The sequence below is a fragment of the Eufriesea mexicana genome, unplaced genomic scaffold (assembly GCF_001483705.2).
Source record: "Eufriesea mexicana isolate 0111107269 unplaced genomic scaffold, ASM148370v2 scaffold474474840, whole genome shotgun sequence".
In the NCBI taxonomy this organism is placed as follows: Eukaryota; Metazoa; Arthropoda; class Insecta; order Hymenoptera; family Apidae; genus Eufriesea; species Eufriesea mexicana.
Genome location: NW_016907953.1, coordinates 727533 through 799621, shown reverse-complemented (window position 1 = coordinate 799621; position 72089 = coordinate 727533). Strand labels below are relative to the sequence as shown.

At 38.4% G+C, this 72089-nt stretch overlaps 5 protein-coding genes across 5 annotated transcripts; 3 read left to right on the top strand and 2 right to left on the bottom strand.

The window, feature by feature from the left end:
- The first annotated feature begins 23604 nt into the window (after positions 1 to 23604).
- On the top strand, positions 23605 to 28164 carry LOC108547075 (trypsin-4-like). The gene is made up of 5 exons (XM_017899432.1): positions 23605 to 23661; positions 24516 to 24684; positions 26126 to 26261; positions 27087 to 27194; positions 27713 to 28164. Exons 1-5 carry the CDS (start codon positions 23613 to 23615, stop codon positions 28007 to 28009), a joined length of 759 nt encoding a protein of 252 aa, XP_017754921.1. The 5' UTR covers positions 23605 to 23612; the 3' UTR covers positions 28010 to 28164.
- Positions 28165 to 30060: 1896 nt separating this feature from the next.
- Positions 30061 to 38698, top strand: LOC108547067 (trypsin-4-like). Its single transcript, XM_017899424.1, has 7 exons — positions 30061 to 30118; positions 30604 to 30656; positions 31026 to 31114; positions 31182 to 31320; positions 32673 to 32789; positions 34408 to 34554; positions 38543 to 38698. Exons 1-7 carry the CDS (start codon positions 30061 to 30063, stop codon positions 38696 to 38698), a joined length of 759 nt encoding a protein of 252 aa, XP_017754913.1.
- A 1236-nt stretch (positions 38699 to 39934) lies between these two features.
- On the bottom strand, positions 39935 to 45373 carry LOC108547094 (trypsin-7). The gene is made up of 6 exons (XM_017899456.1): positions 45307 to 45373; positions 44130 to 44188; positions 43267 to 43355; positions 42993 to 43134; positions 42091 to 42354; positions 39935 to 40081 (listed from the first exon to the last, which is right to left on the bottom strand). The coding sequence occupies exons 1-6, from the start codon at positions 45371 to 45373 to the stop codon at positions 39935 to 39937; spliced, it is 768 nt and encodes a 255-aa protein (XP_017754945.1).
- A 7372-nt stretch (positions 45374 to 52745) lies between these two features.
- On the bottom strand, positions 52746 to 58631 carry LOC108547085 (trypsin-1). Its single transcript, XM_017899444.1, has 6 exons — positions 58455 to 58631; positions 58155 to 58243; positions 57882 to 58023; positions 55499 to 55612; positions 55055 to 55207; positions 52746 to 53150 (listed from the first exon to the last, which is right to left on the bottom strand). Exons 1-6 carry the CDS (start codon positions 58557 to 58559, stop codon positions 53004 to 53006), a joined length of 750 nt encoding a protein of 249 aa, XP_017754933.1. The 5' UTR covers positions 58560 to 58631; the 3' UTR covers positions 52746 to 53003.
- A 7053-nt stretch (positions 58632 to 65684) lies between these two features.
- On the top strand, positions 65685 to 69806 carry LOC108547062 (trypsin 5G1). The gene is given in 9 exon segments (XM_017899412.1): positions 65685 to 65748; positions 67553 to 67600; positions 67603 to 67686; positions 68526 to 68632; positions 68702 to 68811; positions 68908 to 69046; positions 69152 to 69265; positions 69336 to 69516; positions 69703 to 69806. Coding segments are annotated over 9 exon segments (951 nt in total).
- The last annotated feature ends 2283 nt before the right edge of the window (positions 69807 to 72089 follow it).

Sequence of the window (72089 nt, the reverse complement as noted above, 5' to 3'; positions counted from 1 at the left end):
GAACGATTCTCTGCTTTAATGACTGGAAATTACATTTTACAAAAGTAGAAATAGTATCGATTGCTATTGCAGGATTAGCGAATAAGATCAGTTTACTCTTTAATTTAATAAATACGTATTGACATTAACTTAGGATATTACATTTTAGTGTACCCTTATAGTTCTTTACTATCAGGTAATTTTCTATACTGATATTCTTAACATTTATGTAACTTTTCCTCTGATTCCGGTCAAACTAAATCCAAACTTTTCTCTAAGGCACTAAATATTATAATAACCCTAAGCTTCATATTCTAATTGAAAGAAGAAAAATTGAACCGCCTATGTACACCAACTCATGTATATATTTTATCATTCAACCATATTTTAACATATTTCTTTTCTTCTCCCACATTTTAAGACTCTAGAAATCACTTTTAACACGGAATCTTCCGATACAGATGGCGCGCCGTAGTTAGCGTCGCTTGCAGTAGGTCCAGTAGCCTCTTCCCTTGCATAAGTTAATACCATCATTCCAACACTAATAACAATAACTAAATGTAACTTGTCATAGATTAAGTAACTTTATCTTTTCAATTACTCCCTTTCCATAAATACCCTGTCGTTTCTCAACATCAACTAAGTTTTTAAACGAACTATATGTCAGAGTTTCTAAAATTACGATCTCAGGTGTTTGAAAAGATATTAAGAGGGGAAGCAAAATCGTTACAGGCAATCGATCCGCGATATCAACTTTCAAGTCGACCATATTGTAAATCCTGACGAGTGTCATACCAAATACCGTGAATCGGCCCGGACGCCATGGGGGATCACGAGTGGAGTTGTTGTTTCCGTGGGTTGGCCGCGAGCGGAGATGACGCGGTCCGAGTGAAACCTACATCCCGGCCACATAACGAAGCCCGCAATATTTGTCCTGGCAATGAGTAATTAAAATGCAAATTACGAGGCACGGGTAAATATGTTTGCGTCAGTCGTACCAAATGCAGCCACGATCGCTAGGATTACCCTTCCAGCAGGGTAGACGGTGCCCTGATAACGTATTCGTTTTTTCACGCCGATTTTCGAACCGTCAAACGTTGTTCCGTGCTTCATGGGACAATTATAGACAAAGGATTTACTCGTATATTTTTCCGAGCGTTATTACAGCGACGAGAACGTTATTGTTTGTATATCCATCGCGTCAGGCGATTTGGCAGCGGTCGTTGGGAAACACGATGTTTAGTCGAGGATAATATTTAATATTTGCTTAGCTTTATTTTATCCGGGCATGTTATACGATCTATTGACGTTGTTGAACAGACTACAGTGATTTTCATCGAAATGCTTTGTGAGAAGTTCCAGCGGATTCTGTGTACGAATGGATTTGTTTAATTAGAGCTTGAAGCACTGTATGAGATTTTCACGTGATAGCCGATAATAAGTGTTGGCATGTGAATTTATGCAAAAATAATTTTCGGAAGCTTATCCGAAAAAATATAAAGCTTCTGGTAGCAAACAAAGCAATAATTTAACTATATGACAAGCAAACGAAGTATATGGATGTGACGCTTGTGCCAATAATGGAAATTATATTATTCTGGAATGCTGATTGTGTTAAAAAATGCTGTCTCATAATTTAATGTGTTGTGACACGTGCTCCTATGCGATTCATCTTATATATTCCATTCTATTATATATTATATGCATCAGTTACCTTACACATAATGTATAAAATGATGTAATTACATTTATATTTTATTATACACATATACACATATACATAATATGTTTCTCTCCAAACATTTTTCAAAATTTCTGATGCTTACAGAATAATACCATATATAATTATTGTATAACATATATAACATACGTATCCTTGAAAAGATTTCCCATTTCTTAAATTTCACATTCATATAATTAAACAAAAATTTTTGCAAAGCATTTCCAAATAAATACACAAAAATTCAACTATCAGAAAATTAAAAATTACGGCGGGTTATAGTTTCGTAAACAGGAAACAGCTTCGGGAATTTATGAAAACTAGGTAAATACGATACATTTCGCAAATTTTTTCTCTCCACTGTTTACATCGAACCCACCCATTCTGTTTCCGCGTGGTCGTGCCTCTTGCAGCGCTTTTCCTTCGTGTCTTCACCCTTTCACTGCCTCCTTGCTCGTCTTCGCACGAGCCAACCCATTTTACGGTCCCCGACCTCCGCGACTTGCAACTCGCGGTATTACCAGGCGTGGTAATTACCGCGGTTCTGATTACCTCGCCAGCCGAACGGAGATAATTGCATGCGATGTATTTAGAACCGCGACACCCCGAAAATACCATTACGTGTTTGCTCTTTCTTGCAGCATCGTTCCCGACATCGATCGGCTATTTTTCCATTGCCAGCAATTGGACCTCGTCCAGACGAGGGGTACCTCTTGGGTAGAAAATAAAACTATCTGGAAAGTCTCGCCTAGTTCAATAACAAAGCAATGCCCTACTGGTAACTATCCGCGTTACAGGTATCACGATCTAACTTCCAGTGGAAGAAATTAAAGTGAAGCTGCTGACACTTTCAACTTAGCCTAGAATCTATTTTGTAATAACTTTGAACTAAGGCGTACGTATCCTGCAATGCCTAGAAGAAAAACGAATAAAGAATAGATGAAAAAATAATTAGGAAATAAGTATCAAACGTAAATATGAAGAAAAGAATAAATAAAAGCTCTAATGAACAATGGAATAAAGGATAAGAACCTAACAAGTAAAAAATCAATCCAAAGAATAGAGACGAAAAAACAAATTAAAAAAAGAAAATTAAAAAAAGATGTAATAATTGCTTATAAAATTGTTATTAAATTTTGTGAGGGTCTGAGCATGGGTCGAGTGGACAATGGTCATCGTTTATTCTAAGGCTCTAGCCAATGACCACTGACCACCCTCTCCCACGATCAACCCTTCCAGGCGATTCAAATTTTGATGTGATCACTTTGAATTCAAAACGACAACTGAGCAATGGCTCGGTTCACACGGTCCTTATATACTCGACGATCGGTCGAGAACGGACGGAAAGTCACGATCGTTGTCGATTTCGTCAATAATCATTTTTCTTCTATAATAACCACGAATTTGTTCATTTTCTTCATTTTTATTATAAATTTATACTTCGAGCAATTTGTTTCATGCGTTTAACACGTCGAATTTGTTATTAATAATAAATTTGATAATTTATTCATGTTTCTCAACCTAAAACTGCATTTCACTATCATAGGATAAATTTCCATGATAAGTAAAAACGAAACTTATCATTTCCATGATAAGTATGAAATTTCTTACAATTTTGTAATTTGTATAAAAAAAGTACATAAAAACCTGAACGTGTTATACTATGGTTAATATAGTGTCACTGACTTTTTCTAATTTTTAGTGTATTAATTGTAATCGAATTTATGAACTTATATATTTTTGGTCGAACTGGTTTTTGACTATTTCATTTTTTGTCTTGTTTATTCTTCTTCCTCAACGAATTTTGAATTATTATTATAATGGAAGGGAATGGATGTTATTTAGATCTTTGTCTTCATCTATTTTTAGTTGAGAGAGTATTTAATGAGGGTATCGGTTATTTTAATAATAAAATGGTGTTTTTGTTTCTCTCTTCTTTTTTCTTTTAAATTTATTCTACTGACCTTTTGACCGAACAGCTTCTGTTGCAGTTCACGCGTTATTTTAACGTTATCCAATGACAGTATTGATGTTTTTAATAATACAGAGTTTTTTGTTTTTCATGACGTTGATCTGCCGATGTTTGTATTTCGTTTTATTGTTTAATGTCACTATATTACATTAAAACGTTCAATATCTACAAAATTAAACGAGCTCTGCCGTTAGTGACAAAATTTACTTTAAAACGAGTAATAAAAATTCTTTAAATGCAAGAGGTTAATGACACAGCACAGTATTAATTTTATTTGTATAAATATTCATTACTATAATTATATAAGAATGAAGTATCTCTTCCGGAATTTTATAAAAGATTTTTGGAATTTTTATCTTGAATCATGCACGAATGTACGATTTAATATAATAATACACCGGCAGATGTAGATACATAGTTAATACACCAACGTATAATATTGTAGTAAATAAATGAATTTCATAAATAATGTCTCGCATTTGATTGTTGTGATTGAAAATGGCGATATTTCTCTTGTCAAATTCCAACTCACTGGGAGGAATTTTCGGTCGAAAATAATGACTGGCGATCACTATTGAGCTCGTTCAAATATTCCATTTAAAGTTTCGTTTTAAACCGGCAGTTCGTTAATTATCGCACGATGCTCGTATTGCCCATTAATTTGTACGATCGTTGATCCTATCAATTTTCTTTTTCTCACTTCGCATTCGGCCGAAATTCTAATTGAACTGACTGACTTATCACGATCGAATCGATTCGTGTCCTCTTATTTTTTCCCCGTTTCCTACCTCGATGTGTTCGAAATAATGGTATAATTAGTTTCTAATTTCCGTTTCGTTCGATATAGGATCACCATAAATGAATTTATTTACAAAACATACCGTTTATTAAGAAGAAAATTATTTTGGTACTTATAAACCTATATTTTTATGTGATATCTCACAATTGGGGACAAAATTGACATGAGATGATTCTACGAGAAAAAATAAATAAAAGACGTAGAATAAAGTTTCGCCATAAAAAGCTTCGTTTTTGAGAAAATCGACTTGAAAAATTCGCGCGGTTTGTGTGCATACAAATACATCTGGATCCGACAGATGTCGCAGTAAGCTATTATTCCTACTTCTGTTTAATTTCAGAGATATTCCTATTGTAGTAAATTCCATTGCATCAGTCCCGCCATGAATGATCGGCAATGTAGCATTCAGCAACTCCGCGCCAATAAGAATTTAATCAGCATTGTCTCAAAAACCAAGCACCGTATGGAAAAATTTCATTCCACGATTTCGACTTACTTTTTCGCGTAAAATAACATCCCACACGAATGCTCACAAAACACCTCGATTTTAGAAGCAGCATTCAAATTCGCACAACCTCGTACACCAATAAACAACTCCCTCTGCTTCTCGAAACTGCGACGCACTATCACACTGCACCCCAGAAAAAATTAAAATATCAAAACCCTGGCAACGAACCTGTCCACCGCGACAGTTAATCTCAGACAAAAATAGGAAACGGTGACCGAATTTTCCAATATCAAGTCGATCAAACGGCAGGCCAAAAATTGAAAAAAGCAGCGAGAGAGGGAAAGCGAAGTGAATGGAAATGAAAAACAAACTAAAAGCATGGTGAGAGATATTTACCAGTTTATCGAAATCGAAAGAAGCAAGCGGTGCGCCGCATTTACCATTGATCCGCTGTGTTTGTGTACGTGCTGGATGGTGTAATTACAGGTGTATCCGGCTGGTCACGGCCGGTTGAAATTCATTTGGCAGCTGGTAATAGAAAAGCGGGCCGTGTAAGTTCAGAAACTCCGAACCTTATCGAGAGGTGAGCTTGGTCGACCGGATGCGGGCGCTGGCTCGCGGCTAGCCATCCGGTTCCGTGAGCTTCGGGTCAGCCTGCTGGTTACCTCCCAGAGGCCTTGTACTCGGAAATAGAGTACGGTATATACGGTGTATGCAGCAATTCCAACGGGAATTGCCCGACTACTATTGATAACACCTTGCAGCCACCTTGCATTTTAACAATAAGCTCGTCATTAGGTCTGCCCCTCTACGTAGCCTTTAATGCCCCTGCTTTCCTCCTGTTGTTATGACAGTCGTTTCGCTCGCCATTTTGCTTTGAGGAGGCTAGAGATAAGGGGTAAGGGGTACGAGATACTTGCTTTTCGACAGGTTTTCGTAATTGAGTGTTGGCTACGGTATGGCACGAACTTGTAATTGTTTTTTGGGACGAGGATATGGCTGTTTGGGGATGGAGTTCTAGTTGTTTCATCGTTTTTGCGGATCTTTCAAGTAGATTACTACTCGGTGATGAGTGATACTTTGTTGTGCGCTGGAAATGTGTATGTACTTAGTACAGAACGTTACGTGTACATTGCGACATGTGTAATAGTTTATAAGAACATTCGGTATTGCAAACACGTGCGTATCTAAATGTAATAAATCGAGTGTAAAAGTATAGGACTTTACTTGACAAATTTTTTATTATATACGTTTAAATATTATATATTCCAAATTTACTCTAAGCTACTATTTTCCAGATTTGGCGGAGATAGCAAAAGGACACTTAAGCGGGTAAAGAATTGGAGATTGTAGAGGGCGCTGCTGAGTTAGATACCGTCAGACGTTAAGGAAATGCCTGCTGTCCCTGATAGGATGTCCAGACCATGGATCATGGATGAACGCAATTTGGTTGCATTTGCTGTTTTAAAATAAAGTGGAACAAGTGGAAGAAGATTATCTTGGCAGAGCTCGACCTATGAAAACAACATTTCTAGCTTAAATTCGAATAATGCGGGAGCGATAAATTCCAACGGTACACACGGTTAGCATGCAACGTGGCAATAAATATGATATTTGCCTTCATAGGAATCAGTTTCTAAATAGCGTTTCAAGGAATACGCCAAGAAACGCTGGTTAGCTCATATACCAAAGTGGTCATAAAAGTCTAAATTCCGTAGTACGCAAAGTTTAAACGCGGAAATTATTCAGGTCTCCGAGAATATATTTGGCTAACGACCGTTCTGTTGACTACCTCAAGGCACTAACTACTTAACTTAAGACATTAACTCTTTATACGCCGCGAAGAAAATTTACTCCATACTGTCTGCGAAAAAAGAAATATGCATTTCCTGTCTCCGATAGTCCGACTTACACTTGCACAGAAGTACTACTTTGTATCATAACGTTATTAATTGCGGCCAACTTCGAGTTGTGTGTTCAACTTTTTGTTCATTTGGAATGCATCGTGCTTGCTCCGGGCTTACTCTATTTACCACCATTTCAAATAAATTGTATTCAGTAGATATTTTCTGTTCCAAAGTGACGAGGAACCAATAATAATCAGAACTTGTATAGTGGTACTGGAAATGAAGTGGAAAATATCTAAGAATAGTAGTTTCAATTTTGTTGGTATATATAACGTTACACTACTTTTTATATAAAAAGGAATTTTTGTAACAAATTTTTAAATATATAAATATATAATTGTAGATAAATAAACCTGCAAAATTTCCTAAGTTTGTAGTGACCATTAAGGTAGTCTTGGATGTGTTCCCCAGATGTGACGACTGTCCAAAGAATCTTAAAAGGCGTGGTCACCAAACTATTGGTAGTTGCACCATCAATTTCATCTCCTTCACAATTAATAGGCGGGGTTTCAATGGGGTCCGGGCAATACGGCCCATGACCTGAGAGGGCTCACCATAACTGCACAAAAAGGTCAAGCACGGTTCATAAGTTCAGAATAAAAGAATGGATTAAAAATTTAGAGATTAAATATTAATAATAAAAGATTGACATATATTAGAACAATGTTATCAATTGTGAGCTAATGATAAGAAACTATAAGAGTAAACTGGGGAATCAAAATTTCTTTCTTACTCTTATGTAATAAATATTGTATAATACAAGATATATACTAAAACATATATTTGGTCGACGTTGGTCAACATAGGTCACCTAAGAAGTGAGCTGTAACCTGTGACGCAGGTCTGTTTATGTGGTAGGTAAAGGTACTATACACATTTTGGTGACGTAGTCTCCTCGTGGTGCTATGATGAACTTTGGGGATGAACTTTGGAGAGAAACAAGATAGGGATGTTTATATACATTCTGGCCCTCGACTGATACACAAACAGAACTAACCTATGCTTCCGGAATCCAATCCTATTCTATAAGCGAACTGTTTATTAAAGATTACCAATGTTGCTTTATTTTGTACAAGCAATAGTAGTGTATTAAGAATAATACAGTTTATTTTAAGATATTAAAAATTTGTTAAAAAATTGAATATTATAACTGTTAAAACGATTACTGGGCCTTCCAAATCTCTGTTCACCTGGTGCTAAGTATGGTACTGCTCACTGCAAGCGAAATAAACACGCTATTTAGCAGTTCTATAAATAAATAGGATTCGAAGATAATGTAAGAAACGATACACAATTATTCAAGTTTCGATTATTAATCCCAATTTCCAAGATTACCACAGCAAAATATAACTTTAAATTTGAGAAGAAAAAAGGGGAAGATTAAAGACTTCTCGCACCAGTGCTTCATACGCTGTTAACCATAGACATCCATCCGCACTCATCCCCGTTTAAATTCCCCGATTCGCGCTTAAAACGCGTTCTAATCCGCCTTAAGGCGAGGCTCATCGTACGCAGCCATTTTAATTACAATGGTGGCGCGCGCGTCGCCGAGCTAAGTTAATTCCGTGTCCATTTGCGTCGAGCAAGAATTCCGCGCGTATCGACGCCAAGGCGTCGTCGTCGCGTGAGGAATTCCGTATTAAAAGTTTACCTGGTCGTTGCGACGAGACGGTCCGGTTGCGGGAAAGAGCAGAAATTCCGTTATGCGACCGAGCTGCCAGGAATTCCGCAGTTATGTGTGTCGTTCGTCCTCCCGATGTCCTCTCGTTGTCGTAGTACAAAGTGGACCGTGGGACTTTCACTGGACGACGGCTTCTTTGTCATCGTGCCACCCTGGCGTCAGCTACTCTTACTCCTCCCTGCAATTAATTTTAATAATGGCAATTAGCGGAAGCTTTAGAAATTTTCGAGAACTTTCGTGTCACTGCTCACTTTTATCCTCTTATCGTGTCGGCCGTGATTATTGGGTCTTAATCTGTTTCATTGTCCAGTGACCGACATATCGGTTCTGAAAAATGATAAAGATTCAAAATCAAAACAAATGACTCATTCTCGTTGTCACTTTCAAATGTTCTTCCGGCTGTTGCACGAATGTGTCTTCCTCGATCATGATTCATAAAATGATCAATACGACGAGTGAGGTGCAATTTATAACAAATTAGTCATCGTGTGTCTGATTTCATGAGTGCATTACTACCGGTCGTAATGCAGTAGGGACACTTTTGTATATTGTACGTGTATGATTCCTTGTGTATTATATATGTGTATTGTGTAATTGGTTATTATGCAAGATATATAGTTATGCAATATTGGATATTGGTCTGTTTAGTATAGGTCAATACAAACATATACAAGAATTTGTAAACATAAGGTTCCCATGCTGAAGGAAATTCTTTCCCTTAAAGGACAATTCATGACTTTAAAATTTATTTATTGGTTAAATCGGTATTCAACTTTATTTTCACATTTTTCACATATTAGATGTTTCTAAATACAGGGGTACCATAAATGCCGCTTTTCGGTTAAATCGTACTTTCTTTGTTAATTCCTCCATTGTTAAGCTACTATTGAAAGAACGAGGAGAATTTCTTGCAATGTTTTGTACTCGGTTGGTGACAGAGGAAAATAATTACTCCTGAGCAGATTTTTTTATGAAAAGCTCGGTTCCTCGAGAGGAGAAGGAAGGCATTAAAAGGAAATTATGTGACGAGAAAGTATTAAACTATTAACGTGCAGATAAACCGCTGTTGCCAAGGAGAGTGTTTTCGTTATTTATGCACGATTTCATCGATTTTCCTGTCTTTTTCCATCGTTTCAACGTCGCTGTCCACGAGAATCTTTACAAGACGTGAGGTGGAAAACTGCTGGGAAATGTTCGTTCCAGATAGGAAGAAGGTCCGTTGCAAGAAGCGTTAATAAAACATAGTACTGTATTTGCTGAAACTGCATTAGACATTGCTTAAGCGCGTTCTATGTAACGTATGTTACTTTAAAAAAAGCATTTAATAAAATATCACCACGTGCAAATATTTGAAATAAAATATAATAATTCCTGAATAAATATTGAAGAAAGCAGAATAAAATATAACATTTCTCACGTGTGCATATCATAGATAAAATCCAATATTTACTAAATAAATATTAAAAAACAAAATAGAATATTTGCTATGTGAAAATATTTGAAATGAAATATAGCATTTAATAAATAAATATTTAACGAATAAAATGTAATATTTGCCACGCGTAAATATCGTAGATAATATATTCACCAAATTTACCACGTGTAAATAAACAAAATATTTGATTCCTTGCATTAGAGAATCTGAATGTTATCGATAAGTCATTTCGAGTACCAAAGACAATGTAATAACCCAATTCCTAATTGGCCCAGATATACTAATCTTGCTCACGTGAAAATTCGTAAAATCATAAAGAATAATTCAACTTCAGGTGATCGTAATCCCAAGCACATTACTTACGCAGATTTTCGGTTCGTTTTGGCTTCAGTGCCGTTTCGTTTGTGACTGTCAAATTGGAAAATTCATATGGCCGGTAGTTGAGAGAAAGTTGCGTAGGTCGTGTACCGTTCGGCCGCGGAATTTCAGAAAAATTCCACAGTCTCTGTGGATTTTCGGTGTGCGCTATGTACGACAAACAATACGTGAGACAGAAATACAAAAGGTGATTGCCCGGGGGCTAGTTGTAACGAAGGGCGTTGTACTTACAATAACGTATTGTTTTAGCACACCGCGCCAGAAGCTGCATTGCATGCTACTCCCTTTAATCATCCACGGCGTAAAAAGCTAACAACCGTATTGTGACGTCACGAGGTTGACGAGGCTGCCCTCTTGCGTCGAATCGAACGTTCGAATAGCCGCGCGTTGACCACAGATCTAGCCGTTGCGTTCACGATAATTAGAAATAACTCGAGTCGTGCAATCTTCGCTGTGATCATTGATCCATTCGGTGTTATTTAAACAATTCAACATGATTTGAGTCCCGTGTCTTGTGTTAGTGATCGATTTAATTGCCGCCTATCGAATAATTCGTATCACATAACCTCAAATTGACTGTTGATCATGTCGCGTGATTTTGTAAACGAATCGAAAGCTTTTGAGGTTATGTGTCTCGTATTGATCATCAGTCCACATTGCGTTGTCTTATGAACAATTTGATATGATTTTATTAGTATTTCTTAAATAATTCTTAATAACTTATGACGTACGCGCTGTATTGACTATCGATCCAATTGTTGATCTTGATCTTAGTTAATTATCCTTTGTTACTCTTTAAATAGTTTCAAATAATTTAAATTGTGTTCAATATCGATGCAATTGTAGAGGTGGCTCAAGGTAAAACAATTTCAAATAATTCTAAACACCGTTTAAGTCTATTTCATTATTCCCTTGAATAATCCGTGTATCCATGTTTCTCTCAAAACGACGAACTCTTAGTAAAACGAACACCAAAGCGTAAAAATTTCTCTGCACGGCAGTCCGTGTATATTCGTTTTAATTTGACCGAGCAATAACGAATTCGAAGAAAATTCAAACGAACACCCCCAACAATAGAAAGCATCGAGGTATTCATCCTCTGGCGATTTGACACAAAGCGGAAACGTCGCGCGCGCTTTCCCGTCACGGGAACTGAATTCGTAAGGGCAGTTATTTTCAGTTACGAATTACCCCGAAAGTTGACTTCGGATCTTTTCAGCCATTCTGCCCTCGTGTACCGTCGCTGAATTTTACTTACAATTTCTATACCCTGCCGCCGCCACTGCTAACATTCCTGGGGTCGCGCAGTGCATAAAGGCGACTCGTTGGGAAAACGTTGGAACGTAGGACCGAGAAGGAGGGACGACCGCCTAAGGCTCACGGTGCACAGCCCGGGTACATACGTTACGCCGTTTTATTTCGTCATTGTTTTCCCGGAACTTTTCGTCCGCTTCTGCGAACACGCCGGCCGTAAACTTACTATTTCCCTTGACGCAACTCCTTTCACCTACAGGCGACACGTCTCACCCAACCTTTTTTGCACTCGCGGTTCTCCCCACCCCGCCTCTCTCGCTCTGTCATATCTACCCTCTATCTGTTTTCCTCCACGTCCGTTTCTCTTCTTTCGATTTGTAATCTCGTCGTGTATAATTTTTCTATCGTCATCTCTAACACTCAGCCTTTGTTCTTCTTTCTAACTCTAGGTAGCACTGTTTTCCTTCTTTTCTTCTTTCCCCTTTTTCCGCTTTTTGCTTTCTCTCCCTTTTTTGGCTCCGTTGCTCCCCGTTTTTTCCCATTTTGTTCTTACTCCTTCCACTCTCCCTTCTTGTTTCTTTCCGCTCTTTATAGTTTTTCTTTTCTTCTTCTATTTTGTCTTTTTTCTCTTCCTTTTTAATATTCTTTCTCTTTTCATTCTTGAGCTCTTTGCATAGAAGAGGGCAGGGTTAGGTTAGAACGAAGGATAAAGAAACGGATAAGAGTTTCGGTCCTGGGTTTGCTAAGGGAACCGCCAGTAGGGCTATCGCAGGCCTATGCTTCCGATGCGGGATATTATAAGCAGATCGGGATTTATATTTAAGACGTGGAGGGTTCACTTAACCACTCGCGAGAAAGCAGAGCTCGTCGAATCCCTCTAGCGGTGAGTGCGTGAACAATGGTCGCCACAATATTTCATCATTTTCTTCTTTCTTCTATCCCTTAGATATCCTATACATTACTCATTCTTCTTAATTCTTTTCCTTCGTTTCTTTTCTTTTGTCCTATTTCAATGTTCCTCCTTACTTCTTTTATTTTTCCACTCATTTTTCTTTCTTTTCTACTTGTTTTCCCTCAGTCCTCCTTATTCCTTCTTTTCCCTGCTTTTTTCTATTTCTTGTTCCTTCTTCCTCTTTTTCTTTCCTTCATCTACCTCTCAGGTTTATCCATCTTTCCAATCATCCTCCTTCTGCCACTACCTTCCTTCTTCCATTCTCACTCTTGTCTGTACAATTCCTTCAGCCTTCAACTACTCCTGTTTTCTCTTTTTCTTTATTCCCTCGGAAACCTCCCTTATTTTCCTTTTCTTTCGACTGCACCGAACCCCGAGGGAAAAGTTTCGTGCGAGTTTGTCGACGGCTCGTGAAAAGTCAAGAAACGATACATTCAGGGCTGTTTTATTTTCTTTCGTTTCTAATAACCAATGAGCTCCTGCTAGTATGTTTTCTCATTTTTGCAGTACCCTTGTTGCCACGGTTTTACGACGCTCGCTCGGCAACGGGCCCTGCGCGCAGCCACGTTTATGTGAAAATAGTATGCAACTCGCACGGAGACACGAGTTCGTGATGTAATAAATTGCTTCCGCCGGTGTGGAACAGATGCACCGCGGAATAAGAGTTTGAACCTTAAACTCTGTTTAAACTTTAGCAACAGGCTGCGCCGCCCGCTCGCAGCTGTACCTACGTGTTTATTTAGCCTTGAACGTATGTAGATGGTAATACGTGCCTGGGTGGAATGTAATATACAAACGAGGGTACAAATAATTTACAGCAACAAAAGTGTCTCAAGAAAGTACAATAACGTGGCTATGTTCGGATATGGACGTACAGAAACCTCATCATAAATTCCTCTTAAGTATTGAGTGCCATCTATATTAATGAGTAACACATTACGATTAATAAAATCATGAAATTAAATAACATTAGAGTGTGTACCCACAAATTTGAAAAACAGTTGAAAGGTAAAAATATCAACCTAGATTAGATGGATTAATATAAGCAATTACGTATGGAAAAATAACTTTGAGACACTCGAAGGATATTGCTGTGGGACTGAGAACATCTTGGAGTCAAGGATGCAATAGTATCACGAGTGTTCTAGGAAGTGGATCCTGAGAGATTAATGGCGTCCTAAAGTTAAAGATGCTATGAGATAGAAGATGATTTTGGACCAAGAATGGTCTGGAATCAAGATCTGGATACAGCAGTGTCCAAGAAGTAAAGATGGCCTAGGTCAAAAGACACTGTGGGATCAAGAATGTTCTCAGCCAAAGAATGTCCTAGTACTAGCTACAGTCTGGGTCTAGAAATGTCTCAGACTTAAGGATCCTCCAAGACAAAGGATGTTCTAAGATTAAAGGTGTCTCTGGGATTGACAGTGTCTTGGATCACGACTACATTAGCAGTAAGTAGACTTCGACGAGGATCTAAAAATGGGGATCAAGAATCCCCCAGTAAATAGACAGAAAAGATCCTAAAATACTGGACCTTGACATTGAAAGGAACCTTTCTTGATCCAAACCCATGGAGAATAGTCTGCATGAACACATCTACGTATTAAGCGAATCGAGGTATCGATTCGAACGTGGAACCCGGTGCATTGACTGAGCATTACACTCCGCTTACGTTTCAGTATGCAAAACTTGGCGATCAGTGTCTTCCGCGAAGCGGCATCATAATTTGCACTCGCAGAACCGTGAAATAGGAAGCATCGGTATTTTTGTGCCGAGTTCCATGGAGTCTAATAAAATTCTAACCGGTCGGATTATGAATTTATCGACGTCCCGATTTAGAATCGAATTTCTGCTATTCCGCGCTTTATCCGTCAATCCGGGAAAATTGAAATCGCGCGTCTGCTGAAATTACGGGATCCCAGGGTTTCCTGATGTTCAGGTGTGCGCCGTTTCATTACTCAATTTATTGGACAGTTTAATAAGGAAGGAAGTTCAGTCTGTACGACGCTTTGGAAGTATCGCGCAGCCACGGCTGGGGATGCACGGCTGGAGCCAGGAAGAGGAGGAGATGAGAGTGGAAAATCCAAATTGCGGCACAAAGCTCCCGCGCAATCAGGTTCACGGTAATCCTCGCGCCTTCGAAGACTTCGCTGCAATCGTGGCAGCCAATTATGTATCCGATATGTCTCGTAGGCGAGCTAACGCTGGCTTGTTACCGGTGGAGGATGTATCAAGCCAGTTTCCATCCGATACCTTCGTCGGATCACGTAATTTATGTCTGTTTTAATCCACGCCTGCTGCAACCGACGAGTCACTCTCTTTCGCGACACGCGATTTCCGCGAATTCGCGACGTAATTTGCGATGGGTTGGGTACCGAGCTGGAACGAATATCTGGATCTATTTAAACTGAGGAAGCTGGCGTTTAATCCCTCTGAGGACTAAGACTGTCGAATTAGACAAAACGACTGGTTCCAGCCGCAGTTGCTTTTGGCAAAATTAATTTCGACCCTCAATCCCTTGCATGGTAACAACGAACCCGGAACCTCGGGAATCAAACATGCTTAGCTATATTCGTTGCACAAAGAGAATGGTACTCAAGAGTAAAATTATCAAAATCAAATGTCTTCCCAATATTTTATGATTAAATTGTAGTATAGGGACTTAATAAGATACGAACCTGTGATTATGCGTGTCTATGTATCATGACACGTATCATAAGTGTAGGAATTTTCTTTTTTGGCTGGCTTCTTCAGACTGAATAACTCTACTTCTTCACACATTGACCTGACTACTACTTTGACCAACAACTTAATAACCCACTTAGCAACTGACTCTGTCCTTCAGAACAGGCCCTTTTAAAGCCCGCGTAGAGGATAAGCGCCTCCCCGAAGGAGGAGAAACTCCCTCCACGCCAAGGTTAAGAGTGGAGGAGACTCCTCCCTCCGAGTTACCTCACGTGGCCTGGCCCCGACTACTTACGGCCCATCTGGCAGCCAGATCCTAACGAGTCCTCCAGACCTGAGTTTCCGACGGGGACACTTTACTCTAACAAATGAGCACCCTTATTTACCATTCCTACATAAATGTACACTAACAATGAGAGATATACCTACATATGTACACGTATGTACATAACCAGTAATAATCATGAAAGGAAGCGCAAAAGGACCTAGAAGCCTGTATCAATCACAAACTGACCAATGTGAAAAATGTACCTGAATTTCACGCTCGTTTGCTCGATTCACCGTAATTTTGATCGCCTCGCAGACAAGACATCGATTCGGCAGACATAACCGATTTTCGATCATTTCGAAAACCACCATTTCCCAGTTCACTTGGCAAAAGAAGGTAGTACGACGTATCTCGTCGATCTTCGACATCCGTCTGACATTTCTTGCCAATAAATCACAGACAAGATGGCGCTGAAATTGCATACGACACGCTGCTCGGTGGTAATCACGATCAAACCTTGGGTCTAGTAGAAGGGATTGCTCGATGAACGAGAACGGTCAGAGGAACAGGATCAAATACGAGCTAACAGCGAGCAAGACGAGGAAAGATAAACTTCAGGCGTCAGGATGAGGATGAAATAGGAAGCATAAGACACAGAGAGCAGGGGATGAGAGAGGAGGTGGAAAGTAGAGGTGGTTGGTCGAAGAATTCTTTCAGGATGACACTCGTTAGTCCTTTCACGCCAGACTTGCGGCGATCTGCCGTCTCGGTCACACATTTTGCCTCGAAAACGAAACGAACCTCCGGCGACCAGCGCCCCCTTCCTTCCGTTCAAATTGCACTGGCAATCTCTTTGGCGACGAGATTTCGCTTCGAGCTATCGGAAAATTTTCACGACCTTGTATCAACATCGCGTTACTGACAATCTCGTTCACACTAATATCGATTACCAAAGGCTGCTTTCAGACCCAAGGCTAGCGAACCTCTAGGAAGATCTGCGTCCAGAGGTTGGATTTTAAGGTCAACCAAGCTTAAATTTATCGGGAACATGATTGGGAACATTTCAGTCCTTATCGTGTGGACGAAATTTTGAGGCAGAGAGATATGTACATATACGTACATACATATATGGCAAAAAGAAAAGTTGGATACCTCGTTGAGAAGAAATTTGGAGTTATTTAATGTTAAAATGGATCATTCAAACGTTGAAGAAATAGGTTGAAGATGCTTGAAGTTCCAGTAAATTCGTTGAGATTAGATGTGTTGGTTTTTCTAAAATTATTCAAACAATTCGTTTGCTATAGGGAATAAAAGCTTCACAAATATTTTTGGGACTTTCTAAAAATATACAGTACATCACAGACAGTTTGACTACTTTGCTGTACCTGAGATAATGCAAAGTAAACATAAACTCTATAAGCACAGGAAACTTCATCTCGAAATTTTTCATCTTCTCAAAAATCTTCGCGACTCTATCTCACTCTAAACGATTCTCGATCCTGTAACATTCTCAGTTCCCTGACCATCATCTGAAACCGACAATTTCACAAACCTACGCCCATCCGACCCAATCAGACTTCCATCCTTCCAAATTATCGGACGTTTCGAAAAATGAACTCAGCTCGACGACATGCACGAAAACTGAATCATACTTCTACGATTCCCCGACGTTCTGCCCAGCAGGCAAGTTGCACGAAGTTTCGCACGGAAGTCGCGTCGATTCCTGACAGGGCTGACTGTCCCCCCTCTGTGACATATTCAATCAGGCCATTGAGTCTCTGGTGTAGCCTGTATCGGAACAGGTTTCGGGTTCTCAACGGGAACGAAAGTTCCAGGCGATCCCAAGGATGAGCACAGGCTGCCGGGGACACGTATCTTACGCGGGATCAGCGGAATCTGGTGGAAGGATAGGCATGATGGAAAATGGGGCCTGGAGATGAGGTTAGGTTGGGTTGGCTTGGCCCGGCGGAGATTTGATTTATATGTTAATCGCCGGTGGCGGCCAATGTCGGCAAGTGCACAGCCTGTCGTGCTACTCTTTTACCCCGTCGTAACAATCCTCGAAATATGGTGTATAAGTAGACAGCGCTGCCTGCTGTCGCGCCGACCGCATATCGCCGGGTATTGCCGAGTGTTTGACCTGGTACAGTTTGTGCTAACCTCGGAGATATTGCTGTGAGACGTTGGGTACATTTTTGCTATCTCGTGGAAATACTTAGCAGGCTTTTGATACGAGTGGCCCTATTTGGGAGCTCTGCAAGTACAGTCTGGATCTCGGATCATAAGGGAAATGCTGGAATCTTCGAGTTATAAAAGTTCCTCCTACCGAGATTTTGAGTAAAAGAGGTGTAAATGTCAAAAATTTCATATAAAGTGTTCAGCAAGTTGTGTAATCCTTCAATCTCTAAGATGCAAATGGATGAAACCAAGTACCGATTGGTTTCTCAGATCTTATGACACGTAACTTATAAACGTCGAGTTGGAGAGGTATAGTTATTTTAAGTTTGAGTTGTAGTAATTGTGGGTCAAGAAAGAGCCGTTTTCGAATTATCGTATTTCGACTGTATAGTACGTGATGTGTAGGTTATGTTTTAGGTTAGGTTAGGATAGCACGATTTATATATTTGTGTAAGATACTGGGGATTACGAGGATCATCGGTGAGCTACACTGAATTTGGCATTTAGGTAATTTCGACAATTACATGAAATTATGCGTAATAATATTATCGATTAATTATCGTGAGAGTATTATAATAACATTAAACTACGGATTTGTAATATATCTACATTGTCACTATGTATAAATTATAATTATTGAATTAGTATAACGGAAATAAATCGGTTATATGACCATGTTTCAGTTGCAATAAGCGTGTAAGTTAATTTTCCCAGAAGCAGTGGCATATTTTTATTAATTGCAAAAATATGAAGTCACAGATGATTCATTTTGATTGATTCGGTTGATCCAGTGTCGAATACAATTGGAATGAATGCAATAGCGTGGTCTATTTATGATCAAGCCCTAGGATACATAGCCTAGAGTGAAAGTTCCATGTAGATGGCGCAGCGATCAACGTAAAATAGCCTGACAGTAAGACACAAGGTATGTAAACACTTTATAACACTGAATACTGATAGTCATCGATTTTTTAATTTTTACTTCTACATATATAAACTTAGTCTTTTTATTTACATTATATTTTATTACATTATATTACAGTATGATTTTCATTGCATTACAAATACTTTAATCTAACACATTTATGAGACACGTAACCAGCATCCTGATCTTGTTATCAACTGAAGACCGAAAACTGGGCGTGGCGCATACCATGTGACTAAACATACGATGCAAGATAATGCATACGATGTAGATAATAGCACAATCACAACGGCTACAGGTATAAATTTAATATCTAACAATCGCTGTAGTAAAAGAATAATTCAGTACCTAAAAATTGCATACGTGTTTGAAAAAGTGATAATAAGCAGATGTAAAACTAATGGAGTAAATTTGATGCAAAATTTCACATTTTGGAATAAGAACATAACTCCTCTCATTTTAAATCCCTGTGGTCGTTTATGTATCGTGCACTCTCTTTGCTTATTATCTTTATCTTCAGAAGTGCAGTGTAATATATTTTGGTATAATTAGAAATAACAACAACAATAACAATAATTTCTCTTTAAATATTATCATTTTCTGCTTGAGATGATTTTCAATGAAAATTCATTAGTCTACAAACCAACCGCCTATTATTAAACTATTGCAATATAAACATGAGCTTTCTCGAATGCTATGATCATGCTTTTACCTACTTCTATCATGAATCCTCCGGGTTCAAACTCGTAAAAAGGTTTCGAGATTTCGATGATCCATGACGTTGATTAACGGGGATTTAGTAATCTTATCATAACTACTTCTAATATCGAGCACACGTGTGCTATAGTAATCTTACTCTTCTTTAACACGCTTTCTAATAACCGAATATCGGACAAAATTCAAGTTACAGTATTCGTGTGTTAATTTCAAAGTTTCGAAAAACGACGTTTCATATTATGTGGCGACCTAATAGTGAAGTTTAGTGTTTTGAAAGTTTGGTTATTAGAAAGTTAACGCTAATGGATATTGCCATCTGCTGCATTGAAATTCGAGCTCCTCTAGAAATTTTTGGGTACCATTACGCAAACTCAAATCTCACGAATTCTCTGCTACCATTTTTGTGACACACTATTTTACTGTAGAAAATTACATCAATTTAAAATTTTCATTACTTATTTAGTATTTATTTGAATAGACATGTCTGTTAAAATTGTCTAATTGTACCACAAATTCTACTAATAAATTAAAATTTATTATTATTATATTATTTTACTCTTGGTAGCCTGGTATGAAAGCGAATGCACCCTATCACAGTTGACTTTGACACAATGACTCGATACTAGCGATATACATCATTGTCACTCAAGGAGTTAAATAGTTATTATCTATTTGTCACACGCCATTGTATTCTTGAACAAAAGAACTCAAATCCATTAAGAGTTTTAGACAAGTTTGTCGCATCTCCTGTTCAAAAAATAATTTAAACATCCGTATCGCGATCTTCAGAACGGACCAGGACCCTAAACTCCTCGATTGAATCTTCCTCCTCGAGCATAGTGAACAGTAAATAAGAAAGTATCAAGGTACTTGGAATGGTAGAGAGACTCCGAGCCCAGTAGTCGACGGCACAGCGACCACTAAAACGTCGTCTAAAAACAAACGTAGCAAAAGCGACTAAGAACCTTCCAACAGCTACTTCTGCTTTCAACGCAGACGTTCGAAAGTGTTTCCTTAAAGGCCGTACATCCCTCGTCTCTTCGTTCTGTTTCCATGAAACGGCCACCAGTTCCGCTCGATCGTAAGTCCGGCTTTCAACTCGTTCCATCCGTGAAATAATTGCAGCAAGAATTCCTATTAGAGAAGTTCCAGCGCGGAACAAACGGGGTCATAATCGGACAGGGAGAAGGCAAAAAAGCGGACTTCCTATTGGAAGTCGAGCCGATCGAAAACTAATTAATTAGCAATGAACCGAGAGATGTCGATGGAATCTTTGCTACTAAAACTATGAGACCCTGAACGACCCCTCTGCCTAGCCTGTCATCCCGAACCTCTTCACGGATTAAAAGTTCCCGGGACGCCTGAAACGCGAAGAATCGATCTGCCCTGCTTGAAATTCGAAAATCGTTCGGTGAAGAGCAATCTTCCTAATCGTCATTCTCTAGACACTGGTTAGGTAACGAGATAACGACAGAGCTGCTGATTGATCATTCTAATCCCCAACGCAATTAGAGAAAGAAAACAGGATGAAAAATGACATGCGTTATCTGCTCGAAACTGCCCTAAATATTGCGAAGGATTTTCCGCTTATCGACCTGATTGATTTTTAACAGATAAACTAGTCTATCGGGGACCTATACAATGTATGTAACAGAGGCAATAAATTACCTAGATAAGGCTGAGGAATTCTGATGTTGGGTAGCTATTTCGACAAATAAAGCGACATGTGTAAAAGCGCGAGAGAAATTAATAACAGATTAAACGGCAAGCAATCGATCTGAGGGATTAAGAGCGATACGATACGTTAATTGTTTCGCAGTAGCATGGCTCTGATACGTGCCACTGAACCCGTGCAGCGTGTGAACACGGGCACTTTAATCGATTAACCAAGCTTCCCGGAAAACGCGATTCTTTCTGGCAAGCTGGATAAGGATACGATGCAAGAGACGTCTGTGCCTCGTGTTTTGTTCCTGCTGCTGAATACTATTACGGTAATTAAATCTGGTGGACCGTGTTAGAAGCAGTACATCCGTGGAAACGAAGTGAACGATAATCGGGTTCGGTGTTTCTGACCGGAAGATAAGAGGAAAAGATGGTGTAAAGACGTTAGCGAGATGGAAACGTAGATACCAGGCAAATTAAACGAGGGATGGTAGAGAAGAGGGTAACAAAATTCAGACGAGACTCTGGTCCCGGTAAGAATAATTCGATAAAGAGTCAAGATGAGAAAAGAATATTGTAGGACATTTCCTTTTATTAGGAGACGTCTGCAAGAACAAACAAGAAATTTTATTTGTTACAATAAAACAATGAAAACTATTTATTCGTTATTCTTTGTCATTAATTCCTCGATTCATATTCTCAAACAAGCATACACAGTGTCCCTTTCTTGTCTCTATCCACTTCCCTATAGGGAACCTACAATCATACTTGTGAAGCAGTGAGCATCCCTATTCTATCACTCAAAGTTTCACTTCAAAGTTCGACCTCGAAGTTCATCATAGTACCTCGAAGGCCCTGTGGCAATATACGTACGTGCCACTGCTACCTACCTATCCTGTAAATAGACCTGCACTGTGAGGTGTTTTATTAAAGTGCTTATGCAGATCGTGCAATTATTTTCATGCAAGTAACTTCTTGTAGCATAGGCAGGTTAACAATGTTATTAAGATTTCATCAGCAGACTTTCATGTATCGCTTATATACTCAGTAATCTCGAGAAATAGGCGCAAACATTATTCTTATTCATCTTTTACCCCAATGGTTCGCAACTATAGTAAAGGATCAGAAAGTACGATATTAAATATTTTTGAACTGGGTGTTCAAATTGTTATAAACCAAAGTTACGACGTATACTTTCTTTCCGTGAGGTTGCAAAACTGTAAAAATTATTCTGAACTTACGAGTTATAGGTGGTTAGTGCGATGTAAATGACGCGACGTAGATGGCGCGACGCAGATGAGGCGACATAGATGGCGCAACGTAGTTGTGGACCGCTGGACTGAAATGCTCTTTATTAGCTGAATAAACTGAATTTCAATATCCCTCTGACGTTTTCAAACTTGAGTAATATGACGAGATAAACACGAACTCGGATTCCATTAATAATGATATTGGAAACAACGTTGTCGCGGTTGTTCCACTGAGATTGATACGTGAACGATTAATAAAAGGCACGACTAATTTTGATTGCATGCGATCGCGGATAGGATTTAATGACAAAGTGAACAAAGCCGCCGGGGACAGATTACACAATTGACTTTCAGAATTGCTACAAACTAATACCCGCTGGTGGTGTTTCGCTTTATTCCATTGGATCCTGGTGCACGTTAAAGCTCGATGCAGGATGTTTAATCGCGGGACAATCGCTAGCGATCCATATATTTGCTGACAAAATGTGTAAATCAACGTGTGCAATTAGCCCTCAAACTCTAACGACCGATCGCAAACGACCAATCGGTCCCTGGCCGCTAATAATATGCCAGGAAAGCAGCATTGTTGTCGATTGCAAATTTAGATAAATTGGATTACAAATCGAATAAGGTGCAAAGAATATTTGCGCCAATTACAAGAAAAAGATATATGGTATTGCTATTTACTCTACAACGTGTAATCTTTCTTACATTTTCGCGCAACAAGTACGAAAATAGAAAAGATTTAAATGACACGAAAATAACACGTGTGTGATACACGGATTCTCACAGAATACCATGAAGATTGAAAGCTGCATGCGTTAGCTGAAGACAGTTTAACACTAAATCGCACGATACGATCATCATGCATCAAATTTCGTCGTATGAACTCATTATTCATTCATTCACGACGTTATCATGCTCGCAAGAGAAAAGATGCAAAATTTGCACAAGGCAAAGTTCGATTCCCTAAAGAGATTTGATCGCGAACAGTGGTAGAAAGTTTGAGCAATCTGTTGCGAGAGATCGTCTAAAGATGTCCGCGCTATTGTGATCAGAAAACGCACTAGGTGCGCTTAACGCGTAGCGAGATCATTGAAAATTCCTTATCGAGCGAAGTGCACGCACTCATTCAAAATTCTATTGCGACCCTCGCGTACTACGACACGACTTTTATCTCGCGATATCGTTGCAATCGCGCCGGCGAAAAGACACGGGCTATTTTTTTCTTATGCGAGCCGCCATTTCCCGTACCCCTGTAACTACGATATTACGAATGCTTGCACCACATGCTACTTGAGCGAAACTCGGTGCATTGTCGTCAGATAAGGATTTTTCGCTGAATCAGTGGATTTTCCGTATAAAAGCTACTGCTCTCGCGCAGTCTTGATATTGCTCTAAGATGTTACGGAGCGTTCTTCTGCTTGGTGTTTTCATTGCTGGGTGCCTCGGTGAGTGTGACCAAAGGGGTTCAGTAAGCTGTATTGGAAATTAGAAATAGATCTTTCAGTTTTCTAGAATAAATTGTTTGCATCGAAATATTAATTAATTGTTTCTGAAGATTTATACTGAATTTTCCATGTAGACTTGGGTTAATACTTTGTCTTGTGATACCTTCACAGCTTTCTCTAACTTATTTAATTTTATATTTATTTTTATTTTTGTGTATATATCTATCTTTTATTTTTGTTTTATTCTTGTATATAGTGACACTAGAACCAACAAAGGTGTCCAAATGACGTGTTTTGGCAAAACTAATATCGATTTTTATTCGAGTGTGATCTTAATTACGTATATTCTTTTACTTTTATTATACTGTATATCATTACACATCGGCAGTTCTAGTGTTAATAAATAAATAAGTTAATAACATCGAATAATATATTCACCACTTTTTAATGAATTTTATTCAGAAATTTCCTTTTGTAAGTATATATGAAAAGTCTAAGTCCTGTTGTCTTTTCTTTGGTCCATCCTTTTACTCAAGTAGAAGATCAGACGAAATTAGTTCCATGTTTAACTCCTTGATACACAGCTATGAGATAAATGGGTAAAACAAAACTGGAAGACTTTAATTTTTTAAATGTCCATCCTTTTATTTACAATCTAGATGATACAAACTAGATTAACGAGTAAATACATATAACGACTGTCACAATAGAAACACGCGTTAGCACTAATTAAATCGTGGAAGAAGATGAGTTGTAATATTGAATTTAGAATTTTGAAATTATTTTGAAAAAAATGATTACGCGAGTATTGTTATACATTTTGTTTATTTTTTGTGTTTCATCGAATATGACAGGCTCCTTGCTGAAGGTGTTCCCACCAATGCCGGACCCCTTAATTGTTGGAGGAAGCGAGGTCGACATATCTGAACATCCGCATCAATTGAGTCTGCAAACCACCGGGCACATTTGTGGTGCCTCGATCATCAGCAGCAAATGGGCCGTCACTGCAGCTCATTGCGTGGGGTAATAACACAAATACGTAATGTTAACAGTAATGCTAAGCAAGCCTGCATGAACGTCTGCTTTGCACGCGGTGTATAGATCTTGCCGGCCGAAACGCGGTAATCCCAACTTTAATCGTGTCCAACTAACTTTAATCGAATTTGACCTTCCCGCGTTAATTTCTCGGCTTAAGCGTTAGATAGATTTTTTCGCGGAAAATTGGACGCTATGAAAATGTACAGAATCTTCGAAAAATTTTATTTAAGCAAATTTCGATAGTGCAGAAATTTATAACGGAAGACTAAATACTTTTCTGAACTTCTTGATTAAATGAAATTTTTCATTTATTAATTTTTTATTTCAACGCAGCTAGGATTTCATTTTAATTTCTGTGAGTTCAGTTTTGCGGGAGCCACTGAACAAGACAGGTGAAATATACTGTTCCAATTATGAGATAGGTACAGTTATAGCAAATACACTACAAAATTCTGATACTGTGGTTATTATTATATAGGACATGCTGTGTAGACTCTTGACTCTTAACTATATGTAATTACCACCTACGTATGCTTTTACTTTCTCTATTTTTCTACCTTTTTCACAATTTTTTTTTTATTAAATCATTGCTATAAAGAACATTCAGACACGTGCACCCAAAACTCGCTTCTCATACTTCCAATAATCATATAGTGTACCAAGTATCCTTTGTTCAAGCATTTACAATCCTAACCTAAAAACATTTCCTTGTCTTCTCGTTTAATTTCATTCTTCTCTAATTTTTTAAAATAATTCTATTGCTTATGCGATTATTTGTCAAATGATATTTCCCAAGTTTTAATTAAATAAAGATATGGTTCATTAGATTATCATTATTAACCTAACATCGTTCTTTTTTAACAATTCTCTTATGCGATTATTTTTCAAATGACCACTCCTCCGTTCCAATTAAATAAATATACAATACATTTATAATACATATTTCTACAGTACCATTACTAGTCTAACGTCGTTTTCGGGCTTTAATACTACACGAGTACAAAAGAATTACAGGGGTGAGTTAAAATCCCACGACCGTGCGCGCCGCTTCAAAATTTCATTACAATTACGCCGTGCTAAGCTTCTCCTTCGTGAGTCGATGCTATCCTTTGCTCTGACCTTTCGAATAATTGAATCCCGCCAGTACCGGGGGATAAAGTATCGTGACACGGTCATACGGATGATCCGGGTATTTTCGCGCAGCGAAATGTTCGCTGGTTCATCACGATAATAATTACTAAAGCCATTGCTATGCTAAATCGGCTTTGCGGCTCGCATTCCATACCGATTGCTGGTCATTATGCAATAACAATAAGGTCGTTACACATTGAGCGTATTTCGGAGAAACAAACAAATTCCGTCTATGCGCAACCGTGTGCAGTGAATGCCTGGAATCACTGGTATCTCGATGTTCTATCAATTACAGAGGCAGTCCCAGCCGATATTCTCTACGAGCAGGTAACAACGATAAAAATCTGGGCACACGTTACAATATAAAGAACATTATTCCACATCCTGAGTTCAATCAGAGAACCATAGACTACGACGTGGCGCTGCTGGAGGTGAGTGAAAGCAGAACGAATCGAATTGAATCGTGATACATTATTCATTTCACTCGCGTGGTAAGTTATAAATATTTGGACGAAATTTTGAAACTCTGTAGAAAATCTAGACGGTGTTTTCAATTTAATTTTATTAGCTTCATTGAGGCTATTTTTACTATTTCTATTATTACGCGGAAAGATAAGCAAACAGGAAATGAGTCTATATGTAAAAATAAGTCGAAAAGGAAGAATAACATTTTTGTATTCAAGGCTCCATTTTAGAGAAAATTTGGGTTGAATATTCGTGGGCTATGCGTGCTTTTATTTTCGTTTTCGTGCTACGAATTTCATTATAGACTGTATTCGTTCATGTTTATAAATATTTCTAGTATTTTTACAGCTATATTAAGTAGATCGAATGATAGAATAATGAAAATCCACGGAATTAAAATATCATACTATTTACGCGCACCCCACGAATTTTCGAATTCAATTTTCTCGGAAGTGGGACCTTGTACGAAAAAATTTCCTGGTCCCTTTCTACTTACTTCTACACGTGCAATCATTTTCTGCACGCTTGTACCACTATAGTTATCGGACACCCCGTATATTAGTATTAAGTAACGACATCGAATTAATTTTGTACAGCAACGATAGACATTGAGATAATGATACGAATAAAGACACATTGCATGATAATTTGTGATATTAATTCACCGCTGCATTAGGAGAAACTGGAAGAAAATTATTTCGAATCATTTTTAATATTCTCGATCATGTCATGGATCATCTACATTATGAGTAAGAACAATCAAAGTTAATACTGCGTAACCTTTGATCCAGATTGATGGTACAATCAGCTTCAATTCGAAAGTGCAACCTGTGAAATTGGCAACCCAGGAACCATCGGCTAGCACAATGTTGAACGTGACTGGTTGGGGCGCGTTGAGGGTAAATCTGATGAATCATTTTATCTTCCTACGTGCTGAAAGCAGATAATCTACCTGAGAGATCGAATGGTTATAGTGCAAGAAATATTAGTACTCTAATCGTGCTTAATCCCCTTATCTTAATTTTTTCTTACTTTGGCTGAACTTCGATACTGGATTCCACAGAAAAATCTCGACACTAGATATTACCAAGTGAATCATCGGTCACAAAGCGCAGTAAAAATATACTCTTGCCATCGATCATAATTGAACTACATAAACCGATACGTCAAAAAATATCGTCGCTCTCCAGCAATCGAATCCTCATATACAGTATTCGAACATTATATTCCAAAAGAATACTCTGACCTAAAAATTCGGATTTTAACGAAAGTTTGCGTGCACGTAAAGTATATTTCGCGAGCCACTGTATATTATTCACTATTAGAAGATGGATCAGTTGAACGTATTATTCAAGAACAGAAATGTATACAGAAATATATAAAATTCATTTTTCGAAATACATATTATCCGTTGCAGGAAGGTGGATCAGTTTCGTCACGTCTGATGAGTGTATCGATCCCTGCAGTGAGCAGACAACAATGTTCTAGCATTTACCAAAACCAGAACACCATCACCGAAAGGATGATATGCGCTGGTTACACCTCTGGTGGAAAGGATTCCTGTCAAGGTGATTCCGGTGGACCTCTGACAGCCAAAGGAACTCTCTACGGCATCGTGTCTTGGGGCTACGGATGTGCTAGACCCAAATATCCTGGCGTGTACTCCAACGTAGCTGCACTACGATCCTGGATCAGGAGTATTAGTAACGTTTAAAAAACGCGTCGCTACAAATTATAGTCGAAATTATAGTCGAAATAGCATAATTATCCATCGTTTTCGTATTGGAAACGCGAAACGTATTCTTTAATCGGTGTATATTCCCTTCTTTAAAAATTATTGTGAAATTACATAAATAAATGAGAGCATAATTGAAGTGAACGAGTTTAATATTGAAAATAAAAATTTAATCGTGGTCTTCCATTGTCCACACACAAAGGGTTGTGTTTTATTGAAATGAGTTGGTTAGATTAGGTCAGACGAGGTTAATATCACGTATTAAACTTTATCCAATTATCGATTGATATTAATCAAGTTAAAGAAGAAATTTCCTAAAATATGTGTCGAATTGCTATAAGAAGCGATGCTATAGTGTTTCGTTGAAATAAAACACTAGTGTCAAATCAGGTTAATATCTCTTATTAAATTTCGAATTTTCAAATCCGATTTTCTCGAACACTAAGGTGCAAGGAAAAATGAATTATTCTATATATTTTTCATGCCATTTTATAAGGAACTACATGGTGCTTCGTTATGCGTACCTTTCGAGGCCACCCTGTGTGTACCTTTTTCTTCGCATATCTTGTTATAATCCTAGAACAAAGAGAAAGCAATATCTCCGCAAAAGGCGAACGCGGTATTGATGTTCGATGACAGATTGACGGATGAAATAGTTTGTTTAACCGCGAAATGCTTTTTACGTCTGGCTACCTTTGATCCCGAGAGCACCGCAAACTTTCTCCGATAGTTTATTCGGTTGGACAGTTCGATCAAGATCGCCGTTACCGCCATGCTCCAGCGTTCAAATACTTTGAAATATCGTTCCGTCTTCTCTGTTACTCGACGAAGTGTATATAACCGTATACGGAGGTACTCGAACGTTTACGTGTACAGTTTTTAGAAAGCGATATGTGCGTGTTACATTGAAATATGAAATAAAATCGGAAAGAAATTTAACGGTAATCATAAATGTGTAATACCAGTAAATCATAAAACTCTTGCATAAGTAACGTGTAATATCAGTGAAAAATAGCATTAATTTAAAAGCAGGAACAGTGACAGCCTTGAGACTATTTCCCACTTAACTCACTAGCGCCACCACGGCTTGTATCTCCAATAAATGTAATACAAATATCGTGTCTATCATTGAACTACTCTCCAACTTTCTAACATAATCTTCGAATTTTCTTCTCAATGCATTCACCATATCGTCTTAAATTTTTCATTCTAACCTATATACACGTTTCACCGATTGAACGAAGCAAATGTAAGCGGCTACGTCACTACTAACCATATTGAGAAGATAAGGCACAACATTCATAGAAAAGAATGTCGTTTAACTAACTACTAATTTAACTTTAAGTCTACTTTTGCAGTGATACGGAGTCAATCTAACGTTCATCACCACTTGTGTTAGTAGTCATTTTAATGTACATATCTGCGCTATCGCTCTAAGGTCAAAACAAATCCACAGAAGATTGTCCACTTATAGTCCAATCGTTGTTGTAATTATTTCAGTATTTGCACGGTATAATCCATTGAATGCACTTTTCTTTAATATCGAATGTCTCACTTCATTCGATCGATTCGATAAGAAGGTGCGTTGAAGATCTCTATAGAACAAAGACAAATAAAATGGAACGAGCGATTAGATACTCGAAAATGCGTCAAGTACACACGCGATGCATACAAGAAATACGTTTTATCAAGTACGGTTGACCAATTAGTTGCAAATGGCTTCAAATTGGATATGTGACTAATCTTGACACGATTGTTCCATTATCTCGGTCACGATACGATATCGTTAATCGTGATCTCGCCGGTACATTCGGACGCGTCGATCCTTTTCTGCCCGAGACCCGAACCCTTTTTTCTTTGAATTTATTGAGATACGTGAATCGAGTTCCTTTGAAGTTCACCTCCGAAAAACGGATAATGATCGATAACGTCCGCTTATCGCCGAAATATTTGGTCACACGTGGCTATCGACAACTTTTCACCCGGTTCCAGCTGCATCAGTCTAACCAGTTATCCGTTGCTTCTCGTCCATGGACGTTGAGATGGTTCAGAAAATAGTCTTCCTATTCTGCGTCTTTTTCGCGAACGGTAAGTTGTTATTAACCTTGCGATATTATATCTGTGTACATATAATGCCAACAAATTTTCGGCCAAACACGATAATAGCTATCTGATCTTACTATTACTTCTTGGGTGTGAAATGTTATAACATATGTATAACATGAGGCGTCAAATTGGTTTGCTATAGAGTAAAAGAAAAAATAAATCCGAGAAAATAAGGAAAGAATTATGATTATTAAGTTTGGTCAACATTTTTCTTTATTAAGCATGGTAGAAGTGGAAGTAGAGTCTAATTGATTTAGAATTCTATAAATTTAAGAACCATTTCGATTAATTTCTATAATGAGGATAATACAGTGAATTTTTTTGGAAGTACAAGATTGTTCAATATAAATAATAATGGACCATGTTTAAAGAATAAATAGGGAATAGTATTTCAGGGTTAATAACGTTTGGAATAATCTTCAAGTTGTGTAGACAATTTCGTGTAAAAATTTTCTTGTTTCGTGCAGTTCATGGATTCGATAACGTGAAGTATGTGAACATCACGGAGTATCCTTATCACGTAAGTCAAAATATCGTTTATTGTTTGAACATTGTGATTAATCATGAAACGTGTTTGAGAAAATAGAGTTAGGACTTGTACTTGACTTAGATATTTTGATAGTGAGATGGAAAGATCATTTTTTCAGACTGCTCCAATCATTATCAAACCTAACCTCTTCAGGGATACTGGCACACGTGTGTACGTTTCTCAACAATTATTATATTCATTGCTATGAAATCATTGTAACGTTAACTCAAATTCGTCCCTGAAGAGCCTAATCTCATTCTGTATAAATTCATATTACACGGGAACATACCGTAATCCGTCGCGTGACTCAACATAACCTCAAATTGCACGCTTTGGCCCACGGTTCTTCGCCTACTGCAGGTGTCGATCGAGAAATACGGAAGTCATGTGTGCAGTGGGGCCTTGATGCACGAATCGTGGGTGATAACTGTGGCATCCTGCGTTTTTCTGTGAGTATTGGCATTCCACGGGACTTTTCACAAATTGCGACGAATAACACGACGTATTTGATTACAGCACGGACCCGTCCGTGGTAACCGTCAGAGTGCGCTCGTCGACACTTGATGCCGATGGAGATAAAGTGGAAGCTGGTAACATTTTAGTTCACGATGATTTCGACAAATACGTCCTACTAAATGATCTTGCTTTAATCAAGGTACGAGACACGTTGCAAGACGATACCATTATTCTCGATGACGAAAAAGTCAACAACGAAACTTTCGTGTTTTAAACGACGAGGTTAGGTTAAGGGGAAACCCTGGTGTAGACAGAAAAGAATCGACTGTTCTTTTTGCTTTAATCAAAAGCACAATATTCCCAGAGTATACTAAATTTTCAATTTAATCCTCAAAATATTAAGGATTCCACAATACACTTATTGCGTGCAAGTATGCGAGCACATTTTCCAAACTGGCGGGAAAAATATTTGAAAAATTAGATTTCTAATTCACTTTAAATTTAGCATACATGTACTACGACACATATACTACAAGGTGAACGTATAAAATAAAAAAAAATAATTTAAATAGTCATTTTATACATAAAGGGACGTAAAACTTTTGTGAAAAGTTCTACTTTTCCTTCAAAACTGCCACATTTCAAAAATTTTCGATTTTAAAATGTAAAGAAAAACATTCTTATGTTCCAATAGTTGCTCCATAAAACCCAATAATTTAGAAAGTGATAAAGTGAATGCTTCCTTCGAAAAAAATTCCCAAAGTACGCACATTTTCAACGTTCCACACTAGGATCCCCTTCTAAGCGAAACGTTAACCTAAAGCACAGTAAAGGTCGATTATGCGAATTTTGATTATATTATTAATCTCTCGATTAATTCGGATAATTGACGTTCCATTATGTACCTTGAACGAACGAGATAGAATACGAGTGCTTCAACTCACTCGTTGAAATATAACATTTTATTACTATATGTAAGAGTTGGAAGCATGTACACATTCTCGCGTAAAAAAAATTGGGAGAATGAAATTTAATATATTGGCGTTAATAAGCCGTCGATAAATTTTTTCGATACGATAAAAATTTGAGCATTGTCCGGTATCGTGGACCATAAACGTTTCGCATAACAGGCACATATATAGAGGGCATTTGTTCCAATCCCTTCCTCTAGCGAGAATTTTTGCCCGATGATTTCTTACCGAAATTTTGCAATATTTATCTCTCTATCGGCCATTTTGACAATTTTAAATCGAACTATCGGCGGTGCAGAAATATTAATAACTCGTTATAGAGAGGATTGCCAAACAGCAATGCACCAGTGGACGCGTGAAAAATTCGATAAATGTCTCGCAGTGATGTATCATTGGGAAGTTGGACTCGACGCGTGTCAATTGCGCGTATGATGTTAATTACTATAGAGATTACCGTCGAAACGCAGGAAATAAGTTTGCCAAAAAAGAAAAAAAGAAAAATCGTGAAATTTATGATTATACGCGAATCGTGTTAGGAAATATTTGAACGCGAGTCTCTGATTGTGTGATATTTGCATAGCTGAAGATTCCTGTTCAGTACGGAGAAAAATTGTTACCAATAGGACTTCCGCGAAAGGAGGACTACGAGCTCGATGATGGAACGACATGTTTCGTGACTGGATGGAGGCAGACTAAGGTAAGCGTCGTTTTCCACGTAATTAATAACTTAAAACTAGGGCCATTTTGGCAGAAACCTTACAAAGCGTAGACACTACTCATTAATTGTTCGGCTTTGTATTCGCGTGAAACTTGCGAGGTTATGTTCGTCTCTTCTTACGTTCGACGAACGGAACAGAACGGATAAAAATATTCGCGCCGATAACGTGGTAAAATACGGGCGAAACGCGATGTGTTTTCAGCATTGCATTGCGATGCAAAATCGTTGCGAACGGTCATTCGTTTTATGCCCGACGCTGATTATCTTTCCGTGTCATCGTGCGATCATTAAAACGCAAACTCGTTCACTAAATATTCACTCTCATCACGATATCTGATTCCATTTTAGACCTGATACGATATCAAGCGAATAGCGAAAAACAAACGTGTACACCCTTTATGCCGTGCAATTTTCAATTGCCGAATAAAGAAACATGCAACAACGTGGTTTCCAATTTCGTTAACGCCCGGACAAAACTGCGCGAACGCTGTTTCGCGATGTTTTTGAAAGGAACAAATCGAATAATATCCAACGATAGCATAAAGATATTTATTTTATGGAGGTCCTTATGTTTGAATATTAAAAAATAATAATAAATGTATATGTATATATGTGTGTGTTATACTACGATTTTTTGAATGTTTCTTTTAGATTTATAGGGATTAATAGGGAATTAATGGCTGACTGATGATTGTATGTATACGTCTAGTTCTATTTCGTTTATTCTTTAATTAAAAAACGTGAATTTCAATTTATTCATTGATATTTCAGATTTTGTTAATATAATAAAATTCCAAGCTGTGCTTTTCATAGTTAATACTACATAGCGATGCCAATATTTCAATTATTAGTACACGTAGATTTTAATTTGTTTATGGAAAACTGAAATTCACAGTCCCACAGTTATTCACCTTTAATTAATTGCTCTAGGCTCAACCCCCACTCCTTTCAGTATTCACATTAGCCATTTAAAATTCCCCGAAAATCCCCTAGGCACCGCCCGCAGGATCTCCGTTAAACTACACTTGCCTCCTATTGTAACCAATAATATCATCCATATATATACATAATATTTATTATTAGAATATAATGTTTGGTTAAACACTTACGTAATTTACAAATATTACACACGTGATAATTTATTCATTCGCCAACTGCTCATTCGTATTAAATCGTACGTTACATTATACAAATTACTAGTAACAAGTCACAAGTCACAAATTACGCGACACACGTCCCAAATTATGAATCAGAAACCACACGATACTAGTCACACGTCAGAAGTCACAAGGTTCAAATCGTATAATACTAGCCACGCGTTAGAAGTCGCAAGTCCTAACTCATATGAAACTTGTCACATGTCACAAGTCACAAGTTACCCGAGACATGACATATGACACAATTTTCACGTCATAATTTACACGAGATATGTCACACGACGTACTTCACATGCCACACATGACACGACAAGTGACATACGCGAGCGGAGACACCACATTCCCATGTCCTTCCCCACTGTGCATCACACTAAGCTAGCATCATCCTTGCCCTAAACCTGCCGACAAATCTCAACATGCCATCGATCGCCAATTTTCAGCCTGGCCCGGCAGAATCTCAGCTCACGGTGACAGCTGTGCCACTGGTAAATCGAGACACCTGCAGTTTGACGATGCCCTGCTATGAACCGATCTTACAGAGGATGCTCTGCGCCGGTAACATGACCCAGGGGGTGGAGACGTGTCAGGTAAGATGGAGACAGGAGAACGTGGTCTGAAACCAGGTTCAAGAGAGTTGAAAGCGGTGAGAAGCCAGAGAGAAGAAGAGAGAACTCGCATGCGTTCGTGAGCCGCGACAACCCTGCGACACTTGAGCATCCTGAAGCGTCTGCTAAGGAGATCCCTCGACCTCGTCGACGCGCGACGCCACTCGACGATCCGCATTCGTGTGTCTCCTGGTCGAGTCCGTGTGCACGGCTATGCACGTGTTAGTCGCGCGACTGGTGGTGTCAGGCGCAACCGTTTCCGGGAACAATACAGGACTCGAGTCCCCAAAAACGCGGCATGAAACGCGTAGGCTGTGCATGTGGCACGTAAGTGAGAAGTTCCGCGAGTTGAAGGCTGGTTTGGCAGGTCGCGGCTGTAAGGAAGACGGATGACTCTGGTCATTGTGTGCCGTGCAATTAGGGGATCGGACAGGACGGTTGACTGTTTGGCATGGATGATCGAGTAGATGTTTCAGCCGTTCACTAGCTAAAGTGATTAACTCCAATTCAGAAATTTTCCCTAATTTTTGACGTCAGTGTACCGGTTCGATGCTTAACTTTCCATTTTCTAAATCAATTTTTGCTTCTCCTTTTCTGAAGTTGGTTGAAGATATTCCTCATGAAAGAGTTGGTCATTCAGGGGTAGTTAAGCTAACTGAATTAGGATCCTTTTTATACGATTCCCGCGCAAAAGATGGCGAAGAACATACCGTTAAATTTTGTAGAGACGGGTCGAATTGCATATTCGAAGGTTTTGAAGTTCCGACAATGAGTTAAAAAGTTGGAATAGTTTCATAGTCATACGGCGCAAGAGTTTGGGTAGCCATTGAAATGCAAATTTCCCCTCGTCTGTAAACTGTATTTCTCTTTTTGACATAGTGGCAGAGAATTCACGTTGGATATTAATGATTAGGACTCGCAATTTTTTGTACCTCTGTGAAACCGTGAATCGCACTTGTTGCAAATTACGTTTCTGAGTTAAGATTTTAAGTTCGCAATATATGAAAATTAGTAAATTTTAGTGTACCTAATTTTTAATGCAAGGCGTCATCATTCTGTTATCTAATTAATTACGTCCCATGGTGGCTAACCAATATTTCCAAAACTTAAACAACCATTCATCGGGCAACAACAAAAACCGCAGCCGAAATTTTAGAAACGTGGCTCCTTGCCGAACAATGATACGCGACACAACAATACCCGTTCACCGATCCCATATTATCCTTCGAATATTCAATGGCCATTGAAATTCCTTGGATCCCATCGGCATAGTTTATCGCTTATTAACACGCCATTCGTTCGTTAGATTCGCCAGAATTTGTCTTTGTCTCTGCCCTCGAACGACGAGGTTCGAGTCGAATTACGAATTTTCAATCGTAGAAGAATAAACGGAGACCACGAAAAAATTATTGTACTCGGGTGTTTTAATTAGCATTCGCGTGCTCTTACACTTGGCAGTGTATTTAAGCAGCAATTCGACGTTTGTCGGGACGCACACGCGACTGATTTGTATATTGGCATCGACTGCGTAGAGTCGAAAAAATGCAACGCACTTAATGTTGACGAGGCGTGAGATTAATGCGCAGATAAGTTTGGCCGGTAAATCAAGAGATGGCGCTCCGATCGACTCGCACGCGAACGGAATACGAAAAGGCTGGACGAGAGCGGATAATTGAGGATGGAAATTTATACGATCGATGATTAGCAGGTGAAACGAACGGCAAATACTCGGTACGCATTCAATCAAGGAATATCAGATAACTAAATTTAAGTTAAATAATCGTTGGTTCGTTTAGGATTCATGGCTTTGAAGCGCGTGGTCTGCTGTGTGCACACTGTCGCGAATGGTGTTTCAGCATTGTTAAAGAGGAAGAAGAATGCAGAATCGCGGAATGACGTAATTGCATATACATATTTCAGAACAAATGATATGTCGAATTGGGTGGTGTGTATCGTGTATTCCAATATTATCCAGGCCGTATTGTTTCTCGTAGTCAGAATTTTTGAATTTAATTTGTCTTCTACAATTCGAGCTAACCTCAAATTTCGATATATTGAAGATGTTGAATTATATTAAAATCATTCCATAACATCGAAGATTTTTGAGATTAAAATTGAAATATTTCTAGAATAATATTAGACAAACTATTAGATTTCTTTTCCTTTACATAAATGGCCATTGGCTATAATTGTTCTATCCTAACTAAAAAAGAAGAAAATAATAAAATAATAAGAGAAACATATAATAACGGATATACAATATATATAATAACGCTAGAATAACAGAAATACAAATATATAAAAATGACTTTAAAAACACGTAGACAGACGAGTTTTCAAAATATTTGTCGTCAGAGAGAGTAAATAAGACGTGCGTACCGTAGATGGCGCAACGGTCGCCGATAATCGGACTGTTTACATCGAATCGACCGATTACTTTCGATATCATTTTTCTGGAAGCACGAAACGAAATCATCGAATATGTACCAATCGGTGCTCAACGATCCAGGAAATATCGCGATAAAAATATGGTTTTTTCGCTCGTTTTCCTCCTTTGACGAATCCACGAAAATTCGCAAGTTCTTGAACACGCCCAATTAATCATAGACGCGATCAATGGTATCATTAACGCCGATATCTGACATTGCGTCCCATTTCTGACACAATCGTCGTGCTAACGGTTCGCCGATACGAGGCACAAAAGATGCGTCGCGTTATAAGCAACGTTTGAATACGGCTGGCTGAATAGGAACTGAACATTATTCGCCGAGCATAATAGAAAATTGTCATAAAGCGCGGGGATTCCTACACGTTCCATCGTTATAATAATAACAATAAAATTCACCGGGATGATACAAAGAGAAATATCTTTCGGTCGGTTCTCTACCGCCGATGAATTTTCTTCATTTTTTCGTTTTTCTCAACTTCCTTGCCCCTTTGCTTCCATTCGTTTACTGTTTCTTCTTTGGTTTAATTTCCAATTTTTGTTTCCTTTCCTCCATTTTCGAGACTTTATAGTCTTTCATGTTCCTTCACAGCTTTATTTATTTATTCTTTCCCTTTTGGTTAATCTCCATTCCGAATACAGATAAACTCATGGTGATCTCGAAATTCGATTTTTGAATGCAGGCTGGTTTGAAAAGGGGAGAAATTTATTGGAATTTTCATTTATTAATTGGATATTGTATAACGCGAGCAGATTTTCCAAAATCGACACTAGCAGGATTCCTTATCGATTTCGAAGGTTAATTCCAACAGTTCTTCCATACTCGTTCTTCAACAATTTTTAATTCTCGATTGAGATATTCAAATTTTCAACGAGTTAGTCGAGATTCTGATCGAAATAAGCTTTTCAATTATGGGAATTCTAATGCAGAAGAACTTACTTAAAGTATCTGAATATTTTATTTCGTTTATTCACTTTCGAGTACACTTTTATTACTGCTTTATTATTATTTACAAGCATTTCTATATTCTATCGATTTTCTATACGTTTCGAGTAAATTTTATTAATACTACAGTCGCCTAATAATTTAGATCAATCAGACCAAGCACATATAATTCTCTAATTACAATGACTCAGTATTCACCTTTCTTTATATTGTTTATAAATTCTCTAAAATACCTTCCTCCAAAGATCGTTTCTTTCGCTTCAAATTGTCGCACGGAAATTCAAATGAAAAATCGAGTAATTGAAAGTAGTTCGACTCAAACGGTAAACATCCCTGCTAAATTAATAGTCTCTAGTTCTATTTCAGTTAGACAGGAAGGTGCATAGAAGTCCAATAATCAGTTTCCGTTTGCTCCACGAAACGAATTTTCAAATCAGCAGTGCGTTTACGACTGCCGGTAAATCGGATGGGCAAAACATTTAATAGACGTAGATAGATAGATGGAAAGAGAGAGAGAGAGAAAGAGAGAATAGTGCTACAAGTAATCACTGAAACTGTCAACCCTTGTCTGCTTGCAGGGTGATCCAGGTGCTCCGCTGATGGAAGGCCAGACGCTGATTGGCGTTCTATCCTATGGATTAGGGTGCAAAACTATGGTACATCCTGGCGTATACACTCGTGTCAGCAGTTACCTGGCGTGGATCTCGGTGAATTCCGGTATCCACTATACATGAGATGATATTCGCGCAACTACAATGTCAACATTGCTAACCTTTACTAGGAACACACGGTTGGCTGAAGCTTCCTCGCTTTAAAAAGGACGAGGACGAGAAAGGGGGTCATATGTTCTTGTTCGTTCGTATTTCGCCACTGTAATGTCAAAGCTATGTCACACTATAAATTTGTCGAACGTTGCGAAAGGGCTTCATGCAAATACAAGGAGCCCAGTAACTACGTTTCGTCTTTTCTTTCCTCGCCGATGATTCCTTTTCCTTTATACTGCATGGTTTCGCTTCATTGGATAGAGCACGAGTCTTTATCAACAAAAGAGAAACCCTGTGAGATTCGGAGAAATTTTGAGAAATTCCTACGCCTTCTTTATCCTCGTTTCGAGAATGTATCTATCGTACATTGTGTAGAAAACAATAATTTCATTCGAATTTCGCAGAATTAGGATAGTGTACGTCCCGCCGAAAGCGCGGTAAATTCAAACTCGCGAATCGGGGAAGCAAAGCAACGAGACTATGATCGATCGTGGACCAAAGTAATTAGCGGTTTCAGCGAACACGCGTACCTTATAACGAATGCCAAATTCGGTCGATAAAACACAGAAATGCCCCAGCTGTCGGTTGCGACCTGACCCCACCACTGCGACTCGTTCATTAGCGGTCCGATAGCATTTTTATGCCGGGAACACGCGGTTAAATACCGGATACTTTCGATGAAAAATAACCGCCACGATTACAGGGCTACTTGTCAATGCCATCGTTAGAATTTGTACACGCCTCGTTATCGATCTCCCTGTGTTTGCTGCGTTTGAATAAACACACAGCGACGTAGGGCGACAGTAGCGCCATCTAGCCGATGTTTATCTTGTGGGGAGGCGCGGCGAATGGTATTGGCCGGTTATTAACGACCGTGCGGGGAATAAAATATTCAGGAAGAGAATTCTTTGACGAGCGCGGATAATTGTCAGGTTCCATTCGTGTACGATAATTGATCCGTGGAAAGGGGGACGAGCTACGGTGGGAAATGCCATTTATTAACAGATAATTATACCCATGATGCACAATAATGCTACAGGAGAAAATCTACCATAGTTTCGATGCATCGATGCACTCCGTGCTCGTGAAACGAGCTCGATTTCATATGCAAACAAAGATGGCGGCGGCGAGGCAAGGAGAACACGAATTGTTCCATAACTGCTGCCATAACGTTTCGTTCTTGCGACTAGGATGGGCATGGGACGTTCATAGACCGGTTTTCATGGTGATCCAACTTCGAAGAACCGTGACGCGTGTGTAAACGCCTGGGTAAGATGGCCGCGCGCAGCCGAAGCCCCACGATACGATTCCGATTAGTCTGTCGTGCTGCACTAATGGACCTCCGCTGTCACCCTGCGAAAATGATAATTTTATTCTAGGTTGCTGGAGAGAATAGAACGGGTCCTTAAAGTGTATGAAATGTTTACAACGATGTGGTTCATGTAACGAAGAGGTAATTTCAAGGTCGTGAGAATAAAGTTAGGAAGTAGTTACACATTTCTTATACATATGGAGCGTGGTGGCGCTAGTGAGTTCCGTGGAAAAACGCCTTAAGTTTATCACAGTGAGAAAGATTCAATGAAAATTGCATTTCTTTCGAATATTTGTGATTCACATGCCCCAAAATTGCTTTCTGGTTTTAGTAACATAATCTTTGGACTTTTTTCTCATGTATATGGATATGTATGTATATTAGTATTGTTTCAAATATTTTAGTTTATCGTGTTTGTACTGCTGATTGAAATTGGCTCATCTTAATGTTCAAATACTTTCGTACAGTAGTGTACATATGTATAGGATTGATATTAGTGTGTGTTAAGAGAAACGAAATGTGAGGTTAAGTTTTAAATTACTGACTTCCCATTGGGATATATTAATGATCTCCTTATTCTATTATCCTCAGATTTAATCTCATAATATCACCTTCTCCTAATCTGCGCTAGTCAAGATAGAATTTTCCTAAAATGAAACTAAATTATATTCCAGCAGCTTAAATTAAACTCTAACCTCTTATAATAATTATTATCGTACACAGATTCCATTATGATATAAAAATTGGGCACGAATTAGCGCAATAAATAAACCGTTTGGCATCGATGAATTGCTATAATAACGTAGCATGATACAGTACAATAACGAAAAATGAAACGAGGGCTAGAATGCATAGATACGGTGTAAAGACGAGAAGCCAGAGGAACAGTATAGAAGAGACATACATATGTACACAAGTACATACTCTGCTAGCTTCGCCTGACTTCACCTCTGATGGTCGCAAAGACCCTGCTTTTAGGTTCTCGATCTCGACGAATCCCTCAATTCGCTCTCTTTATCGTGCAATGCTAATCCAATTTACAGATGCTTTCAAACTTCGCATGCCCCACATCCACGTTTACATCAGACAAATCAGACCTATCTCAATATAACTAGCCAGACTATTCCTCAACAATTCCTCTCTTATCCCTATACACAACCTACGTGACCATGTATGTAACTGCCCAAGTTATTCAACGCCTTAAAGCGTTGAAATTCGATCAAAAGTGACATCTCACTTGAAATACCCATCATTCTGTCGCAATGGAAAAAATTGATCAAATAGCTATTTAAATTTACCGGGCTCTGATACCCGTGGTTGTCGCTATGTGGCAACTTGCACTGGAGTTTGTGCTTTCAGATCCGAGGACCATGGATAATTGACATTTTCCACCGAAAACGTGTGTCTAAAGACAAAAATACAATCAACAGAGTTGGCTGTGACGCCCGTGGAAACAGCCAGGTGGTAGCCTACGTTGGACATAGTAACAAAGAAATGAGTGTATAGCCTTAGACTAATACCTGTGACAGGGAAGACTATTTATGGCACAGAAAGTCTAGGTATTTCCTTAAAGACTGAAAATTAGAAATAAAACGCATGCGTAGGATATATAGCATGTGAGAGAATTGTGTGGAAGGCAGTTGTCATTGAGAGAGACTTCTGAGAAGGCAGTTGTACAGTGGCAGTCTTTGAGTGAGAGTTTTAAGAGTATCGTGAAGGATAGAGTTTGAGTAAACGAGTATCATCTTTTAATAAAGTTGCTATTGTTATTGAAGAAGCATCATTACTTCTCAAAACCTCCAAACCTTTGTTCACGCGAGATTTAACCAGAATTATTAACACCCTAAACTTCTCCATTTTACATTTGTACGTAAAATAACACTGATTAATGAAAGAGCAAAGTGCAATCAACACAGTCACAAATCTCAGCAGTAAGCTAGTAAGGTTAGCCTAGCCCACGAGGCAAACGTAGCCAATCTGACCGATCTAACGACGGCATTAAAAATGTATCAGTGGCACGCGATTAGCCGTGATTAACGAAAGCCATTACCTGACACGCATCCTTGCCGCCATCGTCCACGTAACCGGCGCAAATCATTCTTCGTGTGATCGGTCTGGTCAGGTATAATCGGGAGCACTGCGAGCTAGAAACAAGTGGCACCTGGACCTTACGCAACCGCGTGCTCAATGGACCATCGCGTCTCAGCACTCCCCAACCGGTAACCATCGCCTTACTACCGGCCGCATAATGATCGGCTACCGGTGCCAGCAGGATCGGCCTCACGCGCGAGCTGTACACCAGCGGCTTTTCCAGCTGAAATTGTACAATAATTGGTTTGAACGGTGTTGCCAACCGTGGCGAGAGTCTGTGCATTGCGGAATTGATTGTGAAATGGTAATTGAATTCTTCGGCTTTATTCCACGGGGAGCCCGTTAATAAATAAACCTCGTCGATCGGAGTTCGACTAGCCCTGCACCTAACCTCACTCACCGCGTCAGATTTCAGTTACTACGCTTCGTTCTCTCCAAACGGAGCGTGAAGTGGTTTCCACGCTGTTTTTGCGCGGATTGTAAAATCAAAATTTGCTCGCAAACATTTCTCGTCGTAACGTCTCATTCTCGTGTTAATTACGAGATCCATTTCGATGGAAGCACGTGTCGTTGCTTTGCATTGCTGACAGCTCCAGAAGATTAGCTTCTTGAGGGATTAGTCGAAGGATTGTAATTGGATGTTTCGAAATGAACCCGCCTAGGTGTTTATCTTTGAGATAAATTTAATGAACGTTTAATGGATCGTTGGAATTTTGTTTGTATATTACAGGTTTATTAACAGCACGATAGAAAAATCGGAGATTTTTCGTATAACAGCATACAACATGTAAAATAACGCAACTCAACCCTGCAGCGAGTTGCATGAAAGACAGGTGAAGAATACAGGGGGAATAAACTCACCCGTATCAAAGCGATGTCGTAATCTGCAATGCTCCTGTCGTACCTTTCGTGACGGATGATTTCTGCCGCGGTGGCTACGGTGGCGTTGTCGTCGCTGAGGTCAGAAGTGCCCACCTTGATCGAGAAGAATCGAACGAACGGGCTGGAAACGAAACGAATCGGAAGTACTCTCACTAACGTTGCACGGCTGTTTATACGTAACACAAGCGCGTATCGAGTAACGAGATCGATGGCGCTTGTTAACGAAAAGGGGAGAAACAGGAAAAGTGCGTACCTCTGGACACAGTGCGCGGCCGTGACGATCCATTCCTCGCTAATGACAGCGCCACCGCATACGTGCCGATTGTTAAATCGAAGGGACACCTACAAATTTTACCCGGCGTCTATGAAACTTGTGAGCGTGGAAGTATCGTGATTTGGAGAACGATTAAACGGGAATAAATATTTTTCGGGATGCCCGTGAAATTGTTGGTCCTCAGGAACCACCACCTCCTTGGGTTACCCAGGTGATGGCTAACCTATGACACCCTAATGTACATTATGACGTCCACGTAACAACTACAATATAATTCTGCACAGCTACTCCTTATAGAGAACTCGTGTGATTTGAAGTCTGAAGAAACACGGTCATTTAGGCTAGGTTATACTATTCTTCAGAAGTTAGACCGTAATGGTGTGTTTTACCTATTTTCTGTGGGATGACAGGAGGCTCGAGAAACTTAATCGCTTACACCACGATGACTCTAATCTATTGTGACTGGTGCGTGTCACTATTATGCACTTCATTTGTGACAAAAGCTATATTCAATCATGGTGTCTCAACCATTCGTAAAATTTGAAGAAACTCTAAAATTTTGGTGTAACTTCATTCAGTAAAATTAGATTAAAGTCGCAGTATAAGGAGTTAAGGAAGGGAAGTTTAGAGAAACTTGAGAGAGTCGATAGATAGACAGGTTGTTTCCTTCGGGTGAAATAAGTAGCCTAACTGGGAACTTTCGCTGGGTGCAGCGGTACTGGGATAGGTATCGGTTTTTAAAAGCTTGTTTTGGTGTGAAACGTGAACGAAACGTTTACGCTTGACAGATTTTCGCCAATTAATCTTCGCCAATTGCGGCAACAGTCGTTTAGAATACTTACCTGGTACGGATGATCATCGATACTCGCTGGCTGGCCTCCAACAATACGGCTCTCGTCAACTGGAAGAATCAATAGTTGAATTCGCGTTTTCACCTGCATGCTCGTTGGAAAATTACTAATTAAAGCGCGACAGATTGCTCGATGGATTTCGACCGGGATTTAATGACCTCCCTTAGATCGAGAACTATCGAATAATCGTGGATGAGACGATTACACTCGGCTGAAAAAGCCCGGCTGCTTAGCAGTCTCGATTTAATAAAAATTGAGAATTGAACGAACTGTGGAGAGAATGAAAAATAACGGGTTAAATGCAAGTGGAAAATTCATTTAATAAATAAATCAAGCAAATCAACCACCAGTGGGTGGTATAAAATTTGACAGGAAATTAGGAAACCAATTGATTTTGGCGGATTATTAATGTTTGATATAAAATATCGTTTAAATTTATTTATGTGTAAAATTTAATAGCGACTGACAGATTAGTATAAGAAAGTGTTATCAAATTTCATCAATTGCGTTAGGTTAGGTTAGATTAGGTAATCGTCAATTGGGTTGCGAATTTGTTTTGTTTAAATAATTTATTTCGCGAGTAGTGAAACATTTAATCACGAGTAATTAGTACGAACAAAATTCACCAAATTTCACGAACTGGGTTACAAATTTTTTGAGTTTAGATCATTTATTTCCCGAGTACTGTAAAATTCAATCGCGAGTTTTCAATTTGTACGAATAAAACAAACGAAATTTCATCAACTGGGTTAGGAACTTTTATTATGTAAATAGAGGACAAAGTATATTTATTAATTTATTTCGCGAATAACAAAGAATTCAATGGCGAGCAATAAATTAATACAATATTCGATTGCTGGCAAATTTAATCAACAGGGTTGCGAATTTTCCTTCCGGTTAAATAATTTCTTTCGCGCGCAAGAGAAAATTCAATCGCAAGTAATTAATTAGTGCAAATAAAATTTACCACCAAGTTTCGTCAACTGGGTTACGAATTTTGTTTGCTTAAATAAAGGACAAAATATGTGTACTAACTTGTTCCGTGAATAAAAACGAGAGAAGCATAAAACACGTAAAAGGTACGAGATTTAATGATATTTTCTGTCTTAAATAATTCAAGCGTGTTTTTGTCGTATTACGACGCTGTATAGAGGCCAATCGTACGTACGATCCGTTAAATACGTCTGCGAGTACGCGAGCGAAACGAGCTGCAACAACAGCAGCGACGTATACATGGCGGGAACTTGACGAAAGAACTACCTGCCCGCCATCAGGCTCGCCCTTCTTTTATTTCGATATTCGGGTTAATTGTCGTTCGTATCAATTTACCCGAACACGAGAAAAATTTCCGATCCACGAAAGTCTCGGACTGTCGACCTAGATTCCGCGTCGATTACGTAAAAGCAGCGAGACTAAAATAAAATTTCAACGCCGTGAACGCGCGATAACATCATTCCTTTTGGTACGAACCAATTAACCCAAGTTTTTTCCTGTTTCCATCAAAACCACCGTAACGAGCAGAAGAAACGGGAGAAAAGGACGTATGTGTCATCGAGGTGAACAGCAAGAGTTTCACGGTTACCTTTAATGGGTTATTTGTTAACGCCAAAGAATGATCAATAATTTCTGTAGCGGAGTGTTGCGTGTTTGTTTCCGGTGTCACAAAACTGGCACGAACAGTGGTAGGTGCCGAAGCTTAAGAAAAAGTAATTTCACACAATATCATCATTTTTTATACAAGATGTGACTGCTGAAATTGGATATTTTTGCTTCACGAATTTGGAAAATATGAAATACCAGAATTAATTTAATGTAATATTTTAATTTAATTAAAAAATAATTGATATTATATTTTAATATAATACAGTTTTAATATAATAAATTTTAATATAACATAATATTAAACATAAATATAATATTAAAATATTAAATCTATTGATATTACATTTTATACGTTAAAATATATTAAATTAATTCTCCCATAATGGCAGTATTAAATTCACTCATTTGTAACTGGCAGCAAAGGATTTAAACTAACCTAAGAAAAAATATTGAAATAATTCACAAAATAAATACTACACTCCCCTCACTCATCGAATCCTAACCTAACCTAGTAACGAATAAACTACACTTTCCTCGAGCCGAGTCTCTGAAATCTCAAAGACGGATTTAATAATTGACGAAAAAGTTACAAATGCACGATATTACCCCAGTACCATCGTGCCACAAGAGCAAAGCGATCTATACACGTAGACAGGTGAAAGAATAATACTCGAGAGCCATCTGACTTGCGACGTGACAGGGAACAACAGCGATCCGACTCTCGTTTAAGGATCTTGCTTCTCGGCAACCGGTCCTCGAGATGAGAGGAAAAACTGGAAATACGGGGAACGTATCGAATAATCATTAGGCGAGCTGGCTGCACGCGATGCAGAAACCGTCGGATCGGCAGGCAACGACAGACTGTTGTTCGGAGGATATCGATTGCCCGTGGAGCGTAATGCCCGTTGCATTAGTATGCCGGATCTGACATGATTCTTACGAACGCGCAACCGGCCCCAGCAAACTCACCGTTGGAATTGTGGGCTCTCTGGCTCTCTTTACGAGCCGAAGACGCCGATCAACGCTGGCACGTACAATGGCGACGCTCGTTTCTGCCGCCCTTTACGAGTCAGCCACCTGTGCAAAGCTGCAAAATCGTTTGTGCAATGGCACAGCGACGGAGAGGCCCGAAGCACGTCCGAGGCGGCAGTAAAATTAATAATTCTCGATAACGAATGACCGTCTGTCGCAGATCGGAGAAGGTGAGAATGGGTAACTTCCGCTCACGATATTTGCAAAAGGGTAAGGCTTTACATTAGTAGCTTTTCAGGTGGTTCTTTAGTATAGAACAGGTAGTTCTTTCATTCCGATCTTCCGCTGGGAGCTTCGCCTCTCGCTGCGTAGATGGCGCGGCGAACGCGGCGCACTTCGCATGGAGTCGTGCGTACGCTCTTAGAAATCAGGAACCATTGTTCGTGGAAAATACTGTGGGTAACGTCTGAAGGGAAATGGATTGGAAATATTGGTGTATCGAGTGCGATGATGGTTGTGATACGATCATGCTTTTATTCCTAATTCGTTTGCGAATTATTCGAGTTTAGTTGTTTACTTGATTTCGATTTTTTTTTTTTAGGTTAGGAATGAGAAATAAGCAGTGATTTTAGTTGATGTATACAGTGTATTATGTACGTATGTACATTGTTGGAGATGGAATTATGTATGGTATGCTGAAACGTTTGCACGAAGTTAATATTATGTTAATATAATAATATTGTTAAAGATATATATGTTTTGTATAATTTATCCAGTTGTCTGATCTCAACTTTCGAAATTATTTAATGCATCGCTCGTTATGAAAGTCATGGTATATGTTTGCAACAGTGTGGATTAGCAACAATGTATCGTGAGTGAAAGTTATGCTAAAATTGGAATGTTCAACGTGAATTCAAGAATAAAATAGTAAAACTTGGACGTACAATATATATATCGAAACTTTGAACGCTTCAAACATTTATTCTATTCCAATTGTTAAAGTGGAATAATTTCCGGCTTTGAGAATGTTATATTACGTATATCAATAAAAGATATTCACGCGTATATTTTTCTTAAAACTTTTACAATGAATTTATTTGATATATTCAATATTATACGAATCGAATTTTTTGAAATTGTATTCGAAGCTTTTCTACGTTTCATGATGCATTTTAAATAGTGCGAATGTTCTGCCTTGGCTTTTAAAGCGGATTAATGCTACACGATGACAACGGTGTACAGTATTTATAATTGCCATTAAAAAGTGCATTTTGTAAATGCCGAAATTAAAATTTTTTTCTAGCAGTCAATCACACTTCGAATTCGTTAGGCACTTCTTTTTCCAAAAACATTTCTTCTCTAATTTCAACTTTCACATAACATCATTTTTACTGCCTTTACAGTTCACTCGATAAAATCCAGAATTTAAATTTCGCAACTGTCATGGTCCGCATGTACGCGAATTATGGATTGACTTGATTGGGTTAGGGCAAAAAAACGCCGCGTTATTTCTGCTAAGGCAACGGTCACCCGTACGACTAAAGATTTCCCGTTAAACGAGCGGCAGTGTTTCGCAAAGGCATCCGTGGAGAATCGATTATCGGCGGCGCGAGGCTTTTATTACCGCTTCCGGTTCGACCGCCATCGAGATAATGTTGTAAGCGCTCATCGATACGGTTCGACGGCACTTAAAATTGCGCAGCCCTTTCAGGAAAATTAACAGTATCGCGGTGTCGGGTGCGGTTGCTCCGATCGGATGGAAAGTAAACTGCTTAATCATTGTATCTTGTGATGCAAGGAGCATTAATTGTCCCAGAACGATCGCTGGATAGTTCCAAGCCGTAATTGATTGGCGCTGCGAGCGCCTCTCGCGGCCCATCCACGTAGTGCCATACTTAACCTCTCTATATCTGATATAGGATATACATAATAAGATACATACGATATGTATGACATTTTATATCTGAGTAATATGATATATGCGATATAATATGATGTGCTATATATGATTAATGTGATATGTATGGTATGATATATATGATTAAATAAATAAATTGAAATAAACACAATTAGAGATGATAATAATTCAAATATAATAATAAATATAATTGAACTCAAACTTAGTATTGAAAAAATTCTAAATAAATAAATTAAGAAAGATAATAAATATTTTATATACGGTATATACGATATGCTGCATGTGACCAATATGATATATACAATATGTATGATATATTTGACAGACTCTATATTATAAGAAAATTAGGCAAAAAATTTTACAGCGAGATTACATTGACACATTTATATACTTTCTCCAAGATTAAATTTATTGCTCGCTGTGAGAAGAGAGGATGAAAAAGATATAGGAAATCTCGATGTTAGTAATCCATACGCTGGAAGATATAGATGTTGATATATAGATTTTCAGTTGTATACTTTGATTCATTGCAGCGAACGCTGGTATCTCTGAATCAGTACCTCTGAAAGTATGCTGCAATATCTGAGCCAGTTTTTATTTTATTACTGATGATGTGCAGGAAGATATAAAAATTTGAGATTGGATTAAAGTTCTTGATGTTAGTCGCATATTGCTACGAACTAAGAAATTCTTCTTCATCCGATTTTGATGAAGCACAGCATTCGAGATGAAGCGATCTTCTTTGAGACTTCCTAGATTTATTATGTAATAACGTTATTGGATCCAACTGGCAATTAGCCCTCATCCAAATTTAATCTAATTTAAATGTACCATAACCTAGTCCAACGTATTCAGTATACATCTGCCTCCTTGAAATTTATATTATTTCCAGAAGTATGCCACTTATGTCTGTTACCCAATTTAAACTGAATTTGAGTTTCAGCAAAGTATACGAGAAATTGACCTAAATTATAATATACAACAGTTCTGAAATGTACCAGGCCACGTATCTTCAGAACATATTAATTGTCAAAGCTGAGATTTCATATATATCTATCATCACAAGTATCATTAGTGCCATTTAGGTGCAAAATCAACAATGTCTATACTATCTCAGCTTCTCAAGCGAAACTCTCACGCTGACCAACTCAAACATATAATATTTTATCTTCAAACGACCACCTATTAACTCTAAACTAAAAATTGATGACGTATAATCATCTGATATTAGTTAGAGGGTCGTTTCGAGCACGAATCGAGTTGACCCAAATGGACCGAACGGTTTATGAAGGCAAAGGGACGGGATTCTCGATCTCAGAGTGCTTTATGGTACCCCTTGCAGAGGTCGTGATAGTCGGATGAGTCTATTTTTTGCTTCAGACAAGGATCGACCACACCCACGGCCAATTCGCCATCACGTCGAGAAGTTTCCGGAAATAGCAACTAACCGACGTCGAAATTTCGGTTAACGCGTTTTAAAATCCGACCCGGTGGCCACGTTCGCGAAGTTAACGTGAGAATTAAGCTTAATGGCGGAGAATGGACGAGCGAACGGTTTTCGGATGGTTACGCTTCCGAGTGAAAAGTGTGCCTCGAACGAGATTACTTGATTGCACGATGGTACGTTGATTGTTGGAACAGGAAGCAATTATGTCAGCGAAGAGTTTGCTGCGACGCTAATTGTTTCAAATTTTTCGTTAAAAAGTTCACGTTGATGAGAAATATTCGAGGCTCGAGCAGGTTCTCGCGAACGCACCTGTTTCTCATGTTTTAATATCACTCAAAATTCGCAGTATGATCCTCGGCTTGGGGCTATAATATCGTCCCTGTTTCCGTTGGTAATTAATTCTCATTATTTTTCCTCGTTTTCATATCTCTTCACAGGTCTATGTGACAACCATAGTAAAGAAGAGGAGTCGTAACAGATATATATAATTAGCCACAATACCCTATGTTTCAGAAAACATAGCAGAGTCTTAGATTGGGACACATGCTTGTTTGGTGATTTGCTTATTGAGAAATTTAAATAATTAAAATGAGAATAAAATATTTTTTCGACAGTCTAATTTACATTTAATCTGACCCAAATCATCCAGTAGACCAGTTGCCTTCGTGGACGTACCTACTCCTCACTGATAGTAACTATGTCTCAACAAACGATCTGCAAAAGAGACGAGAATTTGATTAATTATGTTTTGCTAATACAGCACTAGAAAATAGAGCATATGCACCTTCTTCATTGGTCGAAGTACGTGTATCACAGTCAACACATTTGTGACGAATTTCTCTGAGGATTAGGCACCAGATATGTAACCCTTTTATCACTGTGACGTGGTTCATCTTCCGAGTAACGCATAGTTGGTGACGATGAACCATCTACCAAAGCAACTCACTAGACAGTTCGGAAAACTGGTCTAAACTGGTCTACCCTAAGTTTCGATATATCCTAGTTGAGTATATTGCTGGATGCATGTCCTACCATAAGAAGAATTTAACACTAGATATCACCAAATCAGACAGAACTAGCTTCGAATCTTTCATTTTCAATGGCATTAGCGTTGTTTCGATTAATATAGGAATATAATTGTGCGTGACTATTAATTTCCAAAGTAGTACGTTAATTATCATTCTTTATGTACACTACGTTCAGGTACACATGACAGGTTTACAGTTCTACTGTTAGAACAGTTGGAGTAATTCAAGAAATTTTGCATGCTTAATTTCCTATTCGTGAAAGGATACTGTTCTGTGAGAAAAATACATCGAATAAAGAAATCGGAACTCCAATGTGCTACTTTATATCAGCCCTCTCATCTCAGCTGAAGTCTATCTGTCCAAGATCGAACTGTATCTATTAACCCCAACTCCCAATCTCTGGAACTTTAACTCTATTAATAACCAAGTTTGTTCCGACCAGTTCTAATCCTCTTCTTCTCGTAACACGGAGAAACACTCCGTTTCGAAGCTTCACCGTAGGAATCAGAACCGTCAAACTCCTCCAGCAGCTTACAGACTCAGAGGAACGAAACAGACAGAGTCGCTGCATTTTTCGACTCCATGGGTCATTCGAATTGCACGGTTCTGGGAATTGCTCGAAACTCGGTAAATTTCGGGACCTGGTCGGATTTACTTTCAATTTGGCTGAAATTTCGAGTGTTTGCAAACCAGCAGCAAAATCACGCAAACGCTGGCAAAGGAAGTCCCTTCAATATTGAATGTTCCCGCATCCATGCAGGAAGTCTGCTAGATAAGCCTCGCTGATGAGTCCACCTGGTCCACTCAACTTTTTTCATTTTCTTATCTTTTCCATTCCCCTGTTTCCAATGACACGATTAAAGTCGAAAAATCCCAAAAAATATTTCGATTTCCCTCGACGTGTGAAGAATATTCGAAACTTGTTCAACGCGATCGCAACAATAATCAAAAGCAAATAAGATTTTCATTTGTCAAGATCATGTCGTTTATTTTCGTGCTTTCAAAATCTGAAGAGAAACCAATCGTTTTTCTATCGAAAAACGATTTTAGAATAATCCCATGACAGAAATCGTTTTATTTATTTTCTGCACTTCCAATGTTCTCAAAATTTGAAAAAAATTGACTCGTTTTCCATTGGAAAATGATACTCGAATAATTATCTTACACTTTGTTTATTTCTATACAAAGTTTGAGGAAAATAAAGTTTTATTTGATCAACAATCGAAATATTGGAAATTGTACTTTCTTCGAGATTTAAACTGATAAAATGTTTCTTTGCATAGGGTGACTACAGATAATCTGAATGGCGAAAAGAGTATTGTGAGCAGTACTCTTGAAAAATGATGGTCGTTTGAGGAATTTGTTAAACTTTAGACACAACGTTAAAAAATCCAGTAATTACAGGAGTTAAATTTAATCAGTGTTTGTGAAAGCTATTTTTGTTTTATTTTATATTGTTTTGTTTTATTCCTATTATTTGTTTTAATTAAGAAAAAATTATCTCTGTTTGACTAAAATTATTAATATTTCCTTATTATATTATATTTCATTATATTACATTTTATGATACATGCTATTCTATTTAGTAATTTTAAATACTCCCTCTCGTTTCTTCATTTCACATTATTAATGAAATCAAGGAGTGACATGGACGTTTTCGTAGGATTTCGCGTTGAATAAAAAGGATTTATTATGCTACATTTGTAAATATAAGCTCTTAAGATCGTTACACGAAAAGGGATATTACCCGTATATTTTTCCACGATGGGAAAGATTTATGTGCACGAGAAGAAGTGCATGCCGTTTTTCCGTTTCAGCCAGCGCAACGAACACTCTGGCCGAACGGCGAAGAAAAATAAATCTCCCCGTAATATAGTGTTCGCCGTGGGACATTAATTCTACACGCCTGCCGTCATCTTTATCCAATCTCGTACAGCGGACACTCGCGTGTACACTCCGGGATAGTTAGGCTTCGCGCATTCGTAGCCCCAGGACACGATGCCAATTTGGATGTTGTTGTACACAAGCGGACCTCCCGAGTCGCCCTGCGATACATGGAAACAAGTCTTTCAGTTTGTGATACGTGCAAAGGTGGATGCTGAGGTAGTATACATATTATTCTTTTCTTCGTACAGAATGGTCGTAGTATAAAATCGAAACGGAAACTTGGTTTCGTCTGGAACTTAGACTGAAAATTAAATGGTACTAAAAATAATTGTAGATATGACCATTGTGTACAAAGGGTATTTGTAAAACTATACTTTCATAGGGTTTCCACCTTGGGAAGAGGTACTTTATAGGCAAAGAATACTGGCACACAGAAGTTTCATTAAGGTTAGATTGTGGATGGATTCAAAACATCTTAAAAATTATAACTAAATTGAAATTCGCTTATTTCGGCTTATTTCAATATTTCAGAATGCTGTGAAGAAAATCCTGCTGTGAATATAGTATACGAGTGTCAAAAGTATGCTACTAAAGGATGTAGTATACAATACTTCTGCAGTATATAAGTAATGATGAAAAGCAATTGTTGTTTCACTATCCTTAAATAATTGGACGAGACTTTGTTGTGTTAAACATTCTTGAATTTGTTTCCTTGGAATATGAAAGGTCTGAGATTCAATCGTTGAAAGCACTCTATCTAAATGATCTAGAAAATAGAATAAGCGTCTTTAGAGCTAACGGAGGCAACAGTGGTTTTTGGTACATTGAACGTCGACTGGTAGTTGCGCGCTAGGGCGGTAGAGGCGCTGCGTTGTTACGGCGCTGGAGGAAGTCTGAGAGGTTCAGCTCGAGCGTAACAAATGTTGAGTGTGCATGGGAACCCATACAACTTGGTAGGTAATGTTAGGCTATTCTGATAATAAAAAGACTCAGGAATAGATCGATTAAGAATGTGATTGGTGGTTAAATCAAATGAACTGACTAAAAGGCAACAAGATATCATTTATTCGTCTGTTATCCTACCATGAAAATCACGATAGAAGGCGATAAGAGGCTCCTCCATAAGATATCACATCTCGAGATAATTTTGGGTCACTCGATTTTCGGTATCACTCGATCATGGTTGGATATGTGTCGTATTTGACATTCATTTCAAACGCTTCTGTTTATCACATCGTTATCGCGCTTTTCACGGGAAAAATTCGTATCTTAGGTCACGTATGATATAAACTGACAATTATGTAACCCTAAGCCTTAAATTTGATACTCCGAAAATATAAGTACGACAGACCCAGAAATATTTGATTGATTATATGTCGCAACGAGAGATAATGATAATCTATATATTTTTTAAATTGATTTGTCCTGGTGTAAACCAAGACAGAAGTAAACCCTGGTTTACGCTGAACAATTTTTAACCAGAGAATCAAATCCTCCAAATGAAACGTTTATACTAAGGCCCTATTATCATCCAAAAAATAACGTGCTGCCTTCTAGCGATAAATAAACCTACCTGTAAATGCAACTATACCAGTTACCTATCATGTACGATTTTTTAGAACATACATAATTAATTAATAATAGAAACATCCAAGTCACAGATCCGAAACAAAATTGATGAGCTACTTTAGTACAACTGAACAGTTCGACTCGAATCAAACATTACGGTAACATTTTGGAAATTGGCCACCTGCTATCTTCCTACCAGTTCTTCGAATACGAGTCTTATTTACCTACGAGTGTTTCCACAACCCGTTCCTATCTCGCTCGTGCTGCTGCTATGTGAAAAGAGACACTTGGAATCTAGAAGATCTAGCTTCTCATCAGCTAATTTCCAAGGTACCACTAATAATGTAAACAGAGCTTTAGCGTCTGCTGAATTCCTCGTGAAATCCCCAACGATTCTCTGATTTAAGTTCTTTGGAATCTTAGTCAGGTCCTAGGCAATAGTCAGTCAGTTCATAATCAGCCCTTATAGTACTTAGTCAAGAAGGAAACTTACTGCACAGGTGTCCTTGGAGCTAGTCAACTCCCCGGCGCAGAGCATGTTTTCCGTGACAGCCCAGCCGATGGTTCCAAAGATCTTCTGGCACTTGTTCTGGTCAACGATAGGCACTTTTAAAGCCTGCAGATTGGGCGACATTGGGCCGCTCTCCTACAAGTAATAGAATATTAGCCTGTTCGTCGCTACTATTTCGGCGCATACAGCGTCTGTGAAGCGCAAAAGCTCGCCGTGACGGAATATTTGCCGTGACGGGCGAACATTGTCGACCGATCGGCAAACAAACCTTAATGTTTGCACGAGTTCGCACAGCTAGGTAATCAGTCTCGGCGAACATTACCGTTGACCGAGGTATCGAGCCACCGCGTCAAACACGGATTTATCGTGCGCAACAGCTGTCTGCACGGTATACGTATAGGACGGAATGGATAGTCAAAAACTTACCGACAAAAGGCCCCATCCTAGCACTATCGCATTTGTGCCTGACGCCACGGAGGTTGTGGGTGATGCCAAGGTGATAGGTCTAGTCGTCGCGGTTATGGGGATGGGCTTTGTCAGCTGTAAATGAGTACTGCGATTATGTCGAGAAGCAAAATGTCACATACTTGACGGTATAACTGAATAGAGACCAATGTCAGGAAGCAGAGCGTTGTACACTTGAGGTATACTAAAGAAGACTCTAATCAGAAAACAGGACATTGTATATTTGACGTATGCTTATGGAGACTATAGTTAGAAATCAAACTTCAAGCATACTTGATGTATGCTGAAGAAGACTATAGTCAGAAAGCAGAAAGTTATATACTCTGCTATACACTGAAGAAGAGTATAGGCATTTAACTACATGTAGACAGCTCAGAAATTTGACCGCCTGGGGTAAGCACGTGGACAAGAAAGTGACTCTGATCGTTCTATCTTTGTCGCCACCTTCGATATTTTTGAAATCTACACTTTTAGGATAGTGTGAAATAGGTTATACTGACACTCTTTTCACATTGTGTTAAATGTTATGAATAATATTGATTCCAATACTAAGACTATTGGATTATAGCATTTGGTTTTGACTATGTCGTTTCCTGTCTTCGTCAAATAATACGATGAAAGTTTATTTGTAGATTTCTTATTTTTAGTCAACAACGGAAATTAAGATGATCTATTTTTGTCAATAAAAATAGAAAATTTTTATATTACACTATTCTATTACATTGTGACTAATCAGATACAAATTGCTTCTACTATAAAAATGAACATGAAGACTCAGAGTACAGTATTTATATTATCTTAAAAGTGACTATAGTTAACTCAACGTTAAATGCTCGCTCGGTAATGTGAGTGATCATAGCTACTCAACGTCGAGTGGTCGCTCTATACTAAACATGTTTACGACCATCTCATGTCGAGTGCTCTTTCTATATAAAAAATGATTGGCTAAAGTCACTTGTCGTAGAATGCTTGTTCTATTTTCAAAATTTCTGTAGTTATCTGCCGACATTTTAGTTGCGATTAAATTTCAGTTCGCAGACTTATGCAAATTCTATCATTCTCGCAATAGCATTCGTAAATTTTTGCACTTATTTATGACTTACTACCTGTTGCCTCTGCTAAAGTAATCTAAACCACATTGATCTACATATTTTGCTAGTACGTATTCAAGCTAATTGCAAAGGATTACGTGAATTTCTGGAAACATGATAAGATAAGAGGAATATGCAAATTTGAGAAGCGGATTAGTCGAATTAGCTATAATTTAAAAAGTAGAGATAGTTCAATTGATAAGATAATTTTGGACTAATTTGTTTTTGCATAGATACGTGAATGTTCACTATACGCTCTTCGCATGTGTGGTAAGTAGAATGTATTTATGTAAATCGAAATAAAAGAAATGTAACTTATAGTAGAAATTTGAAACAGAATTTTGGAAAAATTAGAATCACATCCAAGGCACATATATAATTGTGATTGTAAATATTATAATTGTCTTGATGTAAAAATATTTTCGTTCCTGCTTAATTATTATCTTTTATACCACCAATTATCGAATTAAAAGATTCGAATGATAAATAAGATTCAAAAATCAAAAGCATTATCTAATTAGAATCAATTAATTTATCACGTGACAGACACACAGAAATTGATACGAATAAGCGTAACTTATCTTATCCTTGTTAATGTTCTTAGAATTACGAATGAAATCAAAGTAATTGGTACTAGTACCTATATTCAAAACTTTTTAAGTGTACAATTGATTCAAGATTGGATTATTTCAAATTAAAATCATGAACATTTCCTTCCTCCTCAAAAAGAAGTAGAAAATTTATAAGAAATATCGAAAAAATTTATAAAACCCTGACAAGATAATTTTATTCAAAACGCTTTAAGAGAAAAACAAAATTTAATTCTAAACTCTCCTAGAAACTAAATAATATATCAAAATCATACCAAAAGCATTAATAAAGCAAGTACACAAATCTAAAAAATTTTCAATTTCGAAAGAGACTAGGAAATATCACACTTATTTCCAAATAAAATCATATTGCAAGAAAAATAGAAAAGAAAAATTAATTCTAAATCATATTAAAAACCAAGATTAGTTAATAAAAATTTGAAAAGGATCCCCATGCCCTTCCACTCCCAGGAAGTACATAACCCTAAACTCTTCAAATTCGAAAGAACCTAAAAAGAAGATATCACAGTTATCCTCCATTAAAATCACAGAAAATTACACGCTAAGGACCAAGACCACCCGAATAAAAATCGGAAAACACCCTATCCCCTCCTACTTCCGCTCCAAAGAATGAAATAAATAAAAAATCTCAGAAGCACGTACCTTTATCAAAGCGACGTCATAGTTATATGTGCTACTAGAATACTGCCAGGGCCATATTACTTGAGCGATGTCATTGATCAGCGTGCCATCTTTGCTGCAATAAGTGCTGCCCACGCGGACTTGAACTACATTAGGTGTCATCCTGCAAGGTAATCGCGATTAGTCGTCTGAATTTTGTTTCGTCGTTGTTTATACGTCATGAATATCGCGACTCTAATTAATAGATCGTGCAATTAGCTTGTTGATTCTTTCCGTAACTCCATCTATACGAACCCATAAACACAATGCGCCGCCGTTAGCACCCAGGTCTGGCTGATCAAGGAGCCTCCACATTGCATTTTCCCACTGACGTGAATAGCCACCTATTACACAGAACCGTTTATTACACCGGTCAGATCATATCGGTCGTATGTTCTCAAGTATAAAGTCGTAAATATTATAAATTTCATAGAAATATATATTTCATAGCTTCATTTATAAATTAATTGTGTATCACGTGTGTCTGTAGAGATAAGTATACAAGAAATGTTTGTAACCTAGAGTTAGAGTCGGCTAAGGTCATGATTAATTCACCTGGTACGGATAGTTGTTGATAGACGCGTTGTTTCCCCCAATGATCTTCGGGGCGAAACTTTGCACATGCAGGACTGCACAGAGCAACAGCAGCGTCCGCCACATGGTTCCCGGTAAAAGTCTAGCGACTCACTGTCTATGCTTTGAAATCAGAGCAGTCCAAGTTCATCGCGGAAACTGATAAGACGATGGGTTTGATATCGACATTAAAATACACTGATTGCGTTCGCCAGACGAAGTAGTCACGTGAGCGTCACTTTCCTCGCTCTTCATCCTCACCTTATCTCTTTGACACCGCCGGGCCACCAACTTTCCAATAGGTCTCGGTCTACGACGTGTCTCACGTTGATTGGTCGTAATGAAATTTTCCTCTCGCGTTGCCTCTCGATAGTCTGCCTCATAGGCCGAATGTTTAGCAAGCTTGACGGCGCGAACTTGTGCCCTCTATTTCCGACACGGGGAAACTCCGAGTAAGACAAGAGGAGCGGGAGTTCGGGAAATGGGGGGAAGCAAAGCTGCGAGTTCTGAGAGAAAACGGGCAGAAAGAGGGAATTAATTAGTTCTCGAGCGGAAGTGAATATTAGTTTTCGAGAAATCGTCTTAATCATGCGATACGATTACGGTAGATACTTTTCTCGGTGTAGGTCGGCCAGACTTATGGAGTATTCCAGATACTAGACATTATCTGGAGATATTCCAGATAAATTGCTTATATTGCATGATGTTTATGTAACGTTCCGTTGGATTCCTTGAAATTAATATCGTTGATTGGTTTATCTTGATCTTGAACATTGCACCTTTTCATATCGGTTCGAATGTTACAGCGATTGCAATGGATACAGAAAATCAGAAAGGAAATCGAAGACTATTGTCTGAACGCATAGTTGTACTTGATAATGCAGCGAAGATAATTACACATGTTAGTCGCTCCTTTTTTTTCTCGATATATTTAATAGCCATAGTTAACATTAACTATTGATGTGTTCTTAATTTATCTATTACTAGTTGGGCCTGAGTTTCACAATTTGCACAAAAATTTCAGATTTCAGTAATATTGGTATCGATATGCTCAATCACTATTCGACTAAATGCTCCTCCCCTTGCTCTTGCTCTAAAATTTTATTATTATTGCTGATATTAGTATCATTAATATCACAGTGTTAAATTTGAAGGCTTTTATGTCTTTCGATTTACAAATGATTCGTCTAACCTCAAAACTGTTGACACAGGTAACCTCGAATTCAAACCAATTTCGTCAAAATCATTAAATAAATAATAAACAAAACTTTAATCGTTTTATCGACCTATGGCAATATTCTTATATTCAACACTTTTAACACGAGAATTGCCTGTTATTCTTCGAAACATTCTCCTCGACGCTAGCGCCACAGCTACCAGTTTCCAGATCCACGCTACACGATACATTGCGGTAATTATGGTTACGTGCTATGATAGTCCTGAACACATACTTAATATTATCACTTAAAATAACCACGAGATATGTAAAGAACACGAGTGAACCCCGGTGACGTGGACGGGAATAACAAGCGCGAAAGATTCGACAAGCCCAGCGACAACAGCACACCCAGTGTCAACGCACGGAACTAACGGTGAACCGTACAGCATGGTGGGTCCGATCGTTTCAATCGTTCGACCGAGTACAGTATTACCGCATCTCGTTTTCATTTCTGTACTTGAATTTTCACCGGTGTTATTCGTTGGTCCGCGTGCGGAACGGATTTCTAGCGCGATTTGCAGCGCGGTACAAACGACGGAAAAATAATATTTGAACTAGCCCCGTACGGGGCTACGATTTATCCACGCAACATTTCACTCGGCACCGTAACGTAGACGCGACAGCGTCCGCCCGCCGGTCTCTATATAATTTTTACTACGTACCGACCACAATTTCGATTACTCCGCGGTAAATAAAACCCGGCCGGAAATAAAACAATTGAAACGACGACAAATGGTGTTCCATTTGTGGCTGGTAAAGCGTATCATTTTTTTTCTTTTCACTTTTTTCCTGCCTATTTCCTACGTCGTTGTATCGTCGCTGCTCGCGTGTACGTGCGTGCACAACACTTGCAAATCTTGTCACGCGTAATAAAGGCTCGGGGAAAAAAGGAAGAGAGGAGTGTAGAGAAAAAAGAGGGGAGAGGGGAAAACGGGGAAAAGATACACAGAGGCGATTTATTCAATGAATGCAATTTATGGACGCATATTTCGGTGTACTACCCTCGTGCATGTACACGATATTTGTATGTACATACGTATACACATATATATCAATCTATTAATATGTACAGGTAACCACCGTGTAACGCGGATTCGATATTGAGATTGCTAAATTGTACCCATCCAGTAAATCACTGTAAGATATAACACGATATAATGTATTATAGAATGAAAAGTTTATATAAAATAATATATGATAAAAATTCTACGTATATTACAATAAAATACGATAAAATTTACCTGATTATATAAAAAAATTAAATTTTGTGAAAATGAGCACAAATTTGTTTTGATAGAACGTTTATCGTACTTTAAAAATGCGTACTATTTTCTTAATGAGCTTTATGCGATAAAATAATATTAAAAACGTAATGAAATTTCAGGTACCTTTCGAGACACAAAAATATTCGGACGCTTAATAAATGCAAGTTGAAACTGCTAAAATAAAAACAGGTGTATGTATGTACATATTTACACAATTCCTCATGCGTTTTACAATCTGTTAATAAACTAATTTGATACTTCGTACAATATGAAGGTGTAATATATATATATATGTACGTATATACGTAGGTTGTATATACAATTTATAGTTCCACTACATTTTAATACTAAATCATGCTAAATTAAATAAATCTATAACTTTTTCTTAATTAAATAGGTAATTAATTTTTGTAAATTATGCTTGTGAAACATTATTCTACTTTTTGTAAATTTGCTTTTGCTTAGATAGGCGTTTGTATAGCATATTCTTATCACGATTCAATTCTTCTCCATTTTACTAAAAAATTATTTTATTTGATCTCAATGTAAAGTACAAGACAGATTAAACGACAAAATAATTTTTCTTAGATTTTCACGTGGACCACGTTCATAATTAGTGGCACATATGTATGCGTTCTATCAATGTCAATCATAGATAACAAAGTGACATGGTCGACAAAACGTGGCCAATTTCAGAACGCGGGGACACGTGTTCCAAAACGTTGCGAAACGGGGGCAGGAATTAATGCAATGCCAAACGACTCTCATAAACGTAAAAGGCTAGGCGGCAGCGTTAAAATTATATGATGGCCCTAGCAGGGGAATATACGGTGCAGCACATACCTATCTCAAGTGTATTATAAATGTGATGCACGCGGCTCGCAAAGGAAGCAACGTGTATTATTTATGGAACGGCCGGCCGAACGCAATGAAAATAAGGCGGCATTAGCCGGCCGGAGGATGAAAGCGAGGCCACGGATAATTCCATAGCTTGTAATCCGCTGAAAATTACCATTTAAATTCCGCTCTACCCGACGCAACGCGTTCTCGTGACTGATAGCACGAGAGTCCTTGATTAACTGCGCCCGAAAATTCTCTCGTTTCGTGAACGACACCTATTGCGCCTCAGCTTCGGTTCAGCCGTAACGTAGTTACCGCTATCTCCGCGGCGCGGCGTTCGTATCGAAACATGGCGTCGATATTCATCGATACGCGGAGTCTGTCCGTCTCGCCGCGGATGTCTGAAATATTTGCTAATCGCGCTGCATACCAGCGAGTAATCGAGCCTTGGAGCATTCTGTTTATCGAATTATTTCGGCTTTCTCTCTGAAATGTTGTTCTTCGTTTGGTAGCGTACAAAATGTGCATTTCGATATCGTGTTCAAGCGTAGATTACTGACTTTACGGTTGATGTTTGATTATCGATATTAATACCTGGCTTTGCATTTTAATAGTACATGGTTTATATAACATTTTGTATGATATGTTAAGACGAGACTTTCGGATAAACCAAATACATGGAATTAATATTAAATTTAACTGGGTCCAAATGGTGGGTACTAAGGTTTTTATTAAAAATTTCACATTTGTCACTTTTCTTTGCGATTTTGCTCTTAATCTATTTTTTCCCAATATCTCCATCTTTTTTAAAAGTTTTTCTTATTTTAGTTCTTCTCTTATATGGTAGGTTTTAACTAGGAAATTGGTTGATATTTGAGCACTTGTTACTCCGTTAGAAAAAATTGTAGGACAGTCCATTTGAGCTGCTTTTGAAGAGCAAAGCTTATACTTTCGTAATCTGGAATCAAATTTTATAAATACTTTTTATATTTTCAAACACACGGTGGAAAACTAAAGATACTATTTCTCTAAAAATTTGAACGAATTCAAGTGGTCCTTTTCGCTATTTTACTGCGCCTTTTGTAAATTTATTTCAAAACTATGTGTGATCTACATTTTGTGTACGTAATTACCTACATTTAGACAGATTTAAATACGGCAGACACATAAAAATAACGGAGTAATTAAATTTTTCATCCAACTGATGATTTGGCACGTTTAAATTAAACCACCAAGTGATACTGAATGATACAGTAATAGGTCTGAGATCTAAAGATGACCCAGGAAACTTAATATTTTATGAGTTTTTGAAAGCATCACATTGAAGTTAGATGAGTATAACATTTATAACAGTAGAAGCTACTAAGCCACTAAGGACATTTTCATACCTCGTTGCAACAAAAGCAGTAAATATATATATAATAAAATAAATAATATAAATAAATAAATGATAAATAATATATATACAACATTTGTACTGCTTAACAGGATTATATGATTGCACTTCTTTTATAACGCAATTTGAACACTATTTTTACTATTTGCATGATTATAAAACTTCCTAAATAAATCTCATTCCCGTCCACCTTATTTAACAATACATGCTGTCCTAAAGCATCCATTACACGAATCATTATAGCACTTCCCAGTGTTGCCAACCCACTAGATACCTCAATTACAATTTTGAACCATCATATTCGATTTTTTCGAAATACCGTGATATCTCAAGCGAAACGAACCGACGATTTTACAAAAGTTCCACTAGCATTGCTTCACTAGCTACTGCGAAATAGCAATTTTCACAAAACGACGTTTCCCCATGAACCCCGGGTAAATGCGGCATCTCTCTTATACGTGAACTTCTCCTCAGGTTAATTCGTTGTAATCTCTTCGAAATTTCCAACTTCTAATACTTGGTTCCTACCACGACGCACTGCACCAAGGGCTTAACATGAACATGCGCGCGCAAAACACAGCGGGAAGGTGCCGGGAGTTTCCGAAATTCCGGTTTATTATAATTCGCCGGATTCGACGATGGCAATGCGTGTAAGTGTACAGACGTTTTTGCGCGTGGCCGACACGATAGCGTCGGAGAAGGAACGATACTAACGTACCAGATAGCAGAAATTTGTATATAAGACACGGAGTATTTTCGCCGCGAGTGCAGCTGATAAACGAAAATTTAGCCATCCGCAAACGTGGACGAGGCAAATTGAAACTGAGGCGGACTTTCTTAAATTGCTCGCTGAATTTGAGTTTCAAGAAAGATCTTATTAATTCCTTTCCAAGAATTTGGAAAGTAAATGATTCTGTACTATCTTGTTAATTTAATTAATTGTACATTATATTACTTATATGAATATTTGGTTATTATTATAATAATAAGAGAAAAGATATATTAGTAAGTCGATGAAAGAAATATAAATACAGTTAGCCCTCTTACAACACGGCATTCTATACCACGGTTTCACCATAACGCGATTCATAAATTGCAGAAATCCTCCTACAACACGGCATCCTATAACACGGTTTCGCTTTAACACGATAAAAAAATTGCAAAAACTTTTGTACAACACTGTACTTCTACAGCCACGACGAAGCTTGCCGATTTTAAAGATGCAGTGTTGCAGAAAATTTTCGTCCTACATATTTAAATTTTTAATAAAAATTAAGCTATTTATGTAGAACTAAAAAAAAAATTAGTTTTAATTAGTTTTCGGAACGAAACCCCCTTTTTGTACTAGCTCTGTGTCTCATACAACACGGTTTCACACAACACGGCATTTTCTAGGAACCTATCTACCGTGTTATAGGAGGGTTACCTATAAATGAAAAATATTCATGTGTCAAGAAGTTCGGTTATTTATATTTCATCAATTAAGCCACAAATTTCATACAACAATATTCGTTGAACATTGAAGTAATCGATGGAATTTTAATTAAGAAATAAAGCAAAAGATTGTAGGAAGAGTGCAATCGTAAAATATAAAACATTATTTCCTTTCTCGCGACACGTTTAATACACCTCCCCGTCATTTTATTACAACATCAACACATATAAATTATAAATATTCCTGTTCCGATATGCAAACGTTTCCCTGTGATCGCTGTAATTCGATAAAATTTGTTACAAACGAGTGAAAGAAGCTCATGTAACAAACTTAAAAGCCGACATGAAATTGCGTCTCACGCATCGAGTCCCGACCCGATTACCTATATCCAGTCAGCGTTATTTATTTCTCCGAGTAAGTATTATAAGGCCATAAATCCTTACGTATTATAATCCCATAAATCCTTTCTCTTACCATCCCGAATGGTACAACAAATACCGAGGTACTCGAAAAAGAGATCATCAGTCGTGGAACGAATTATTGTATACCGCGATGGCAGCCATTGCGCAAGAGTACAGCGATGCAACTGTCTTTATCGTCCAAGCGTTTAATCGACTCGTGACTCAGCCGCGATAGTCCGGATCGTTGATAAAAAGAGGATAAGGATGAAGAGGGAAAAGCTGGTCGGACATGCACATCGTATCGGCGAGATACGATTACTGAAATTACGCTGAACGACGGACGCGGCGACGGGAGAGGGGCAGTGGAGGGGACAGTGCGACATTTATCCAAATTTATGGCGGATTCGCGTCTACGCCGGATTATGAATGCACATTTCGCAGGAATTCAAGCGTTTCGGCGTACGCGTGTCCCGTTGAAATATTTTGCTGCCAAAGGCCGGACGAATAGAGGGTTCTCAGTTGGAAGCAGCCAAATGAAATACACCAACGCGTTGCGATAATTTTTCCTCGTCCAAAGATGGCGATAAAGCGAGAATTAATCACTGGTGTCCTGTAAAGGACGCTAGCTGCGCGTAGATGGCGCTAGCTGCACGTAGATGGCGCTAGCTGCGCATAGACTGCAAGCAGGTCGCAGCCCATACATTTTTAAATACTTCTACAGTATTTTAATTCCGCTATTTTCTTCTTTTTGATTCTTTTAACTTTCAATTTGTAACTAGCAATCTACGAAAACCAAAGGTACCAATTCTTATACAAATCAAAAAATATCTTCACATTTTGATCAACTCTTCAGCGAAATTCCCCAATGTGATTCTTTGCAATGTCTTTAAAAATTTGTTTCCAATTTTCGTAGAAACTTATAACGTTTAAGGCACTATGTTTATGTATTATTCGGTATGTATTACAGTATGACGTATCTATAGATTAAGTTTGGATCACCAAGCAGAGTCGACATAAGTCTTTTTAGTTCTAATGTAATTAATTAGAATACATTCGGATGACAGAATTTTTGAATAATGGGATACACGTTTTTTTAATTACGATATAATATCGCAAATAGAAGGATTCCCAAATAACATGGTTTTCGGAGAGTACCCATAATGCATCAATGAGGACGGAAAAAATAGAAACGTATAACAACACAGCGGGATATTAATAAGGTGAAAAATATTTGCAATTACGACCATCAAATTTACTCGTTACCGCATAATCCTATTTATGACCACCGTGGGAGGAACAAAAGTTTAACAAATGAACCGTAAACCGCGAAGCATGAACAGAACGTAAACCATGAAACGTTAATCAGCTTAAAACACGTTTCACCGGCTCACAAACGTCTTCTTGGAGCGCAACGTTGCAGGGTTCGATCGAGACGAAATATAAACAGGTGAAATAATAATTCGTCCGCTGTCGCGCTGCGATCGCTCAGAGCGGTGCATGCCGGTCGCTGAATGGAAAATACGCGCTAATGCGTTTGCAAACGAACGGAAGGCGGGATTAAATGGCCGAACGGAGTATGGAAGAGATTATCGGCGATATTTTGAAAATGGTTAAATAAAATAATGCGACGTGGCCGGGAATTCTCGTTATATCGTCCATTTATTAATTACAATAAACTGCAGGAAACGGGTAACAAGAACGTGGAAAAAACAACCCGCTGATTTATATTCCCGGCGCGTTCGCGCGCGGATCGGCAACGAATTTTCAGCCAAGCCTGATGTATGTTAATTTGATAATAAATATCGCGTTACTCGCTGTCCGTTCGCGCGGAGAACTCGCGTTTCGTCTGTTGTTGGCAGACAGAACGTTTATCTCGCTGTTGACGATTCGTTTTACGGCAACGTGCGCATTGTGACGTGTAATTGAAATTATTTTTGTGAGATAATAGCGCGCGCGCGAGGGGCTGAGTAATTAATTTGATGCTCGCTGACAAAAGGAAGGAACAAGGTTACAGGTGAGAACGATGAAATTACAAGTGTGTTACGTATTTACGGAGCGTGTGGACCGTGCATTAACTGGACATTTGCACAGGTCAATTAGTCCCGCGATGAATAATCGTTGAGAGGTGGCACGATTCTCGATATTGATATTTTCAAAGCCATTTTTCCACCATCCATTATGCTGTCCCCGTTTTTGAATCATCGCGGAAACGGGGCCAAACGAAGTCTCGAAGCGGAGGCGGGAGAGAAGGGAGAACAAGCCTCGTCGATATTTGTTTAATTAGATTAAGCAAGAATTTCGTAAGCTGACGTCCTAACGAAGTGACCAATTTATGACTCTGTTGCGACACATGGCTAACTGCTTTTCGGTGTTATCTTAATAACTTGAGCCATTTTCTAACTGCGTACGCGAAAAACGCGTTGGCTATGAGACACGAGTTAGCCCTTAATGTCGTAGCCTTTCGAGTATTAACCGATAAAAGGAAGAAAGAGATAGTGACACGGAGAATGCATTGTTTACGCAGAAATTACAGATCTGCGGCTTTATAAAGAACACCGAGAACCCCTGATGACATAAACGTGGTCACGATGCACGCATTGCTGTTCCTGGTGATCGTTAGTTCCTCGGTGCTCGGTGAGCCATCCGGATTGTTCTGTGGTCCAGTAGCCTGTGTTCCATGTACACTGTGGGATCTGAAAATTTCTAGCCGCAACTATTAGTGAATCATTGATATATACAGTGATAATATTTGCAGTTTGATCAATATTGTTGTCGAACTACCGTTCTTCCTCATTATTGTGGACTGCTTGAGCTTTTATTTGAAATAATTTTTTTTCGATCGAAGTCTTTTTATGAAGTATTTTCCAATAATATTTAATGAAACGTGATCAGATCCCTGGTATTTATTAACTTTCTTATAATATACACCTTTAGTTAATTTTATAAAATATATTTTTAGTGTCACTTTTAACCGTTTGCATTACAATGACGAGTCTAATTCCTCTCGAATCTTTACGACAAATTTTATGATTATTAGCTGATCAACATGTTACACGAATATTAAATGCTTCTTCGGTGTACAATTTTCCATAATTAGCCCTTTCACAAATGAGCGTTTTGCGGTAGCCTTACGACGATTCACCACTTAACTCACTAGCGCCACCGCGGTCCATATCTCCATTAAACGTAACGTAAATGTCGTATACATCATAGAATTATTTTCCAATCTTTTAGTTCCCGCCAAATCGTAGTGCAAGTGTTTACTTTCACCAAACCAAAGCAAAAATTGTATAAAAATCCTACTACCTATGTTTCTCAGATTTCGAACATAACATATGGCGAAGTAAAAGAAAAATCGAATATAAAATATCGAAGGAAAAAGAATGAGAGGGGAAGAGAGACACGGTGGAAAATAACATTAAAAAGAATTAACCTGAACTCATCAGCGTATCATGCGAAACACATTAAACGATTCATCTGTTTTGCATGTTGTACAGCCGATTATGGAGGAAGAATCGTCTCAGAGTCAGCGAGATTCCCACGACTGGCAGAATCGAGGATTATTGGAGGGGAGTGGGCCGCCATAGAGGAATATCCATTTGCGGTTAGTATAACGTGCGATCGATCTTCACGGTCGATTTGGCATTTAGAGGATCGTTGCTTCTCGTCGCAGGTCTCGTTGCAGAACAATGGCACGTTTTTTGGTCACCAAGTCGAGCATTTCTGCGGCGGCAGTATCGTCGGGGAAAAGTGGATAATAACGTCGGCGCAGTGCGCTCTCAGGCAAGATTAATATATCGTGTTTCCCGCGAACGATTTCCATGTACACACGATTCGTACATGCGACTCGATTTCCCGCTTTTTTCCCGCTTTTTGCAGGATTCAGGTGAAACCGTTCCATGTGAGGGCCGGCACGTCATATTACTACCAGGGCGGTGACGTTTATGGTGTTCAGAGCGTTGCGATACATCCTGCCTTCAACACATTTAATTACGACTACGACGTTGGCCTTGTTGAGGTAATGCTTTCTCGATTGTCGAGTTAGAATGCACGATAATATATATAACGCGATACAATTGTAATATATTATCGTTAAATATAATTCCTATTGGCATTGCTTTAGCTCTCTAGTAGCATAACATTTGACAGGACCAAGCAACCCATCCAGTTACCCAAAACATATTCAATAATCACCGATGGTTCCCTGGTCGAAGTCCTCGGTTGGGGTGCATCCCGGGTAAGAACGTCGAGAGAACTTCCCAAATTGTCTGTTTCAAAGAATACAACAAACATGGCAAATATTACAGTTATTAGGTCCGGTCTCAGACGCACTTTTGCAAAATAAGATGCGAAAAATTAGTAATGAGAACTGCGAGGAGGCCAGTGGTGACTTAGTAACGAACAGGATGTTCTGTACCCTGTCCGACACTGCTAGACCCTGCGTTGGAGATTCGGGCTCGCCTCTGGTCTTTGGAAATACTTTATTCGGTGAGTTTTACTGCCCATTAAAATTTAATTGACAATGTCGTATCAAACGTCTCTCGCAATTTATTCAATCACAGCTAAAAATATTTGCCTAATCGTGTGTCTCACTCTAGTTAATCGAATGAAACGTATATTATCCGAATGTTTAATACCCTTATCGATTATTCACGGCATCTTTCACATTTATAGGCGTAGCATCCTGGAGCAGATCTTGCGAGTGGCAGTACCCAACAGCTTTTACAGCCATAGCAGAAGTGAAAGATTGGATCAGCGACGTAACCGGTATATCTTGATTCGCTGCGTAGCCTAGACCGTAACGCGACCCCGGGATATATTACGACGCCCCTGTAATATCTTTTGCATTACAATGCAACGTCTTTTACGACATCCTCAAAGAACTTCGAGTTTCCGCGGATCCCATAGTCGCATGTGCAAATATTCCTCCTGGAATCCTAAAAATGTGCTGAAATAATGAAGAATATATGTAATAAGAAAATTTCCTATTCCTTTCGAAAGAAATAAATATATCATACTGTGTAATATAACTACGAAATATGTATAGTCACTTTTACTCATGCATAGTATTCCCCATTTACTTTTCAGAATAAAAGAAGGAATTGTTGGATTTAAATTTTGCGGGCCTGGGTGGTACCGGACGTATCGGTAGATGGCACTGCTAGAGTGTGACATGATAGTTCGACTAAGTAATTCCTTCATTACGGAAAAGTTCCTTCTCTTTGCTTTCCGCCCGTTTAACGTAATTTTACCTCAATGAGAATATAATTTATATATATTGAGGTTAGCATCAGAAAGTTACCACGATTTAGACTCGTTGTAGTATAGCAGGTTAAATTTACACGAAGAAGTACAAAACATTTAGTTTCTGGCAACTAAAGCAATCATTCCTGATCATTCTGCGGCATGGAATTGTTGCTTGTTTCGGTATCTGTTTAATCGAAGCCTGTAACTTCTAGCGCACATAACCTCACTTTCTCGTTCTCGCTTGTAGATCGTATGCTTGTAGCTCCGTATGCTTTCACGATACATTGAACTCGAACGAACCACACATGGATCATGCTTCTGTGGTTCATCGATGAAGACAAGAAACATATTGCACTTGTTTACAATTCAGTGGCGTCGAATAAAGTCAACTCAATTTCCAACGAACTTCGACGGGAACCAGACACTCGTACCGAAGTATCCTGACGAAAAGGGCGGGAAAGCTTCAGAGAAATAAAATGTTTTAAACATTCCGTGTGCGAGGAGATTCATCGAAGGAGAGTGTGGAATATAGGAGACAAAATATCGATACTCCTGTAGCTTCGCGTGCAGCGGAACTGATAGAAATCCGTATAAGCCGAGAGAGAAACGTTTCCCAACGCGACATTGGAAAGGCACGTAGAAGAGGAGAGTGAGAGGGAGAGAGGGAGAGAGACGTTTAATTTCAAGCCTCCTCGAGACGTCGCGCCATGAGCTGATAGCTTTCGACTGGCCATTGCAATAATCCTATTAAACCACAGACACGATCCAATAACTTTTCTGTCACTGGCTGCTTGCACCCGTCCAACTGTTATTTTTATTCCGCGATCTCCTGGTTCTGTATGTTCGGGATACCAATACAGAAGGTAAAATAAATCAACGCGTCATTATCACTTCCTTGACAGTTCGAGCGACGTGGTAATCATCAGAAAAAGAAAAAAAGGAAAGATGAGAAAGTGGACTAGAGTAATTGAGAAATATGCGAGGCAAGGATTCTGAGTTATTATAATTTTTAACCATTTTCAATATCGGATTGTCCATTGATATTCGAATGACGTTGTGGAAGAATGGAGATCAGCATGTGCAATTTCATTTAATTCTGAGCATAATGTCAATGGATTTATTAGGTGGGTTTAAAACAGAATAATCTGGATATTAATTATCATACTACGTGCGAATGTTCCTTTTGAGTGCAGGTATATTACTTCACTTCGAATTTTCATTTTGTAAATTAGAAGATAAATGAGTGTCATAAGTTCCATTTTAATAGTGACGAATATGAAATAATAGAAAGTGTAGCAAAATAATATAGTGTATAGTGTATAGCATGGAGCATATATCAATAACTGGACGATGGAATTATACAATAAATGGAACAAGAGATTGAAATGTCTTTATGCACTTACAACTATTAACAACATCAAATATATTATAAACTACTACTTATTACAATATTGGTCTCTTTATCATAAACCAAAATCTTCCATCCAACAAATATTAAATATATTTTTATTCTCTGCATCGACTTCTAAAAAATCATTCCGGACACAAGATTATAAACAAAAATTTACTATGCCATAAAAATTCTCGTATTTCATCATCCGTTCACAAATACCCATTACGACTGTATAGCGGCTGTATCGTAATTATCCACTGGAAACATTAAGCAAATCATGCGAAATAAAGAATTTACAGCGGCAATGCGTCCAGCCCTTTGTTTATAGAGAAAATCGGCGAATCCATTCGAACAATTCCACGTCGAGCGTTTTAATTTCCTCGGACGCCACGGTGGCGCGACTGGCGCGTCTCAGCGAACA

Coding starts and splice junctions, on each gene's coding strand:
- LOC108547075 (XM_017899432.1), top strand. CDS start 23,613: ATGTTACGGAGCGTTCTTCTGCTTGGTGTTTTCATTGCTGGGTGCCTC. Junction 24,685..26,125: donor ACTGCAGCTCATTGCGTGGG/GTAATAACACAA, acceptor TATCAATTACAG/AGGCAGTCCCAGCCGATATT. Junction 27,195..27,712: donor CTGGTTGGGGCGCGTTGAGG/GTAAATCTGATG, acceptor TATCCGTTGCAG/GAAGGTGGATCAGTTTCGTC.
- LOC108547085 (XM_017899444.1), bottom strand. CDS start 58,559: ATGTGGCGGACGCTGCTGTTGCTCTGTGCAGTCCTGCATGTGCAAAGT. Junction 58,024..58,154: donor GCGGCGCATTGTGTTTATGG/GTTCGTATAGAT, acceptor ATTACCTTGCAG/GATGACACCTAATGTAGTTC. Junction 55,613..57,881: donor ATGACGTCGCTTTGATAAAG/GTACGTGCTTCT, acceptor ACTCATTTACAG/CTGACAAAGCCCATCCCCAT.
- LOC108547067 (XM_017899424.1), top strand. CDS start 30,061: ATGGACGTTGAGATGGTTCAGAAAATAGTCTTCCTATTCTGCGTCTTT. Junction 31,321..32,672: donor ATGATCTTGCTTTAATCAAG/GTACGAGACACG, acceptor ATATTTGCATAG/CTGAAGATTCCTGTTCAGTA. Junction 32,790..34,407: donor CTGGATGGAGGCAGACTAAG/GTAAGCGTCGTT, acceptor GCCAATTTTCAG/CCTGGCCCGGCAGAATCTCA.
- LOC108547094 (XM_017899456.1), bottom strand. CDS start 45,373: ATGTATACGTCGCTGCTGTTGTTGCAGCTCGTTTCGCTCGCGTACTCG. Junction 44,189..45,306: donor GCAGACGTATTTAACGGATC/GTACGTACGATT, acceptor TGATTCTTCCAG/TTGACGAGAGCCGTATTGTT. Junction 42,355..42,992: donor ACGACATCGCTTTGATACGG/GTGAGTTTATTC, acceptor GTACAATTTCAG/CTGGAAAAGCCGCTGGTGTA.